This window comes from Salarias fasciatus, chromosome 6, assembly GCF_902148845.1.
Source record: "Salarias fasciatus chromosome 6, fSalaFa1.1, whole genome shotgun sequence".
In the NCBI taxonomy this organism is placed as follows: domain Eukaryota; kingdom Metazoa; phylum Chordata; class Actinopteri; order Blenniiformes; family Blenniidae; genus Salarias; species Salarias fasciatus.
The window spans coordinates 18490442-18558551 of record NC_043750.1 but is presented as its reverse complement, the minus strand read 5'-3'; the positions used below and the strand labels follow the sequence as shown (position 1 = coordinate 18558551).

Genomic DNA, 68110 nt, shown 5'->3' with positions numbered 1-68110 from the left:
AACGTCAAGTCAATCCGGGTGTGATGTGATGAGTCTGGTAAACAATGCGAGCCCTTCGACCTGCAGATTCACACCTAAAGCCTCGTCTTCATGTCAGCGGCCACATGTGTTTGTGCGCCAGCCTCGCCGCTGACACCACGGCGCGGTGCCCTTATAGGCCTATACGGTCTGACACAGCGCCAGTCACTGCGGTCGGGTTCATGAGGAGGGCACGCATGATGCATCCCGCATTGACGAGCGCATCTTTTTTTATTTTTATGCCTTTTAAACACCCGCAAAATAAAGCCTCGACAGGCGCGCTGGCAGCGTGTGAGAGCCGCTCCGCCGGCCCCGCGGCGCTGCTGCGTGCGGGGACAGTCCGCTCCAGAGCCACAGATATGCCGCAACTTGCAATTCATGTGTGCTAAGGGGAGGGAAAAAAAAAAAAAAAACAACAAAAAAACAAGTGCGCCTCGCACTCACCTTAAAGGGAAGCGCCGAGCGGTCCGGGCTCCGCTGGAGGCGCGCGGCGGTCCAGCTGTCAGCGCGCAAATCCCACCGCTTCCCGGAGAGAGCCGCGAGTCGCACCGGGCGGGAATGACCGCAGATATGTCCAGCCGCATGTAGCGCGCTGCCCGTGCAGCAGTGCCAGCCCTCTTCTCCGACACACGCACGCACACACAGGCTGCAGCTCGAGCCTCTGCTGGAGAGCGCACGCACGCACGCACGCACGCACGCGCTCACGCTCCGGGCAGGACGGCGCTTCACTGGGAGAATCCTCTCTATATATTTTTTTTCTTTTTGTTTTCTGTTTTTGCAACGAACGCGGCCGTTGATGGCCTGCACCAGAATGTCCGACGCGGATTAGTGATGTGTTGATACTTGAGAGGTCAAACTCCGCCCCTAGTGTAGCCCCGAGTGCACTGCTACTGCTGCTGTATCGCAATCCTCCATCCCTGCATGGCAAACTGTGTGTGTGTGTGTGTGTGTGTGTGTGTGTGTGTGTGTGTGTGTGTGTGTGTGTGTGTGTGTGTGTGTGTGTGTGTGGCTGGCGGAAGGTCAGACTTCCAACTTGTCATGATGATGATGAGAGAAGACATCACATGACTGCACAGGTTTCATAATCATGCAGCGCAGTGGGGACTAACCCCTGCCTGCTTTTCGTAAAAGCACTCACTTAAATGTCAAATACCGCAAAGGAATAATATTTTATGCTCAAGCCGAGAGGGCCAAGTGAAACGTCAAATATCCCCAATACATCTATAAATCACACTAAAGCAAAGGGATAATGTATTTTTAACCTTCTTTCTTATTATTTGTTCCTCTAATGCTTGGTGCACTTCATATAAAGAAATTTTTTCTGCCACCCAACACTTAAAAATACTGTACATGTATGTCATGCTGTGTGTGGCTCTCATGCTGCAGTAAACAGGACACTGAGTTGCAGGGATCGGGGCAGATGGAGGGCCTGGCAGGGGAAAGCCCGCAGAGCCGAGCAGGTTCTAAGTGTAGACAGGAAGACTAAAAGAGGCTGATGGTGCATCCAAGCCGGAGTCAGCAAAAGTGACACTTAAGTAATTGGCGCGTCTCCCCTACAGAGCTTTTAGTGGGTCTGTCCAAATCCAGACGCAGTTTAATGCAACGATAGCTCCGCTGATATTCCAGGGAGTTTAGAAATGAAGCAGCAAGACAAGAAAAGCTGAGACACCCATGCCAAGTGCTCAGCAGCTGCTGTTGTTCTCACTGTCTTTGAAGACAGTGTGACAGAGAATCGTGTGTGTGTGTGTGTGTGTGTGTGTGTGTGTGTGTGTGTGTGTGTGTGTGTGTGTGTGTGTGTGTGTGTGTGTGTGTGTGTGTGCCTCCATAGCCACAGCATGTGGGCCAGCATGTGACGAGCTTGACTAAAAACACTGTTTGTGAGTTGTTACACTGAGAAGTCCTCTCTGAGTTTGAGTCCAAGAATAAAATCTGTTCGGGAATATTAAGCAGGCACTTTGTACTGTCAATCACACACACACACACACACACACACACACACACACACACACACACACACACACACACACACACACACACACACACACACACACACACACACACACACACACACACACACACACACACACACTCGTCACTGCTCCAGAAACACACTGCGACTCCATGTTGTACGAACCGTTGCCTTTTAGGAGTAATATTTTAACCAGGATAATGAGATTTTTTTTTTAAATCTGGCCATGGTGTCATTTATATCTTCATTTGTAGAGAGACGATGTGTTTTCAACATGAATATTTCATGCAGTTAAATGGAACCCAGGCCTGTACAAGTGAATGTGAGTGTGTGATTGTCTGTTTCCTCTGCTCTGAAATGTGCAGAGTGTGATCCTCCTCCAGCCCCATGCGGTCGGCTTCATCAGCTGTGAATGCAGGTTGGATTATAGAGTATAATTTACGCTCTGTAATGGTAGCTGTACTTGACCAAAAGTTTTTTTTTACATGTTTTAGCTCTGTTTTAACTTCTATGTACATGACCCACAGTGTCGTTTAAAATACTGCTCTGACCGGACCTTAAGGACACTGCATGCATTTTTTTCTCCAGGGTAATACATTGTGGTGTTGCTCCAGCAATAGCACTGAATCCTCCCCAGGGACACATGAAGGGTTCTTGGAGATTTATTTATTTTTCTAAATCTGAAATAAAAAAAAGAAAAAAGAAAAAGAAGCTTCGTGTTTCTCCTGCTGAATGTGGTGCAGCTGAGTTTTGTTCAGACGAGATGTCGAGCTCGGCTCAAACGTTCTTCAGGTTATTTTTGGAGCTGGATGTATCTGTTTTCTTTCTATTCCAGCTTCCTGCAGCTGTAACTCTCTCTCGCTCTCTTTTTGTCACCGTAATCATCAGTTATAGGTCAGAGTTACTTTCATACAGCCGTTTATTGACTCGGAGTTTGATCACACTTTGTATCCAACATGTAAGATCAGAGTATTTATCTTCACGTGTGACGAGAAGAAAACAAATTCTTCCAAATATAGCTCGTGTTTCCTATTTTGTCTGTAATGAAGCAGTAAAACAAGCCACGTCCTCTGCGGCTCAAGTATCATTCACTGGAGGCCACAGAGAATGAGCGGCATGCACATTCTCTGGAGTGCTGAGGTTTGAGAGAAATGATGGTCTCTGCATTATGTTTCTTCATGAGTTTCCTCCAGCCTCGAACTCGATCCTGTGGGAGTTTTCTCTCCGCTGATTCTCCTTCCCCTTGGTGTTTCATATCTGAAAGGAAAACATCCTTCATACCGTTTCTAACACATGATCACATGTGACATGAAAACACAGTCAATGCCATCCTCTGAAGACGACAAACAACTACAGTGATTTCATATAATTAGCATTTGAATCCACATTTTCGAGAAAAAAAAAATCCGTATACATTAAGAAGCTTTGAATTTACACTTTTTCAGATGTGAAAGCTTCCGCCGCTGTGGTACAGCTGCATGCTGTCAGGAGCAGCAGGTCATCTGAGTTCGGGAGTCTCTCTGTGATTATCCCAAGTGAAATCTGACTCCTCAACACTCGAACTGTGAATTATGTTTTCGAGATGTTTTACTTTGACGCATTGGCAACCTTCTGCTTTCAGGAAGTCTTTAAGGAAAATCAGAAAGAAATAATTTACCTGAATTTATTTAATCTGTTAATCTAGAAATTAAAATTCACATTTTTTTCCATTTTACTGTCCATTTATAACACAGTCTAAATAAAAACAATCTGAGCTTTAGTTATCACAAGATCTGACTATATTTTGGTCCTAATGAACGAAATGGAAATTAGAAACTGCTCAAACCTTCTATCTTCCTGTGTGTTCTGCTTTTATACTACTAATCAAAGATGGAACCCTCAACTTCTGATTTATTTTCTAAGAATCTTGTATGTAGATTTATTGATTCTTACTATTATAACTTCTATTTCTTTATTTTTTTCCCCATTTATTGTTGAAAATATTTTGTGCTTTATTTTTGTGTGAGTCTACCTCTCCAATGTCATCAGAATTAATGAATTTTCTGATATACTTGTATGTCTGTTAGAATATTGTATTTAAACCTGGTCAAACATTTGTTTTTGTTTACACCGTCTCTATAGCAGACTGGGTCTCCTTATAAAACTCTGAAAAACATTTTTTGGGGTAACTCTAATTATTCTCTATACAAATTACACTGCTCATAACACCAATAAATCAAGTTGCACTCTTTATTTACATTACATATTTGTCCATTCCTTTGATAATAACACAACACAAGTATGCAAATCCTTCTAAAATAACGTTCTGGATCACACATTCAATTTGCTATTTACATGATGTTTCTTGTAGTCTTTGCACTTTTCTTTTCCAATGTGTGGCAAAACAAATTAACTCAACACCAAACGTGAAACATTTTATGTCCACTACATTGGAAAATGTTAAGATATTGATGAGATATTGCAACTAAGTTACTAACTGACTGATCTGATGTAATGGAGTCAAAATACAACAATCATCGACGTTAACGTGATCTACAGATCATCAGATTCAGGGATTTTGGTGGGCTCCAGTGTGATGGTGGGGAGAATCAGATGGGTGCCCTCCGATATCCATCCCTGAGCCGTCCTGTTGAAGGTGGGCCGCTTCACCCCCTGCTCCTGGAGTTCGGGGTACCTCGGGGGGTTCAGGTCGATCTCGGGGAGTTTGAATGTAATTCCCCTGGGAGCTTTGTCAAAGCCTCCATAAGGAGTGGCAACCCTGAAATTCAGATCAGCCACTGAAGTTACTCTCTGTCTCTGGTTTGAGCCGGTTCACTGAAATCTGATAGTTTTCTCACCGGTTGAAGCACTTGTACTCAGGGAGATCTGGCCGTGGGTCGAGCTCGGGCATTTTCAGTTTGACAGTCTCAGCCAGTTCAGGGTCATTGAGCATGGCCTCATCCCATGGAGAGTGATAGGATTTGTGCAAAGTTGAGGTCTGCTGCTGATCTGCTGCCGTCTCTGAAAGGGAGCGCACACAACAAAAGTCAGCACGAGCTCTCCGGTGTGAACAATTGTCTGTACACTGCAGCAGGGGTTGCTGTTCAGAGTTTACGGGTTAATGCTGAGCTGTTTTCTTTATCCCTTATACGTCAAAGCGGAGCTGTTTTCTTCTACCTTTTTTCGAAGCTAAAGTCTTAAAGTGGGCAGGATTATGAATAGACACTGTGCTTTGAGAACACTTAACGCAGGCAGACTTAGATGTCCATCATTGCGATCTCAGGCCTTAAAATAGCACATAGTTGGAGTGTGTACTCATCATATAATATATCTACTTGGGACGATTCCCCACCGAGGCATATTAGAGTGATCACAGCTCTGCGTGTCCCTGTTAAAACAACATAATTTACAAAGTTACTAAAACTGTGAAATTGTCCATAGTTACATTCAGTACATAGTTTGACTGAGATCCCAGCTGTCAGTATTATGGCATTGTTACATAACCACCACCTTTTATTTGACTGTGCAGCATTAACAGTTCGATTATCGGACTGAAAGAGAGTAAAATAAACCATAGCTTTTGAAGCAAAATGTACACATATTCGCACTTTTATTTGCTTTTGTATTTATATGTTTCACAGTTTTTGGCATGTGAATGAAACACATGAACTGTATTGTGGATTACATTCATACCTGAAACAACATTTTCTGCGTTGGTGGTCTCTCCGTCCGCTGGCCCCTCCACTTTAATTTCCACAATTTGTGTATTGTCATTTAAAATGTTGTTCTGAAAAAAAAAAAAAAAAAAAGAAAATACAATAAGTATTTTCAAAGTCAAATACTGTAGTTACATCATGTACTTACTCCTGACTCAGAGACACATAAAGACGGGTGACAGTAAAACACTCGTCAACATGCACTGATAAACATGGAAGCAGCTCCTCAACAAAGTGCCTGAGCAGCCTCTCAGAGGATTCAGTGGCAGGAAGTCGGAGCACGAGGCACATGTCTCTGTTATCATCCATGTGCCTCAACACATTTTTTTCAAGATCACAAATTCTTTGTCAGTGATAAATCCAAAGATCTTCAACACAGCTTATTGCTTAAAGTCATTATTGTGGAAGGAAATGATCATGTGGATAACTTTAAATAACAAGTAAGTTGACTTACATTCAGCAGAACGTTTGCTTCATTCTGAATACTTTCAAACGTGTATTTCTCAGATCTCTTCTGTCGCATTTTGAATAGCCGGGAACCTCTGTTGGAAAGCAGCGATAACTCCTCCAGCATGATGTCTTTGGGAGTGCACAGCTTCTTTCCTAGATCCATAACGGCGCCTGTCAGGAAACCAGGATGGCAGAAAAATGTAGACATGAGCAAACAAGTGTAAAAATCTGTTAGATGAAGATGTGTTGTCACATAAATCACTGAAAACACTTTAATCATTAATTTTGTGTTCAGTGTTATTGAAAATTAGTGAGCATGAGTAGAAATCTACTATTTTTATTCTTGCCTAATCCTTTCTCTTGAAGGGTTTATTTAAAAATCTGATGAAGTTTTGGTGCTGCATATCCCTGTAAAATGTGTGTAATCACAAAATAATTTGCATTGTAAATCATGTGATGTAAATCATCATGGAGAGTGATTTGTCATTGTACTTGAGAATCCCGTATGGGCGTGCACAGTATTTCTTCATCCACGTGTGCAGACAGAATGTACACCAGCTGTCACAGACCTTCACCCAAACAGCTACACAGTTGTCCTGACTGACTTTTCCTCCCCTCTCCCACCCACCCAGAAATAGACTTTTGAAAAGGACAACGACAAAGGATTCATCGCCATCGGCACTAAATCATCTGTTTATCTTATTTATGGCAAGTGTCGCAGAGTAGCCCTGATATTTTGAACCCTCGTCGGAATAGAACATCTTTTTTGCAGCGCTGTGTTTGTCCGCCCAGCCCTCAGCTTTAGCATCATACCGCTGGTACCATGGACCTCTCGGCAAATAGCTGCTGCACACTTCTTCCGCTCTCCAGTTGGCATTGTACAGAACTGTGACATTGTGGCTTGGGCGAGGTTGGCAGACCTCAGGAGGACTGGAAACACATACAGGACACAGGATGTAGTCGCACTTGCCAAGTTGTAAAGAAGTAACTTGTGCTCCTCACATCGCCCAACAGTGTTGGTTATATAGTGCCAGTTCATATGGCGCTTGTTGGATTTAAATGTACGGCCATATTTTATGATCTGACGGGAAAAAAAATACGGATTTGTAAATGCACAAAGTCCATCACTAATGGAAAACAAAGACGGGATAGAGATTTATGGTCTCATTCTGGAGTGTTACATAATACACTTGCACATGATACAGTTTTTTAGTCTTAAGTCTGTCTCCGGCTTGGTGTCAGCATAAAATGAAACCACATTTAATGATCTGGATTGAGCCTTATGAAAAATATAAACGAACTGCCAAGTCAGCATTTTTCATTTTATGATAATCTTTGCAGACATCACATTGAGTGATTACAGCACATTGCATAATCCTTAAATCCCTATTGTACTTGCATTGTTACAACACACATACACACAAGTAATTCTTAAATCTCATCCTACGTCACTGCGCTGGTTTTCGAGTCTGTGATCTAATGTTGGTGGCATCCCCCTTCACTGTTGTCACAAATATCGCCCGAGTAAAGGTCAAGGATGAATGCTGCCCTAAGTTTAAATCCTCAGGTGGAGGACAGAACAAATGCTCAGAGGTGCTTCTACAGAGCTCAAGCATACCTTCGAAAATAGCTTTCAGACGGGCGACTGACATTGTGTTTTTGATTTTTATCTATTCATTTTTTTGTGAAATTGAGGAAACAATGTAGGATGACACATCTCTGGATATACTTCTCAAATGCTTGTAAAACCTTAATTTGCCATGCACTGTTAAACTTGGCAGGAGTTGCATTCAGGGTTAAAGTTCAAATAATTAAAATGTATATAGTAAAGAAAAGCAAAGCAATACACTGAAAAAATATACTTCATAAACAGATAAACCAGTAAAACCATTTAAAATGCGCTGTTGTTTCAGGATTTCCCAAATTTAGGATGCAAACCAATTTGTCGCAACTTTATCGAAAGCTCTCTCATCAAATTCAGCATAATTTAAATGTAATTCTACACACAAAACACACATCGCAGTGGTTCCTCCATACCTGGGAAGTCGTCCCTTAGTGTGCAACCTGTATCCTTGACAGCGAGACACAGAGGCTCAGGGGTCAACCTACAGTAGGTAGTTTGATCTTCGCTGATCTTCACACTCCTGGACACTAAAGCCAAACTGTGAGTGTGCCTCTGTGTCTGTTGTGTGAGTGGAATGCAGCTTACATCAATAGGCTAAAATTAACCTGCCAAACACTCAAAACCCCTCTCAAACACCATGGGGCCAGGATAGCTGCCCGGCAGACAGAGGAGAGAGAAAGGGGAGAGGATGGACAGCGCATGCATGCAGACGCCCATTGGTGTTCTTGGTGTGAAGGATTTCCCTCCGGAGAAACGCTCCTTCCACTTGTTTCTGAATCCTGAAAGTCAACATGTCCGTGAGGGCTGACATGACCTCTGAGGGGCTGCGCCTTCCTGCAGGAGAGGTCACTGATACAGGACGCAGCTGCTGCACCGTGACTTTTTTTTGCTAACCGAGTCAAGCCTCTGTTATCGCGTACAATTACTGACTTGGGATAATGATCGACAGTGAAGTGAGGAGGGTTTTAAAAGGGGATGGTGTTTCCCCGAGAAGATTTACTGTGGCAGCATTGAGGATTTTCTTCTGTTAGTTTACGAGCTGAGACGCCTCAAACATACGACACAGTTTCAACATAGAAACAAATAACAAGCTGACCCATAATTATATGCATTTGTTTTTTTTCATCCATTCATCTTCAGTGATACTTTATCTTAATATAAGTTAAGGGTTGTGAAGTGCTGCAGCTGATCTCAGCTAAAAATGGGTGAAGGTCGGGTTCATCCCGGACATTTCAGCAGTTCATCACAGGGTAAACAGAGAGACGGACAGACAAACACACACACAATCAGTCCCACAGCAAACTCACTCACACAAATTAACTTCAAGTGTGTGTTTTTGTATTGTGGAGAAAGGCCCTCAATCTTTGACTCAAACCACGATGTTCACGGTCAAAAGAATAAAATGTATTACTGAAGGATATGACTACACTTTCAAAGGATTTGAATTCTGTAAAAGCTAAAGATATCACAATACATCCCTGACTATTTCACTGTGATAAGTAATATAATATAATATAATATAATATAATATAATATAATATAATATAATATAAAACAAGACAACAAATTGTTTGTGAAATTCTGACTCCTTGCATTGAGAAAATAACACATATCTTTTTAAATATATATTTTAATGTTTGTGTTTAAAAAGTGAAGAAAAAAATCTACAGCACGATCTCAAGAAAAACCACAGTATGGATTGGTTACATGCGAACAACACACAGTGTCACCAAAGTGCCATTATCAAAAGGTTAAATGTCTTTACACATGGAACAGTCAAACATCCTAAAGCAAAAATATGTTTATGACAATGCCACAACACCTTTAATGATTTCAGACTTCCACATGCTGCTCTTCACTTCGAATAACAACTTCACGGTTGAAATGTGTGCCAGTGATATTATAATACAACATCAGTCATGGAATATGCTGTATGTGTCACTGCTGCTGCAAAAATAGGTGAAGAAAAATTAAATTCATGACATGATAAGTGAAATCTGTACAGCTGAGCTGATTGTTTAAATGTGAAAGAAATCACCGAATGATCATTCAGCAACCAGGATCGTTCTCTGTCCCATAATGATTTGTTCATCATAATATAAAACTAATTAACTTTTCTTCAGTTAAAAAAAAACACTTCTCCATTTACTTGACATTTCCTTCTCTTGTAACACTTCCACGTGCGCTCACATAACACATGTTAATGCAGTTTATCCTCAATGTCTCTCACATCACTGTGACGCCTCCCATTGAAACTGTGTCACAACCACAGCTACACTGTGCTGGTATTCCTCAGATCAAATCACCATTCAAACTTCAAAATAATCTAAAATGTGCCAAAAAAAACTACAAATAAAATATTTGTACAGTGAGCCAGGTACTTATTGAATCAATTCTATGACGCAGATCAACCACAACAAACCTCATTTTCCATTTGCACAGAGTGACTCTTTTCTGTTATTCTGTTTATTTTCCACTAATACTACATACACCCATTAAATAAATATGGCTGTGGATAACCCTTAGTGTGATGGCTATATATACATATCTGAGTGGTTTTTAACTTTACTGGACTGCACTGTACAGAGAATACTTTGCTGGACTGAGGCCTTGTGCCATGTAGCCGGCGCCGGCCCTGCTGCCCAGCCTGAGAGGCTGGGCGGGTTTGAAGGGAGGCCCATAGAAGGCTGGTTTCTCAGGTGAAAATGTCCTGCTTATGGACAAAGCCTGAAAAGCTGGTGCTGCACGGGGATGATGACCCCTGCCGACAGCTGCAGGATCAAGAGACACCCGGCGCTTCCATTCATCTGGAGGCTCAGGCAGAGACCTGCGGTGCCCTGCAGCTTTGACACCCGAGGCAACAGATGACGTGAGGCCCCGAACCAAAAAGGCCTCGTCCACTGAGCCAATGGGGCTCCGGGACGCCGCCTCCCATGGCGTCGGTGGCTTGAAGGCCGTTTCTTGAAAGGATGCTTGCCTCTGCAGAGGTGTGCTTCCGGGAGCAGGACGTCCAGGCGGATGCAGTGAGTTCAGACGTCTGGGCAGACTCAGAGAGCGGCTTCGACCGAATGCCTGGAAGAAAAGCAGCTCTGTTGATGGAACAGCAGTATTATAGGCTTTGCTGCCACCCTCTGGCTTCATCACAGCATACATAACTCACAATTGTTGCCAAATCACAGGTGATGAATGTGAAAGCTAGCATCCTTTTTTTCTTTTTTAGAGAAGACTGCCCTCAAGATAATTCGCTATTGGTGTCAACTAGTTTACATTGGTTCTGGTTCTAATAGAATGTTTGAAATAAATACGACATACAGTGAAAGTCTAATGTGTGAAAGTCTAAATAGGCATCTCTTACCATTGAAAAAAAAATTTAAACAATTTCTCAACTTACCTGATTTTGGTGCAGCTTACAATAGTTACAGTGGAGCATCACGGCAAATGACTAACACAATTTAACATTTTAATTAAAATCTCAAAAAAATGGGAATATACCCATTCCACACTGAGGGACGTTGTGAGGCTGATGCCAAATTACTGTAACATCAATCAAACACAGTCACTAGATGATGGCTCAGCTGTGATGAGGCCCTCGAGAGATGCAGTAATTAATGATTGTGATGTTTGATGACTATTTTTAAATGTTCAGTATGATGAATAATGAAATCCATCTAGTGTTATCAAACCATTGTCTGAAGTCATACAGAATTTGACTTTAAAAGCAAATGCAGGGTTTTGTGTAGGTTTTGATACTATTCATATAAATCATTCACCCATCAAAGCAATAAAATGCAAATACCTACTACTTCTGGGTGAATTTCATTTTCATATAAAATATTTTTAAGAGAGAGCTTATTGTTCCAAACTTGCCACATTCAGAGCTGAAGAGGATCTGCGTGAAAGTGTGAGGCAGAGAGAAAATATAGAGATGAAACCAAAGAAGAGACAGTTCCTCAGAAAAGACTTGGTGAGTTCACAACACTCATAAAACACACACGGGAGGAGGAAAGAGAAATTTAATAGCCTGGTTGTGCTGAGTACAAGTAGTGCAAACAGTGATATGACAGAAAGACAGGGTGTGAAGTAAAACAAGACAGGTATTCACGTTTCCATTTTCAGCTGCTGCTAATGATGCAAGCAAGAAGGAGAACATTAAAATCACAAAGAAATGTTGCTCATATCATCAAGGCTGACACATGAAATCAGATGACTTCGGCTGAGTGACTGGCCATAAATGGTGATTGCAGACATTTTAAAGTCATCTGGATAAATAATCACAACCAACATGAATGCTTTGAGCTGTTGTGATACCATTAAAGTCTGGAATGAGACTGAAGGAATTGAAAATTCTGTTCACCCAAATGAAGTGCAAAGGGTTTTTTTTTTTTTTGCCCCCTCCCCCCAAACACATTAAATCATTACAGGTATTTAGTAATATGATAGTACACATGAGTCACTGTAATCCCAGATGCCAGAATCAATACAAATGTGTTTGATTTATTTGTAATCAAGGAATATACTTGTTTTTGCATTGTTTTGGTTTCCAGTGGTTTTTCTGCAACATACACATTTCTTACAAAAGAGTACAACACTAAAAACTACAGGACTTAATTGTTTCAGGCTTTTTGCTCATAGTATTGCACATTCTGTAGCACTTCCTGAGAATATTTCAACATTACATTGTCTCACTTTTCCTTGATTTTTTTCTTTTTTTAAATCTTCCAAGTAAGTACTTGAAGTAAATACTGTGTGCTATTATTAATATTATTATTGGTTGTTGTTTTTCTACAATTGATTTTCTTTACATTCAGCTTTATTATTCACATCAATGTGTTTCTGTAGCACCATCCTTCAAATCATTTTGGATGAGGCCAATGTTTAGTGCAAAGGACTTTTCTTTCTGTCTGTTCAATATAAGACATAGAATGTGCTACCAGGTTACAGATGTGATCATCTGCTGCAGCTGCACCAGACTGTCACCACTAACGCAGCACAGCAACAGACTTCCTCTGTTTACTTGTCATCACTGGCTTCTTAGCGGAGAACTTTGGCCGAGGAGCCATTTGACGTACGCCCCGAGCAATGAGAGACGCCGGAGAGAAAGCTAAAGCTATGCTGTCAGCGGCAGAGGAGGACTGCGAGGTGGTGCTTGCCGGACGGGAGCCTGGCGCCTGCTTGTTGCTTAGGTGATGAGCTGCAAGTGTTTCAGCAAGCTTTTCATCCAAGTGTTTGTCAGCCACAGGAGGCTCAGCTGATCTTGTGCTCTGGCCAGAAAAACTTGGGGGACTTACCGATCCAGCAGACTTAGCATGGGCATCTGCGGCACTCTGAACTGAAGGCCCAGAGGCTTTATAAGGAGAATAAGAGGGGGAAGATTTTTGTTTGAGGTTTTTGATAACTTCAAACTTAGACACTTGGGTGGGTTTAGGGCTGGGACTTTTGGCATCTGGGATTGCACCGTACTTGAAGAGTGCCGAGTCCAACTGATAAGGCTGATGTTTCATAATATCTAAGGTGTTGAGATGCTTGGGGACAGATCTAGACTTCTCTTTGGTCTTGGGCTTGATTTTGGGGCTTGTGGAGGTGTGCTGCTTGGCTGCCGAGGGAGGGTAGAAAGGAGCAAGAATGGGATTGTATGATAATGGAGGTGGAGCACGGATATTGGATGAATATCTCCATGAGTTGGGGAGAGAAGAGGTTGGAGAAGGGGACCTGGGTTTGCTAACTTGTACTGAGTCTGAATCAACAACAAACTTCTCCATACGGGACTGTCTTTTGGCAAACAGTGCAGCACCTTTCCCCGCCAAAGTTGAACCATCACTACTCCGATTAATTCCTCTGTTTGCCACCGGAGACACCGGCAATGCTTTTGATGAACTGGCGTATGACTTCCCTGCTTGTGGTGGGAAAGAGGCAATGGAGTTCGGAGTGCTGTCAAACTTATTTCTTGAGGGCGACGGAGGGTAATATGGGCTCTGAGTTGGACTGCAGGCCTGCATACTCACTGGGGATCGCGGTTGCTGTTGACTCCAGCTATTTGTGGAAGGCTGAAGATGAAGCTGAGAGGCGGTGTTGACTGGAGCCCAGGTATTGGCAGGTGTTTGAAGTGCTGCCGGAGTTTGATCTGGTGCCCAACGACCGGCCATCTGTTGAGGCTGGGCCCAGTCATCCTGCTGTAAGTAATGTGAACTATTGGGCCCCACTGGACTCTGGGCAGGTAGTGAAATCGGACTTCTTGGAGGAATGTAGGGTTCACAAGAAGGACTTCTCCTTATCCAGGGTGGGCATAATGGGTTGATAACAGGTTTCGGAGCAACTGGAGGGGGATTCTTCAGTTTGATTGTTCTGGGTTGCATAAAATTACAAGCTTCAGCACCTAGACTAAAACAGTCCTCCTCAGACTCAATAAAAGATTTCCTTTCCCCTCTGTTTTGAAGATGAAGCTGTGATTCTTTCGCCAGCATTGATGCCTGCTTGTTTGAGTGTTTCCGTTTTGGCTCTGGCAGGATGCCGGTCTTGATGGCTGGCACCGATATCCGCTCATCTCTGGAGGCAATGATGTCGCCAGTCGGAGACCAAACCTGAGGGTTAGTGGTGATAGGTACCGGCACTTTAAATCTGGCATCGTACTTCCTTGTTGCTGGAACGTCATTGGCGGCCATAACTGGAGCAGTTGAGCGCTTCTGAAATCCTAAGAAGGGCTTTGCAGTTCTGTTCGGCACCAAGGGCTTCTGGACATTGGACAGGTGATTCAGCTGTTGAATTTCTTCTTGGTAGTCCAAATGCTGCTTGAGATTTACATCCATGTAGTTAGCCTGACCACCTTGTGCGTACATTTCCTTACTGTCATAAATATTAGGCACTTCTGCACATTCAGGACCCACGAACACCTGCGCAGGCAATCCTTTACTTCTCATTTCTTCGTGTTCTGACACAATTTCGTCGATCCGTTTGCGCCGTTGTGCAAACATCAACACGCCCTTGCCCTTTGTGTCTGGCAGTGCTTCCATTTCTCGAACACTTCTCCAATTCAGACTCAAGTTTTGCTGCTGGTGATAAAGGGAATACTGCTCCTCGAGCTCAGAATCACTTGTAGCCACGAAGTTGTACCCAGCAGATTGAACTTCTTCAGTTTCTTCTTCGATTTGGTCTTCACTGTCAAGCTTGTTGTCACCAGTTCCGTAACTCACAAGCGTGTACTTCTTCACCCTCTGGCGCCGTTTTTTGAATAGCAGGGCTCCCTTATTTTGAGGATTGGGCGCGTCAGTCAGAAGTCGAGCAATTCGCTTACATTTAGACTTTGTTTCCTTGACATGCCTTTCTGATTGGCTCTCGTTGTGAGTGAGCCCTGGGACAAACGAGAAGGCAGAGAGGGAGGGAGAGGGGAGAGAGGGATGGAGTGAGCCACATGGAAACATAAATCACAATTCAAACCCAAATAAACCTTTTTTTTTTTCTTTTTTGTTAAGAGTGAATGTGAAAGAATTTACTACAAAGTATAATGCTGTATTTTCAGATCTCATCAGAATCAACATTTATTTCTTCAAGCAAGTTTGACAAGTAAGAAATTTTTAAAGCCAGTTCTGCTGAAGCAAGCATACTAATAAAAGCATCCTATTTACTTACAGCTAACCTGGGGAGGGGGGTCCATGAGGCAAGGAAAGTGAGGAGCTCACTTTTCCATTGCAGTCTTACGATTGGAAAAGAGATCGGGTGACAGGCCAGGGTGACATATGCTGGTGTCTGTCAAATTTGTTTCTGCCACCCTCATCATATGGTCATATTTTATTCTTATCCTGGTCTGACTATTAAAGCCAAGGGAATTCTCCCTGTAAGTCCACCTCAAATAGACTACATGTTACAACATGGAAATAGCAGTACTCATAATGCCTTATACAAACTTTATATTTGTTGAAATAGATGTTTTACTTCAGTTAACTAGTACACGTGCAAAGCTTAAAAATAACCCGCATTCATTTCAACAGTGAATTCAATCTTATCCACACATTTAAATAGATCAACTCAATAAAATCAGAAGAAAATAAACAGCATCGTTGAGATGTGCAGTTTGCATGACTAGCTTGGGTAAATTCTAATGAAGGTAGAAGATAGATACTTACGTGTGTACCTTACCCCGTGGCGGTCCGGTCTGCACAGATCTGTGTCAGACTCTGAGTTCCACTTGTCTGCCTGCTCAGCACCCTCATCTGAAATTCCAAAGAAGACAGAAACAGGAGGTGCTTCACTGCTCCCTCCTTCCTCTGAAGATTCAACCCTCCTGTTTTCAGTCGCTGGGTCCTGCCTATTACTGGCTCCCTGCGGTTCTTCAGCGGTCAGGGTCAAGGCCAGGGTCATACCAGTGGTGGAACCAAGAGCGGAGGAGGAGGAGTGGGAATGCGGGCTCGATATTTGCCCCGGGCGAGGCTCGGAGTCTGGACACTCTGGTTGCAAGGACAGGGGTGTTTGTGAGGTCTGGATGTCGGGAGATTCTCTGTTTGACTCTCTTGAATCACTTAAGTACATGTCATCCTCTTCTCGATACGAAGCTTCCTCTTCACTTCCACTAAATTCAGGTTGTTCACCATCAGATTGCCACCCATCAGGCTGAAAGCGATCCGGGGAGTCAGGGGTGCGAGCTGTCTGTGGTTCCAGAGGATACTCTGCCTCGCTACCATCCTCTTCATTGTAGGACTCTGCCAAAGATTCGGAGACACCAAGTTCCTGGGAACCCTCTGAACCTGACCAGGGGTCCAAGTTGTCATTCTCCAGGTCTTCACCCTCTGGCTCCATCTTCACCGTTGTTTCACCAAAGATACCTTAAATAATAAAAGGACAAGAAAGTTTAAGGTCAATAAACCTTGAAGGGCATCTTTAAATAATGACGTATTTTATCAAAGTGTCAATATTGTATGTTATCTCCTAAAATATAACGCTCACCTGCAAGTAGTCTCCAAACAAACAGACATGAATACAAACATAATAAAAACACATTTTAAAGTTTCATTGTTAACATTCCTAGACAAACACATTCAAGTTTCGTCCTGTGCAGCTTTCATCTTTGTTTGTTGTTCAAACAAGACATTGCATCGCATTTAGTACCTCTGTGGCATTAGAGGCTACCCTGTAATTCCCCAAATTATTCCTATCCCCAATAGGAAGTGCAGCTTTGCTTTGGCAGATTCATCAGGGCTGCCGCTGCTGTAAATGGAATGGTATGTAATATCATGGGGGGAAACAGCATCCACATCCAAGAGCATGAGCAAAACAATCGGGTGGCTGTTTTCCGAAGTCCTGTTTATAGTGAGGTTTCTCCCCCCAGCCCTGTTCTCATCCGTCACCGCAACAAGTATCTGTGCTGTTTGGGCAGTCAGCCTTTCCATTTAAGAACTAAAGCAGAGACCCTCTTTTTTTTTTTTTTTACATGACAATTCCCCCTCTTCAATATTGGGAAGGCTTACTGTCAATGAGGAAAGCCCTCTTCAAATATTTTCTTCCCAAACTTTGCCCAAAATATAAATATTCTTAAAGACTATGAAACTGAGAAAAATTTACAGAAAAACTATTGAAACCTTCCACTGCCTCCTGAACTAAAAGAAATGAACCTGGTGTATCTCATGAACTGTGAAGACTGAACATTTGGTTTAAGCATTCCAGTGGACTTTTTGAAAAATGAAATTGAAAATGTTTGTGTATGGCTTTGATCTCAGAAAATATGACTGGATATTTTCATTTTAGTTTTTTAAGAAATAAACAAATAAAAAGCATATTTTGGGGTTCACAGTCAATATTTGGATTGTTTTTTGTTTTTGTTTTTTTCAAATCCATGAATGAAAGTTTTTAATGACATGTTTTGTTTATGATTTGTTAATGATTTGTTTATATAATATGTATGTATGTATGTATGTATGTATGTATGTATGTATGTATGTATGTATGTATGGTCCTGTATTTACTTATCTGACATGCTCTAACTTTTTCATTTATCTCATTGACTGTTTTCAGGGTAACAGCTTTGTTGTTTTTCAATTTGATTGTTCTTCATGTGGATATACTAGTATATGGTTTTTTTGTTTTTAATTCTTCTGTCACACATCTACCACGAGATGGTGCCATAGCACTGCAACGCAGAATCCATTTCCTTCATGAGCAGATGAACAGACTCACTGAGGAGATGAACCAGAGAGACAAAGAAGATGACATTACAGTTTGGAATCAAACAGACACAGCTGTTTGTGTCTCTGTCTTTGTGGTCTCTTGTCACAAAGCTCTTGATGTAGCTCTTATTCATCACAGCCAAGTGACTCTGACCAAGTTGTGACTTAATTTATAAAGCGATAATACAGCTTAACTTTTAACAAAACAGTGTGGGACACTTCATCAGAGTCCAGGTGGGGTGGAGGTCCTGACTGCACACAGAATTTAGGACCTGCAAAGTAATAAATACAACAGAAAACAAACTTATGTTTGATGAATCCAACAGACTGATGGCAACCTTTTCCTCCCAGATTCTAAACTCATGCACGCTACAGATCCGTCAAGGACAGTACATTTGTATTTTAATAGATGGATAAGAAATATTCCCTTTGTTTATTTTTTTCCTCCATCATTTGTTTCCATCAACAGCAGAATCATTGAGGCAGCATTTCTTTACACACATCACTTCATGTCTGAGAAACTAAGATATTTCACAGACTGAAAGAAACATGGAGACATAGTTTAATGAACAAAAATACACTTATTTCAGTTTGAATGTCCTTTTGCAATGTTTTTTGAGTTAATTAAATTTGATTTTAAATGTGTAATTTTAATCTTAGCTTCACTTTTGCCTATATTTTACATGAACAAGATTACAATTATGTATTGTGCTTTCATACAGAAAAATTGACTACTTAGTCCATATGCATGACTCTGCATGCAGGCATTAGAAACTACCTGCGGCTTTGATTTCAGCAGGATGCATTGCTGCACACGCAGTACACATTTCTGAATGCAGCTTGTGACAATTTTATAAACCTCTGAGTAGAAATGAAACAGTTTTTAAAGCTTCACGTAATTGTTGAATATGTCTATACAGACACCCTGTGACACTCGCTGCAGCTGCAGGGTTACTTAATGCTGAGGCCAAATCAACACGATCCCAGACCAGGCTTTTCCCTTCACACTTGGTTCCACTTCGTTTTAACCCATAACCTTCTTCAAACCGGACTTCGGTGCTGAAGGAGCTTCTCTCTCCTAGTATGGCAGTAACTTCAGCATGTTGACTCGTTGTCATGGAAACCAGGAGTCAGTCCCCCTGACAGAAGGGCGAACTCTTGGTCCAGTGGGTTGACCTCTCTGTGGACTGAGCTCCAGGGGATTAGATGTTTCCATAATGAGAAACAAGCTGGTTTACCTCATCTGATGAAGTACATGTTTCAGACTCACGCGTGGAGAATTATGCAAAGACAAAAATCAGCCAAGCACACTGCTGTCACATGTAACTCTGAACCCACCTAGTTAAAAAAGATTCATTCATTAATGGAAACCGCTACAGAAGCATCATGGGAAAGCTCTAGAGTTCTTTGTGCATGAAAGACTTAAAAATGAAAAACATGAATGATGACACTAAAGTCGTATCAAAGCCAACTAAGGTTACATTGATACTGATAACACACACAAATCCACGAAAGACAAAGGCTGACAGTAAAGACAGAGGCTATATCCAACAAAGAAATACGGTTTCTTCTGATTGAAATATTACTGTAAGCAGAAATTGACATATACTGAAGGTATTACTTTCCAAATATCCTTGACTTACTTCATTAATCTCCAAAGAAAGTAGAAAATTGGGGGAAAAAAAGTCCTGGAGCAAAGATATCCACCACTGTTGACTTCACATCCTCCACTGTCTGACCATAAAAGCCAGACTGTGAGCCGTCGCTATGAATGGCAGATGGTAATGTTACCTACAAATGACTCATTGTGTATGGTTGGCCATTCATGTGTGCTACAGTATTTAAAGGGAGAGAAGAAGAGGTGTTCCTGTTCAGACACAGCTGACTTGGCATCATGAAGCAGCAGCCACCAGCTGACATGATGAACTTGTCCTTAGAGAGTCGTGCAGATATTTTTAGGTACATCAGTTTTACCTTCAGCTGAGTCAATTTGTCTTTCGGTAAAAATATGAAACAGTGATTTTACAAATAAAAATTATGAAATATCTGAATTTTTGCAAGAACATATATTTTCTATGGTTTTCAACCACTAAATTTGCAAGCCTGGTGTATTATTTCCTAATTGCATTCCAAACAGCCTATAAAAGAGAGTGTGTTAAATTGTGGATACAGAACAGTGAACAGGTGAGGTGACGCCACTGTGCCTTTTGATAAGATGGAACTATATCAGAGTTTGTTGTTGTAATGTATGAAGGTTTGACAAAGTAGAAACACAAATCTCCTGAACCTTAAATCACTTCAGCTTTAGTTAGTGCCATGCTGGGTGTACAACCTGTAGCGGAGCCAGAGTGGGGGCAAGGGGGCGGTCGCCCCAGGGCCCACAAGGTCATAGGGCCCCGTTTCATGTGATGTGTTCATATTTACTCGGAAATAAATTCTTATGTGCAGTGTGCGCGAGAAGGTATACATATGAGTGTGGGCTCCAATTTGCCAATTCTTACATTACGACTGTCCATGAATGCATCAGAGCTGTAAGCCAGCGCTGATTGGCTGTGCGGCATGAACGAGTTTTTTCTTTTGCACTTGATCTGAACTCTTTGGAGGGAAGTTAAACAGTATACTAAACACTATGCTAGCCGCTAGCGGTACTACCCAAAACCTAACATTGGAGCCACTGGTGAGTCAGTGAAACCTTCAAAAATATTATCTTTATCAGAATGCTGTGGTCTTAAACACCTGCCTATTTGAATGTGCCTTGTGTTGTTCTCAACTATAAGAGGCCGCCGAGTCTATTTTTTTTCTAATATACGTGAATTCCAAAAAATAAAGATAGCTGTGTCTATATCTATCTGAATAGATTGTGTAATTTCAGACCAGCTGTGTTCATTTTACATTTAAGCTGTATCAAAGATGGTACAGATTTAGTCCGTGAGTTTTTAATCTCAGTTTTCAGCACCATGGACAGCGGACGCTCGGAGATTGACAGCTGTCAGGCTGCATTTGCATATGTGTATTTGTTCTTCAGAACAAGTTTGTGAACTGTTTTGTGATTTTATTCTGCTTTCTGAGGCATATAGGTTTGCTAGGCTCAATAAAAATGAGCATTATTGTGTTGTTTGATGGTAGGATGAGGCATTGTTTGAATGGTAAAATTACTATCCTAAGGGCCTGTCGAGAATACTCCACCCCCTCTGTACTGAGACCCACGCTCTGCCTCTGCTTACAACATTCGGTTCAAAATTTACCTATGAGGAATTGAGTGTCCTGTTGTTGCATTAAATGTGAACATCACTCCATGTCTTGATGAACGCATGCACAACCTCTGAGGGAGTGTTTTTATAAACATTAGATTAAATATAGAAAAACAGTAAAAAAGGTTTTGTGGTATATGGAAGTTATATAATTATCTTATTTGTCCATCAATCTAGATCAGTGAGAGACAATGAGAGAATTGCCATGCAATGTTTTGGTATTTTCATTTACTAATTAATACCCATTATTGTTCAAATATATTGATTGTTATAAACTGAAAATAATAATAAATCAATAACCAGCAATACATGTTTTTTCATACTTAGAAAAAAAATCTAATTTCATGTTTTTAATACTGCAGTCTTTTTTTTTTTTTTTTTTTTTGACAAGCCAAGCTTTTCATCCTTGTGAAATGTTTTGAGGTTTTGGATTAAGTCTTCACCACTTTGAACGAGGATCTTGAAATCAACATCTAGTTATTGAATTGTTAGGAAACAGAATCAGGAAGATATCTATTGTCAGGTATGTTCAGCAGAAGGGATTTGTTTTGGGTTTTTGAGCAGCATTTAGGAAGGGGTGCACCCTACAGAATCAGAATGTCTTTATTGCCATTGTGTGAAACAACAACATAGAAAGTGCAGTCCCTCAGACTGTTGCTTCAGTCCTTTTTGTCTGTCGATGCTTTCTTATCAGGAAGCTGTTAAAGCATATTGATTAAGGCAGGTACAATAAACTGGGTCGAGCTTGAGCATGTTAAAATATGAAAATGAGATGGCTGCTGGGGTTCTCTGCTCTCTCATTATGGAACAACCGCAATGATTAACACCACCCTGGTAAATGTGTCTTTTTCATTCTGCCATAGTTTTCTGAGTTTCACTCTGATATCATTCGGCATCCGGCTGATCTGGGAATCGCAGCAAAAATGAAATTCGACGGCATACTCACAGAAATTAATGGATTTGGAAAATTCCAAATGAGGCTGGTGTTGATTCAGGTCTTGTCTCGAATGACTCTGCCATGTCACTTTCTGCTGAATAACTTCATGGCGGCCATTCCCAAACACTACTGCGACATCAGTGCGCTGGAAGAATTACACGGCTTTGGGAATTTAACTCTAGATCAGAAACTAGCCGTCAGTCTCCCAGCAGAGCAGGATGGGACTCTCAGCTCCTGCCGGGCATTCTCAAGCCCTCAGTACCAGTATCTGTCAGGCTCGAACGGCAGCGAGGGGACGTCCACCGTTGAGTGTCAGAACGGATGGGTGTTCGACAACAGCACGTTCAAATCTACTTTGGCAACAGAGGTAAGTCACACCAGGCAGATGGTATTCATTTGAGTGAAAGAAGGAATTATATTGATATACAGACATAAAGCTTCAGCTTGGCATAGGAGTAACATTTTCATAAAACTGTCTAAATTTGAACTTTTCATGTCTTTCTGTCTGTGCAGTGGGATCTGGTGTGTAGCAAAAAGGGATTGAACAAGGCCACTGCCACCATTTTCTTTGTTGGTGTAATGTTGGGAGCCCCTCTGTTTGGATTCCTCAGTGACAGGTGAGGCTGTCCGTAATATAATACGTCCACGAGTCCATAAAGGTCCACACGAGTCCACACTGCTCTCCTCGATAATGTTTGCAGAGTCTGTTTATTTAGTGTTTTAATAATTGCACTGAAAATGTTGTCAAAACTTTCACTTGACACATGCAAAAATATAAAATACAAAATATATACACATGTATTCGGAGTATTTAACCTCAAGTCAGAGGCAAAATAATCTCTGACAGCTTGTTCTTTCCATGACCAGGTTTGGGCGACGGCGGATTTTGCTGGTTTCGTATCTGACATCCTTGACGTTTGCGGTGCTGAGCGCGTTCTCCACATCCTATGTGATGTTCTCTGTCATGAGGTTCTTTACGGGGATGGCACTTGCAGGAATCAGCATCATATCGATTGCTTTAAGTAAGAACCAGTCGATTTGCTCACTTTTACTACTATATACATACAAAACTGTGTGTAAAGTTTCAAATGTCCTGTCATGTCTGCAGATGTTGAGTGGTGTGGGATTCAAAACAGGACATTTTCTGGGGTGATCATCAGTCTGGACTGGACTCTTGGGAGCTTGTTCCTTGTTGGAATTGCATACTGCGTGAACGAGTGGAGGATGCTCATTTTGGCAGTAACTTCACCCTTGCTTCTGTCTGTCGCCACTTGGAGGTATCAGCATTAATTACCAGAGTTTTTACAACTTTAAGGTGAATCAAACTCATCTTAATCTGTTTTTTTTTTTTTTTTTTCACTTTAGGTGGCTTCCAGAGTCGGCCCGGTGGCTCATGGCAAAAGGGAGGGCAGACGAGGCTCATTATTACTTAATCAAATGTGCCGAGGTCAACAACAGGACTAAGAGTATGGCCTCCATCACACCAAGGGTAAGTCTCAACACTGGAGTTGGGTTCACACACAATCCTGCAGTTTTACGGATAGTTTGACTGATCCTGTGCTGCTTTCTCTCAGACACTGCTGGAATCTGCTGAGACTGAAACTACAGAGAAGAAGTACACTTTTGTAGATCTGTTCAAAACACCAAATATGAGAAAACTGGCAATATACTCAGGAATAGTGTGGTAAGTATCTCGATCAGTGTTTCCAGGGATAACAAGCCAGTTATCCCTGTGGTAACTTTTCTGACACCTCCTGCTTAAAACCCAAAAAGTTGGGATTGTGAGGCCCAGCTTCCACGGTCTGTATTCATACTGAAAATCAAGATCAAGCCAGCTTTGACCCTTATACCGGAGGTTTCTATCTTTGCCTTACATTACCGTTTCACAGCTTACAGTGACTTGAAAAGACAAGACTGAACCGGTTATTGCTGCCTTTTTCACAATTTAAGACAAGCTAAGCTAATGATCAGCTAACTCCAGCACTACGGTCGATTCATAGTGATGCGGAGGAGTGCACAATGTCTCAGAACATAAATTCTTGGAAGTGAGTACAACAAACAGTCAGTGCCTTTCAGTATGTGGTATGAACAATGAAAGTAGCTGAGTTCAATACATTAAGAAACATGGTTTGAACAACCAAACGTTAAATTGAAATTATTACATTTTATTGGCAACTTAAAGGAATACGCCGAAGATTTTGGACCCACGCTCTATCTCTATCATTAACAAAGTTAGACAAGCTCATCAATACCTTTTTTGTGCCTGTGCGTCCAGTGGCTGGATCCCAGCTGTTAGCATCGTAGTTAGCTTAGCTCAATTGCTGGAGGAGAACAGGAGACTGAGCCAGACTGACGAAAGTGGACAAAATACTACTTCCAGTGGTCCAGATGGCGTGTTAGCATGTGAAGTAAATCCGAATGGTTATAAAACATTTAAAAGACGTGTTTTCTTTTCAATCCATTAAAATAACGTTTTGATACACACAGATCTGCACAAGCATAGTGCTCCATGGAAGGATATACTGGCGCACAGCAGCCGAGTCTATGCTTCTACTGCTGTGCTCCAGTATATCCTCCCGTGGAGCACTGCGCATGCGCAGGTCTGTGTGTATCAAAACGTTATTTTAACGGATTGAAAAGAAAACACGTCTTTTAAAATGTTTTATAACCATTACTTCATGTGCTAATACGCCATCCCCTGGAGCACTGTAAGGAGTATTTTGTCCACTTTCGTCAGTCCGGCTCTGTCTCCTGTTCTCCTCCAGCAATTGAGCTAAGCTAACTACGATGCTAACAGCTGGGATCCAGCCACTGGACGCACAGACACAAAAAAGGTATTTATGAGCTTGTCTCACTTTGTCAATGATAGGGAAAGGGCTTGGGGCCAAAATCTTCAGAGTATTCCTTTAATGCCTTAATGAGTATTTTGTTTGAACTGGTACATCAAGATTGAGGATTCTCGTGTTTGTTTGTTTTTTCCCCCTGTTTTCCAGGTATGGTGTTGCATTCACATATTATGGGATAACCCTGAATATCAGTGACTTAGGGGTGAACCCATACCTGACACAATTTATATTCGCCTCCACTGAAATACCAATGAAGACTGGTGTGTATTTCTTCCTGGAGAAAATTGGGAGAAGGATTGGTGAAATGGGATCATTGCTGTCGACTGGTGTTTGTCTCTTTATCAACATTTTTCTCTCAAAAGGTTTTTATTTATTTCTGTTGCACCAAACCTTGCCATTTTAAAATGATGTTCAGAGGTTTGACTTAACTTTCCCTCAGACAGGTGGGTCATCCGGACTGTTGTGGCCGTTGTTGGAAAATCCATGTCTGAAGCCTCATTCACAATCATCTTCCTCTACACCACTGAATTCTACCCTACAGTCGTACGGTTAGTCAGTAACGGACTGGCCTGTCTGACTCCGGATACTCTTTATGTCTTCTTATCAGCATATTAACCAAGGTGCTTGGACTTCTCAGGCAGAATGGTTTGGGCTACACGTCATTCATAGCGCGGCTGGGCGTCTCCATCTCCCCTCTCATCATGCTGCTGGAGGACGTGTGGCATCTCCTGCCACCCATCACTTATTGCGCGGTGGCTATTGTGGCCGGTTCGGTGGCATCACTCCTGCCTGAAACACTAAACACCAGACTGCCAGAGTTCATCGAGGATATTGAGAATCCAAGGTAGCGCCATGCGATTTCACTCAGTTGCAACCAAGGATTAGCCATTCACAGAACACAGCAGTTCAAGAGTTACTGAGTCATGTCTGGAAGTTTCATGCTCATGCTCCCTTTAATTTGTTTTGGCCGCTCATAAGTCCTAGATAAACATTGTTCTTTTATGTTGTTTCTTGACTAACTAAGTGTTCTTTTTATTACAGGAAACAACTTGCAACAAGGAGAAACAACATTTGATTAAAAAAAAAAAAAGAAATCAAATTGAAAAAAAAAAAAGAAATCAAATTGAATTTGAAATCTGTCCAAAGAACTGATGAAAAATCTAAATAAACAGCTGAAGATAAATTGTGGTTTTCTTCACTTTTACCACTGTTTCCAAACTTGAAAATCATAAAAATATTGTTGTAAGAATAGGTAAAAGCATTAACCATGTACAGACTATGATTCAAAATCTTCTGTTGGTGTGTATCATTGGTGTATCCTTTCTGACTTGCAGTCAAGGTGGAAACATCTTTTGTTATGAATTGTTGGTAATTCAGTACTGAGCCTAAGCTTTTAGCATAATAAAAGACGTGTGGCATCGGCGCATGAGCTCAGAGTGACCTGGCTGACCGTCACCGTTCAGACATTAAAGTTTGCGGGCCTGGATTCAAGTGGTTTTGGGAGGTGTGACATTTTCTTGTTTACTTTGTTACTCGAGACGACAGGACTCAACACACATTTCACGGGTATTTTCAGACATGGTCTTCCTCGACCAGTAATTGACAGGCATGATGATTTTCACCTTGCTTTTCCAGCAAGTTTACAGCATAATTACAATTCAACCAAGTTCACTGATTGACTGTGTCAACAGAAATGTTGCTGAAACTGCTGTGGAGTTTTCTGGTTAAGCTGTCTACTGGATGATAATCAGTGATAGAAGGATGAGACTTTAATGCACCTTTGCCCTTATGATTTTTTAACTATCTGCATTAGATATACAAAAATAAACTCATGACATAGGCATTTTTTGTGTTTAACATACAATCACATTTCAGTTTGGAAACTATGAAAACGACTTACAAATTTCTGGAAGTTACTTTAGAAATAAACATAGCTGACAAAAGAGGTCATACAAGCAAGGTCAACAAAAATGGCACTGAATGAACTACCATGCAGAAACACAGCCACATAGAGACACATAAAGACAGAACAACAACCCGAACAGACAAGACAAGCCCTTTACATAGCCGAGGCACCAGGTGACAATAATCACACACTCAGGCACAGGTGAAAGGCATCATGGAGGGGAACAGCAATGAAATATAAGAAGAGAAAGACAGGGAACCTGAAACCAAGAGAACTTGACCATTTCTGCATGAGTTCATTGACTAATGCCAAATCTATAAACGGCACCGAAACGAGAAAGATAAAGCCATGCTAGCCAATCAGAATCATGGACAAAACACTACAAAAACAATGAATGGCATGAATTATTTCCTGTTCCTTAAGCGATAATGGTGTGACGGTCATTTGTCAAATGATGGAGAAGTGGAGCTCCTCCTAAATGTGGTGTTACAGTAGATAATAGAGCATTTGTGCTGGAAAATGCAAACAAGCCAAAAGCATTTGCACAAACGTAAAAATAAGCACTGCTTTAAATGTGTCCATTGTCATCTCAGTAGACCAGGGGTGTCCAAAGTCGGTCCTGGAGGGCCGCAGCAGTTTGTTCACGTGTTACTAGAATCTGCTGTGTTGCTGAGATTCACCTGAATCTCAAGTTAGCTTGGTTACATGAGGACACATACATTCCTGAAATTAAATATGTGATCCATTACAAAGGAAAAAAAAGGCATGTTACTTATAAGGCTACATTTGTATTGTGTCAGCACTGTTGCCAATATCCTTCATATTCATACTTTACACAAGCTCAATGTTAGCCAACAGCATAGAAAGAAAAAGGTATGCAGCTCACCTTCACAAATACATTTATATTTTTTTGTTTTCAAGATCGCTGGACAGTGTTCTAGTTAGCATTTCCTTGAATAACCTCAAAGTTCACTTCCTGCAGCTGTCGATCCCTCTCACCACAGTAACACAAGTTTGTTATTTCAGATTGCTTCTTTTTTCAAACCATGTTTTCTTAACCACTGAGAAGCAGCATCATCCTTTAATGAGTGAATGAGACGCACCCTGTCTTCATGTGGAGCTCGACCTGTGTTGTTCAAGTCTGGGAAAACACTGATATCAATTTAATTATTTTGCAGACAAAAAAATGAGACTGTGTGATTGTTTTGTTCTACTGTTTCTTGAAATATCCTCACAACATAGCTACTGCCTAAGAAGCTGGACCGCAGGCGTAATCAGTGAAATCACACCTGCGTCCTGTCAGCTAGTGAAATGCTCACCTTGTAAAGGTACAGCAGCAGTAACTGCCAACAAGGTGGTTTTATGGGTAAAGCAGGGGATGTCCATCATGATACTGTGGCTCACTGACACACCAGGAGTGCTGCCACCATGTAACAGACAATACCTCTCGGGAATTTCCAGCCTACCACTGGCAAATGCAGTGACGATGTAAAGAATGTCAAGACTGCTCAAGAGGCAGACATAAGGAAGAATCCATTTACCATTCGCCATGATCAGAGGTATCTCTTTCCTCTAGTCTAGTCTGTTAAATATGCTTCCTATAGCAGCTGATCAGCTTTCTGCATGTCTCCTCTGGTATTTTTGACCATTCATGTTCAGCAGTGTCTTTCAAGTCTTTCAGGACACAAATCATTGTGGCCAAACAATTCCGTTTTTGTTTCATCTGACCATAAAGCAGAAGACCTTTTAACAGGAACAAGCCGTTGCAGAACCAGGCTCAGAGGTGGCGGCTTTCTGCTATTCCGGTTGGGGTGAGGGACAGAAAGAGAAAGATAGGTACAGTACATTTCTTGTATCTACATACATTTCATGTATAAACAGAGAGTACATAGGCTACAAGAGAAACAATCATCAATGACCCTTAGCCATGAAACATTACATAGAAATGAGAGAAGTGAAGCAGAACTGGGAGCCACATGGTAGGAGTCCTGGGCTAAGTAAACCGCTTACACCCACTGGGTCTGGGTTACCTCAATCAATCAATGGATCAGCTGTTTTGATTGATGCCCAGTTAGAAACTGGTTGCACCTGTTCAGTCCAGGTTGTCTCATTAGATCAATGGATCAGCCGGGATTGATGTTCTGTATGCAATCCCTCAATCACAGCTCTAGAGAGAGAGAGAGAGAGAGAGCAAGAGAGAGATCAAGCTAGCAAGCTCTCGGCCTACAGCAACAAGAAAAAAGAAAAAAAAAAGTCCAGTAAAGCCTGAACCAGCCCTAACTGTAAACTTTATTAAAAAGAAAGGTCTCACGCCTAGTCTTAAAAGCAGAGACTGTGTCAACCTCCCTACTTTTATGTTGTCAAGAAGTTCAATCAAAACACAGCTGATGTCTTGGTCAATTTTTTTCTTTGAGACATAGGGGCCAGAACAACTTTGGTGGGCGGGACTAACCCATCTCTACTTCCTACCAACATTTATCTTAGCTGGATGGCCAAACTGTCAGATAAATTTCCAATATAAAGTTATTATTGTTCATCATAGAATAACATAACATCTTAGAATGTCATTATTAGTGTTTTGCTCTGCTGAGGAATCAGACAGTAACTGATTTGCATAACAACAGCTGGGGGGCGGTATCATTTCTGCTGAGTGCCAGTGAGCCTGTAAGGAAAGATAAAAAGTGAATTCTCATTTCTGCTTTTCCGCTGGATTTTTCAGCTACTATAGTAGATCTTGTCTATATCCAGTTTGTGGGTAATCTATTGTTGTTTTCAAAACTTCTAAAAGTTTGATTAAAGGGGACAGGACAATTGTTCAAGGAGGCACTGCCCCCTCTTGCCTCAGCGTAGAGCCGCCCCGAATTGAGGCCACCTATAACTCTAGTTAAACATTTGAGCGAGTGTCATCAGGCTTACCTTATAACTCATTCACACACTCTATACTTTAGCTAACCGTCAACCAACAACATTCAACAGAAGGGAAAAGAATTTGGTTCAGTTTCGGACGCACGTTTGGAACATTCTCCTGTATTTTTTGCTGATTTTTTTTTTTTTTTACAAGATGAAATTTGACAATGTGTTGTCAGAGATCAACGGCTTTGGGACTTTTCAGTTTAGAATAATGCTTCTGTTGATATTTGGTCGGATGTGCTTGCCGTTTAACTTCCTCCTGAATAATTTCATCGCTGTCGTTCCCTCTCACCACTGCAACATCGACTCTTTGGATGATGGAAGTGTTTTTAGGAATTTGTCTGTGGCTGACAGGCTGATCGTCAGCATCCCTCTCGAACAAGATGGAAGTCCAAACCCCTGCGAAATGTTTGCAGAGCCCCAGTATCACCTGTTGCTGAACTTCAGTTCGACTAATGCTTTACCCACAGTGTCGTGCAAAAATGGATGGATATTTGACAACAGCACCTTTAAGTCCACTATAGCCTCGGAGGTGAGTGTCATCACTCTAAATCGCTGATTTCTTTCTTCACTCACTTGTTTTGCCTGTATTTCCGTTATAGTGGGACCTGGTTTGTGACAAGAAGAAAATTAACAGAGCCATAGCCACTGTCTTCTTCATTGGTGTCATGATTGGAGCAGTCATCTCTGGTTATCTTAGTGACAGGTATTCATGTCTTCACTTCATACACCATTTGTCATTTTACAAGCCTGTTTGTCAGTGTTTTATTATATTAACAACTCACAGACACTTAAAAGTGGAAAATGCCACCATGCAAGACGACCGAGTTTGACGGTGAATCTCACAAAAAATTACTCTGCGGGGAAGCTTTTCAGTGAATGTCTAATTCCAAGTGACCAATTCAGGAAACAATTTCCATGATTCTTGTTTGATTCATTGATTCATTCATTCATTCATCCATTCGCTCTTCACCATATCCATGCACAAACATCTTACTGACAAACAGAAAGTCATTCACTTCAACAAAAAGAAAAAGACACACAGTTTGATGAATGAAAGAATGAATCCCTCCAGAGTATACTACCCACTGACTACACAACAACAACAACAAAGAGCAAAGTGTTAACATAGATGAAGTGACGTACTGCTGACACACTCTGACTGTGCTTGTCTTATGTCTCATCTTTTTCCTGGTCACTAATCAAAAGTAACACACTTTGTAAACAACGTTATTTACTTTATATGACTTTTGTTCATGTTTTTGCCTATCTCCCGAGAAGAGTTTTCTCGTCTTTTTGTGAAATGTAATGTAAATGCATTCTCTTGCAGGTTTGGCAGGAAAAGAGCAATTCTGCTGTGCTACATCACCACCACCATTTTTGGATTTGCAAGTGCTTTCTCCTATAACTTCATGCTGTTTGCTGCCATGAGGTTTTTCACTGGAGTTGGACTTTCTGGAATAAGCATAATCTCCTATGTCATTTGTGAGTTGTCTCCTGTGGTTCGACATTAATTGTTGCTGTATTTTTTTTTTTTTTTTTAATTCAAAAACATGGCTAATGGTGAATGGACATGGCCTGCAGGTTGGATGTTATGATTCATATCTTTATTTTTTTTTTTTAGACGTATCTGTACCCTTTAAACAGTGTGGAACAATAAAGCGGAGTGCAAAGCTGAGGGTTGGGAGTTACGTCCCTGTCCTCGCTGGACACTTTCATCTCTCAGCTTGCGTAATTCGGAAACTGACAAGCTCACTCAGGCAAAACAACAGCAGTCTGTTCCCAACTTGGCTGACCTCTTGTCCCTGCATGGGGCCAGTCTGGATTGAAAAACACTTCTCAAAGAAACAATAATGGGCCAAAGTCAAGGAGCTGTTTGCTTCAAGAAGCTGCCTCTCAGAGCAATATCAAAAGTTTTCTAACTCTAATCATTGTTTTGTTTTATTCTGTGTAGTCAAAAAGAATTTGACTTTTACAATTCATTGACAATAGACTGGAAAATATAAACATTCATTTATTAGTAAAGTTTTTGTTATCAGTTTTGTCATTTACTTTCAGCAATTTCAACATGAAGTGAGATAATTCTCTTCAACACACTAATAAAATGCAATTCCTCATCACAGGTCTTGAGTGGGTTGACATCAAGCATCGCACTGCAGCTGGTATTTTAATGAGCCTGGACTGGAGTATTTTCACAGCTGTGATACCTCTTTTAGCCTATTTTTTGACTGACTGGAGACATCTGACTGCGGCTGTAACCGCCCCGCAGCTCGTCGCTTTAATCTGTTGGCGGTGAGGAGAAAATAAAAAAGAATGTACTTTTAAATTCTGTATAGATTTCTTCCAATCAGTTTATTTGTGTCTGCAAAAATATTTATTTCCAGCGATCACTTCACAGGTTTCTGCCTGAGTCTGCCAGATGGCTGATAAGTAATGGCAACTGTAATTTGGCTCATTCTTACCTGAGAAAGTGTGCACAAGTCAACAAAAGGCAAGAGTTCATGGCTGAAATCAGTCCTCAGGTACAATGTTTTACTTTATCCAGTAGTTTTCTTGGTTGAGCTTCGTTAAATGTACACATCATGTGTCTGTTTTTACATTTCCTGCAGGTCCTGTCCAAAGTAATACTTGTTGAAGATGAAAGCAAAAAGTATTCCTATGCTGACCTACTGCGGACCCCCAATATGAGAAAACTGGCTGTACTTACAGGCATTGTCTGGTAAATGCATTGATTTTTTTTTTCCTTTTAACTGCATCATCCATTTTCAACCTGACAACAGCAGCCTTTACAACCACAGACCAGTGTCTGTCAATGAGTAGTGACTGCAGTTTTCATTTAGGTAAGACTTTGAAACATAAGAAACACACACACTCTCATGCAAAATTACAGGGACGTGTCACGAACATGTGAACATTGGACTAAACTGTCAACCATCTCCACAAGCCGGTATCATTGAATATGTTCCAGCATTGAATTTATAACCACAGAAGTAACTCGAAGCTCAAGGGAGAGCATGGGTGAGCTTAGAAGAGTCTTTGCAGCTATTGATAAGAAAATAATGTGCATTCTAGATGCATTAATCCAGTCTGCCGTGATTTTGCGAGTTAAAGGAAATTTATACGTTGAGGATGCTGCATTCACTGTCACCTCAATGGCAGATGCTGCCCATAGCAAAACACTCTCCTCTTGGTTTTAGGTTTGCAGTGGCCTCTACGTATTACGGAATCAGCTTGAATGTCTCTGGATTTGGTGTGAACATTTATCTCACACAGTTCATCTTCGGCATTATAGAAATTCCAGCAAAAGCAATAGTTTATTTCTCAGTGGACAAAATTGGCCGAAGGCTGGTTCAGGCTGGGATGGTCTTGCTGACTGGACTGTGTCTTTGCTGCTCCATGTTCATCCCCAGAGGTGAGCCATTACTGTGGGTCTCATCGAAATATCATATATGAAACTAACACCAATTCAAGTACCCTTTAAAACGTTCTCTCTTTTTCTTTGAAGATAACGGGAGCTTTCAGACGGCTGTGGGAGCGTTGGGGAAGATGTTCTCTGAGGCAGCCTTCACGACGCTATATCTGTACTCCACAGAGCTGTACCCCACAGTACTCAGGTCAGATAAAAGAAATGATTATTTTTTCACACATTTTAACCAAGGAGACACTGGGATGGATATTTGATGTGTGTATGAACAGAGGCAGGTTAATTGGTGAGTATGGTTGTCTGTCTCTCCCTGTGTTGGCCCTGTGATGGACTATATGACTTTTCACCCATAGTGAGCCTGGACTGGCTTTAGCGCCCCGCAACCCACAGCAAGATAAAGATATGGATGAACACAGACGCCACAGACACTGTGATAATGTCTTTTTATTACAGGCAAAATGGACTGGGTTACTGCTCCTTCTTGGGCCGTCTCGGCGTGTCCATATGCCCTCTGATCCTGCTTCTCGAAGACTCCTGGGCCCATCTACCAAATATGGTTTTCTTCCTAGTTGCCCTCGCTGGGGGAGTATCGGCCTCTTTTCTTCGTGAGACGAAAAACACACGACTTCCAGAGACTATTGATGACGTGGAGCAAACAAGGTGCCTTAATCTGAACTGCAATGAAACATGCAAACTGAAAGTTAAATTACAGAATAATGAAATTATGACGCGTCTTGTGTTTCAGTGGCCGATCAATCAACACGCCTGACGAACAACCTCCTCCACTGTGAAGGTTTTTAGTCGGTGTGTGCTTCAGTGAAGACAAGAGACCTTTGGAGTTGGAATAAACATTCAGATTCTTTACCTCAGAAGAATTACTACTGATCTATAATAAAAATAAAAATGAAAAATAATAACTTTGGCAAAAGTAAAGACTTAAATGCTTTACTTCAGTAAAAAAAAAAAAAAAAAAAAACTAGATTTTTTTTTGTCTTCCTCTCTTGTTTAAATAAACTGGTCACGGTGGAATTTCTACAAGGCTTTTGTTCTGGAAAGGCTTTTGTTTTTGAAACAGCAACAGGAAGTGTTGGTGTTCAATTATGATTGTTGTGACTTGATCACCAGTCCTGAGCTCGTGCACCTTCAGGATGGAGAGCTGTGAGCCTCAGCTGCTTTGACCCTTTTCTCTGTAAGTCTGAATCCTCCTCATGTAGTCTGCAGAATGTAAGGAGTATAAACTTAATTTTGTCTCTTTAAATGAAGTGAATAAATACTTTTGTGCAGATTGCTTGAAAATATTTTTTACAATAATTAAGTACAAATACTTTGTGACATATGTGAGCTTGTAATAGATATGATTTTTCACATTCAGTGGAAGCAGATGCAGACATTTTGGTGAACATGAGTAATTTTGCTTACTTACATTTATCACATTATGCAAATAACTGAGATGGAAGCACACAAGAAATCATTTTTATATCTTGTCAGTGCATTATTCAGTTATATACATAAGGTCTGACATTGCTTGTGTGTTTCTTCGTGTTTCGAAGTGTGTAGACGGTCATTGAAATGCTCCTCAGTGACTCCAACAATGACTTAAGATTTATGTGCTTTTCAGTGCAGCACTTAAAAGTAGAATGTAGCCTTTCTCTCAATAAGCATCTTTTTTTTACATTGTGATCTATAATGTAGTACTTTCGTGACCATTATGAAATCACAACATCATGGAGTTGAAAAGCTTGCAGTACTTGGCTGATTATTGATTTGTATTTTCCTCTAAATGCTATTGTTGTGGATCCCTTGTTAATGTTTTCATGATAATGATGTGGAATAAAAAAAAAAATCTTGCCGAGTTTGTTGCTGTTAAATGTATGTTTAATTGGTTAAAGTCCTTGAAAGGTACCCTCTCATTTCCAAGGGAGTCCTCGTATTATATAATCATAGAAGTGATAAAGGTTACATTGACGGTTATCACTCTAACACCTGTTAAATCCAGTATTCAGAAAGTAATGTTTTGCTTGCAAAGGCCAGTGCTATGTAAGTAATGTATTACTTGCAAGTAATACATTGCAGTCAATGGTTGCATAACACTGGCCAGTGCAAGTAATATATTACTTCCCCTACAGTGGTTAACGACCCGCACACTATTTGGTGAAGAAAACCAAGAAAACTTTGAAAACTTTGATGAAGAAAACCAGGAGATTATCAGCCTCCACTCTGACTTTATGTCAGATGGGAGCAGGGGTGTTTGATGTGTGTGTGTGTGTGTGTGTGTGTGTGTGTGTGTGTGTGTGTGTGTGTGTGTGTGTATGTGTGTGTGTGTGTGTGTTCTTGTATTTCTATCCTTGTCGGGGCCAAATGTCCCCACAAGGATAGCAAAACGTGGAACGACGTGCCTTGTGGGGACCTTTTTCCGGTCCTAAGTAGGAGAAACAGTGTTTTCTTGACCATGTTGTTGTTACTGAAAAAAGTAAAAGTGCAAAAACATTTCTTTAGGGTTAGGCTTTGTTGTGGTGTGGGTTAGGGTTAGGGTAAGGGTCAGGGTTAGGGGCTAGACATGAATGGGAGTCAATGGACGGTCCCCACAAGGATAGAAATACAAGACTGTGTGTGTGTGTGTGTGTGTGTGTGTGTGTGTGTAAGCACTGTTGGGTGATGAGCGCTATCTACCGGTTGGGTTGTGCAAATAAAGGATCCAACTACCACTTCTCTCAGTATGGCCTTATTATACCTATATGCATGTACACACACAGATAAATGGACTTAATAATAGCTATTTCCAAAACAGAAATTGTAATTTTATTTTATGTAACCTCCAATCAGTTTTTATTAGCTTTAAACTAAAAACAAAAAAAAAAAAAAGTCATTTCCACAGAAACAACAGTCAGCAAGAGTAATGTAAAGAATGTAAAGTTGATATTACTGTAGATTGGGAAGCTTTTCACTGTACATGTATGTAATTCACTCACTATGTCATTTAGTTTGGCGGAGGCACAGTCAAGAAAAATGTCAACTGGAATAAACTAGAAAGAATAAACAATGTGACCCTTTCCCTCACTTTCTACTTTTTTGTTTTGCTTTGTATTTGCTTTTTTGTGTGCTCTGATGGAAAGACATGCTTCCTTTGAGCAATCAGCAGTGTGGAGCTGGCAGGGATCTTTTGCGGACACTCCACTGTAGTCTCACGGACGTTGCAGTGTCTGTCATTAATGACTTAATGAATATTGACAATATGGACCAAATGTTCGATTCTCTTGAATCACTACACATTGTCCCATCCAGCTACCTATCTTATTATTTTTGTTGTCGAAAGTATGAAAGAAAAGGAGTTTCACAATGAGATCTGTCCTCTCTGGAACCCCTTCCAGCTCAAGAGTTTTTTGAATTCCAATTGTTCAGTTCCAGACAAAGGAGATAGTGCCATGAAAAAGTGGTTAATCTGGTTCAAAATACAAATTTTGCAAGGTACTTGGACAACACAGGCTACAGAATCCCCCGTCAGCTGAGGAGCAGCTCGAGTCCCTTACAAACAGAACTGGACCCATTTTTCAAAAGTTGCTAAGCGAAGCTAAAAATTTTACATTTCTTGGATTGCTATGGAGGGATTTATGAGCAAAGAGCTGACCTACTGCTTATAAAGTATATAAAAGCCTGAAACCAGGGGCAAGTGGAAGCTGTCAGGTAAGGGAAACCTGATTCAGAGTATAGCTGGGTCACGGCCAAACTTGTCAAGATCAAGATTTCGCCAATTTGAAACTTGGGAGGAATTTTCACTTGTGTCATTATTTGATCTCTTCATAATTCAAATAAATGGTGCGGATTTAATGCAATTTATACTTTTTTTACATCAGTAAAATGATGAAAAGTAATAAAACTAGTCATATGGAAAGGTAAAACTACTATATGATGAATTTGTTTGTATTTGCAGTCAAATTACGGCAAGAAACCACATTTGGTGGCCATTTTGGACATCAACTTGAATTTAATTACAGTTATACTGAGATTATGAAGTAGAATTATGAAACATCTGATCACTGACTTCTTTCTTCAGCAATAAAACTGGCGCTTCATCAGACTGAAGTTGCATCTTGTTCAGGAGCAACTTGGCTGTCAAGATTACACAAGACGTAGTATTACATGACAAGTTGCAGAAAAAAATACGGGAAGTGTTCCAGGGAACGGCATCTTAATTTTGAACGTTGAGGAGTCATATTGCAACGGCACTTTGTAAAATCTTCACCCTCGGTGCTGCGCAGTGAGAACATGAGGGTCACATAATTCAGTTCAACATGTAATCCAATGGAAAGTATTTTTCAGCTGATTCATAGGCTTTATTTTGAAAGAGCCATCTACCCCCTAAAATAAATTTTTGACTAAACAGGCTATTTCTTCAGTCCATTTAAGAAGTCATTAAACCCAACGTCATTAAAATCTAAGACGGGCCATGTTCCGCCCCCTGCCTGATTTTCTCAGAGACAGATGGATACAGACACTTATGACTTTTAATGAGGTTTTCAAGCAACAGATGTTTCCTGTTTTGTTTTGTTTTTTTCTTTCTCTTGATTTCTAACAATGTTTGTTTTTCCAAAGTCCCTGTCAGTATTTTATCAGTCTGTAACAGGTCCAACGTCTGCGTCAAACGTTACTGCAGCAGTTAACCGAAGAGTAAAATATTCACTCCTTTTAACCGTTAAATTTTCCAGAAGTTGTGCTTTCTGCCCATTGAGCCCAGTCTCGGGTCTACCTCGTAGTATACAGACGCCGTTGAGGAGATTTCACTTTGTTTTTTTCTTTATTCTCAGGCGAAGATCAAATACTCGCAACGGGAGGCAACAATGAAGTTTGAGAACGTTCTCGCTGATATTGATGGATGTGGAAGGTTTCAGATAATGATCATTGTGCTCAGCTTTCTCGGCCGCTTCACACTGCCCTGCCACTTCATGCTAAGCAATTTTGTGTCAGCTGTGCCCTCACACCACTGTGATACCAGCTCTCTGGATGATGGAGGTATGTTTATGAATTTATCCCAGGCAGAGAGGCTTATTGTTAGCGTTCCACTCGAGCAGGACGGGACTCCAAGCTCCTGCCGGATGTTTCCAGAGCCTCAGTATCATCTGCTGCTTAACAGCTCCAACGTCACTGACGTGGCGACAGTGCCGTGCCAAAACGGATGGGTGTATGACAATTCCACCTTCAAATCTACCATCACGTCACAAGTAATCCTGTTTTACACTTCTGAAAAATACCCCAATGAGCGATCTTTGGGAATGATCTTAACTAATTGTTTGTGTCTTTATACCAGTGGGACCTGGTGTGTGATAGAAGAAGTAAAAACAAAGCAACTGCGACCATCTTCTTCATCGGAGTTATGTTTGGAGCCATGACCTTTGGAAGTCTCAGTGACAGGTATGACAGTTCAGATGTTAATCGATGGAAGGTCCAGTGAGCGTGTGAAGGATTCATATCAGGAGTGTTACAAACATTTTCACTTAGGAGCCACGAAAAACCAATGTGGACAAATGAAGTTTCAATATAATAAATACCGAGATTTCAAATTTTCCTTTCAGCACTTTCTGAAAATGTTCATATTTTTGGCATTTTTGACAAAACTTATCCAATAATCTGAAATCATCTTTGCTGCAAAGATTCCTTTCAGACAAAACGTCTGCTGCTCTTCAGACTGTAAGATTACAGTAGATTTTTCATGTCTTTGTTCGCTTTGAGTGAGTCCTTCATGTTGACTCTTCCACTGAACCCGCCATGTTTCTTCCACGGTAAACAACAAACAAACCAAACATTAGCCTCAGGAAGTCGCCCGGCATGTTTCTGTCACAACGTTCGTTGCCATGGCAGACTTACTCAAGAGGAGTAGGCTACACAGACACACACTCAGCTTCAGAAACCTCCATCCTGAATGCTAATGACGCCTACTCACTGCTCCCTTAACTTAAAGTGAACGACTGGCGCTGCCTCCACCCAATAAAAACCATCTGAAGACCGTCTGTCTTCCTGCAGGTACGGCCGAAGGAACCTGCTGCTGGTGTCCTACGTGTCCGCCATGCTGTTTGCCGTCGCCAGTGCTTTCTCCACGTCCTACGTCATGTTCACAGTGCTGAGGTTCTTCACGGGATTTTGCATCACGGGAATCGTCATTATCTCAACCGTCCTCAGTTAATCCCTGCTTTGTTTTGCTTTTTTTTTTCTTCTTCTATTTTAACATTTCATAATGTGTGCTAACATACATTTTTTTTGGTATTTTGATCCTGCTCGAGTGATGAGGTATTTGTTCCCTGCAGGTGTGGAGTGGGTGGACATTGAGCACAGGAAACTGGTGGGAGTGATTGACAGCCTGTCCTGGACCACTGGGAACATACTGCTGACAGGTTTTGCCTACTTGGTGAACGAGTGGCGGCTGCTGATGGTTTGTGTTACGTCACCTTTGATCATGGCCATTATCACTTGGAGGTAGGACTCAAAAGCCAAGATGTGGCCACGTTCAGATCAAAAACAGTGATTTACCAGAGCTGCAGTTCTAATTTTTGTGTGTCTTTAAATATTCAGTGCTTCAGTTGTAGACTTTGCTTGCAGTATTTTTAGTGCTTCAACCTCTTTTCTGTCCTGCTGCCTTGTCACACCTGTAGCTAATGTTGAATTTATCCCACTGTTCATCCTATTTCTTTGCAATTTAACCCAGTGTGTCGTGTTCAATCTCAGATGGGTTCCAGAATCGGCGAGGTGGCTCATCGCCAATGGAAAGCTGGAGCAGGCGCAGATGTACCTGAAGAAATGTGCAAAGATGAACCGAAGAGATCAGTCAATCCATTTGCTTGAAACAGAGGTAAGTTCACTCCACAGGAGCGTCACAGCATTCTGTTTGATTCAGTTCATGTAGTTTTTAATATGATGGATGATTTATTTCTTCTAGAAACTTTCGACTATTGTCATGACTGAGAAACAAGACCGCGCCTATTCTTACTTGGACTTGATACGAACACCTAAAATGAGGAAACTTGCCCTGCGTACTGGCATATTATGGTCTGTGAGCTCTATAACAAAGATCCCATGTTTTTACCTGTTTTGTATTCAAAGTTATTGAACGTTAACTGTTGTCCCTTGTCTGTTTTTCTAGGTTTTGCATAGCAACTACATATTACGGCATCAGCTTTAACATCGCTGGCTTCGGGCTCAATCTGTATCTCACACAGTTAGTCTACGCTTTAATTGAGCTCCCTGCCAAAATATCAATTTACTACTTTCTGGATAAGTTCGGCAGGCGGAGCACTGAGACTGGAGCGCTCGTGTTTGCTGGAACGTGTCTCGGAATCAACATTGTACTGAAAGGTACACAGGCATAAATCTCACCAGATTTACATCCAGGTTTGGATGTCAATTAATCCAATCAGTTCAATTTAGCTTTATTTATATAGTGCCACGTACAACACAGTCGTTTCAGGTTTAAAATGAGATGAGAACTGTTGCACACTAACGGGCCAAAACACTCGGTCCATCAGCAGACATTGATCACATCTCTTCCCATCATGGTTTAGAAACCAATTTAAATGAACAGATTTGCATATAAAATAAGCTTGACCCCCCCCCCCCCAAAAAAAAAAATTGAATTACACGTTTGTCACTTCACTTGGGTTTATTCCCTTGTGAATAGCTGGTATTTGCACATATACAGTATCAACTGTTCTGTTGAATTTATATCATTTTAAAACTCTGCTGTATAAAAACCACATTCGTTGTCCTTCTCAGGTAAGTCTGTTGCCAGAACAGTGGTCGCCATCATTGGAAAGGGCTTTTCTGCAGCCTCCTTTTCAACGGTTGTGCTGTACAGTTCTGAGTTGTATCCCACTGTTGTAAGGTAACAACGCACGCCTGCTCCTATTATTCGCAACTGACAACAAACCTGCAGAGGTAAATTGTCTTCTGATTTATACTGAAATGTCTTTTAGGCAAAACGGAATGGGCTACAACTCCTTCATGGCTCGGTTTGGCGTCGCTGTGGCTCCACTGATCCTCTTGCTGGATGACGTCTGGAAGGAGCTCCCGCAGGTCGTCTTGTGCTCTTCGGCGGTGATCGGGGCAATAGTGGCAAGGACGCTGCCAGAAACACGCGACCGGAGCCTCCCAGAGACCATAGAAGATATCGAACAGTCGCATCATTGAATATGACCACCAGCATGGACATACTCTTGCTTGGAGTATGCCTCCGACTTCATGTGTCTGTGCATTTTGTAGAAAATTTTTACAACAGAAAATGATCAAACACAATTTACTGATAAACCCTGACATACACACTTAAAAGCGATATGGAGAAGACACTTAACGCTTAACAGTGTGTGAGCACCTTGCATGAAGACGGTCTCCACTGGTGTGTAGACATGACTTAGTGTAAAGCAGTGGGAGCCTCATTTACCGTCGCTATGCTTACATATACATGAACAGGAGCAAACTGCACACACTAAGGCTCATAGCTGCTTATAGTTCACCAAGCTTCACATATTTCTTTCCCATGCTAATGATTTCATTGCCTCAATCATGTAAATCACCAAGCGAGCAGCTATTTCCATTTAAAATAATATTCTGTATAGTTGTAGTGTTGTCTGAATAAAGTGCATTTGAATGACTGATTCAAACAAAGCCCAAGTTTCTTTGTGGAAGAACTGCACACAAATAATGTCACTGCTCTGCAGGAACAGCGGATGTCACAAGAGGAACATCGTGTTGTTTAATACAAGAAAGGCAAGTTGAACTGTTACAAACTGCTAGGAACTTGGAAGAAAACACACTGAATAACCGATGTTATGCATTAACATGATGGGAGGTGTCGACTCTTCGCCTATGTACATACTTTCGCAGAGGGGAAAAAAAGAAAAAAAAAACTACACTACATTTGCAATGACTGTCTTTACCAATTCATTTATAGACAGAAATTAACTCAAAGCTCCTTTATTAAAGAAACAAAGCAAGCACAGATCTTTGCTATGACTCAGTAGTCTCCCTAAAAGGATTTAGCCACATTGAAAAGACATGCTTGTGATATTTCTTTTGGGAATTATTCTCACCAGGTCTCAGTGACTGGTCTTCATTTTCTGCTGGCCTTACAGTTAGTTACAGAAATAAAGTTGATGGGGAATAAAAAGAAAAAAAAAAGCAAAATGAGCAAAACATTAAGATACAACGGTACAGAAAGATCTAAAACTAAAGTATGCGACTGATTTCCAGGACACTTGTTGGCTTTTGTTCAGTACTGGGAATACTCTTTGCTTTCTAGTTTGGCAATAATTCGCTCCAGTTGTCTTTTCGCTTCACATTGTGGGAAGTTGCTCATTTCGTAGTACTGCGGCGCGATCTTCACCAGCCTGAAAACACAAGAGAACATGAGTCATCCCGCACGACAGCCTCGACTGATCGGGGCACGTTTCACTGATCCGAGTTCCGTACCACTCTGGCTTGATGTCTGTGCAAGTGCGGATGTAGTTCTTGGTGGTGAGGACAAACTCGTTGTAGAGCACCCACTCGGGCTTATGGTCGAGGACTGTGGAGGGGTGAAGTTGGACCACTTGGTTGTCTTTGACTGTGAGGTAATGGCCTGTGCGCTCCAAGTGCGCCACCTGCAGGAAGAACCAGTAAAGAGGGTGGAGCCATGTTAGCAGAGGAGCATATCCGGTTTTGGTTAACATTCAAGGAAAGAGAGGACAGAAAAGTGTGCTCGCCTGCATGAAGAACCCGGTGCAGAGCGCCCGTCGGATGTTGATGTAGTAATCTCTGCTGGTGAACTCTGTGCTGCGGCGAGGCAGGTTGAAGCGGTCCATGATCCTGGACAGCTGCTGCCGCACGTTGTCGGCAGACATCAGCGAACGGTAGTTGACAAAGTTGTCGTAGCACCACTGGTTAGACTCATGGTCTGGAAGGGAAAACGACATTCGAAGCATTAGAAGGATTTGTCCAAAGCAATTAGCGTGAAAGCCGCGGCTTGTGGAGACGCTCACTTTGTTTGAAGGCGTGGTAGACGTTGAGCAGCGTCAAGTGGTCTCCGTCAATGTGAGCAAACCTCATCTTGGACTCGTCGGCCGCCTTCTTAGCCTCCGTTGGACGGACAAAGCACTGTGGGACTAAACAAGGTTGGTATGGGCCCCAACAAAGCCGCCCATACAGATGAGTCAAACATTCACAGAAAGGTGGAGCAAAGCCTAAGATGCTAGGAGACTCGACACTGCGCTGGGACAGGGCAGGACCACCAGCTCTATCAAAACGAGGGGGGAGGGGGGCGGCAGTCTTTTCTCATGGCCATTCCCAACTGGAATGGCTATTAGCTCGAAGAGAGGAAGTCATTTAACCACATCTGTAAAACAAGAGTTTTCACACAACTACAGAACGTTAGGGACACCAACAGCGCCGTGACATCTCCAGGTTAGAAATCCTACGGTTTATCGTTGTGATAATAGTGAGCAGGCCTCCAAACAAACACGAATGAAGCGCTTCAAGACTACAACATAACAGAATCAAAACAAGAATACGTGGTGCCTGCCCCATCCACATCACTCACAGCTGAGAGATTTAGTTATTTGCAAATTGATCTCTCAAAAATATAAAATCGAATCCAACCACTGTAAAGTGATTTCGTCTGAGTCGAAGGCTTTACCGACAAGAATTCACAAAGATTTAAAAAAAAATCTACAATCACTACATACATTTTATCCCATAGCTTTGTGATGATTTGTGTAAAAAAAAAAAAAAAAAAAAAAAAAAAAGACTTCAGTAAAGACAAATCCTCCTCTCAAAACTTATGAACGAATAAAGGTAAAACAAAACCGATGGCCATGACCCATCTGCTCTGCATCAAAATACTGCCATCTTTTCTCTGCCTGGGATTTATACGCATAACCTTGTGTTGTGTAGTGAGCATCATTCATTTTATGACTTATGTTTTCTCTCCTATCTCTTGTCGTTTTTGTAAAAGCTTACATACAACTGAGAAGAGGTGCAATTGTGTTGTAATGTTGAAATGCATATGCCGTATTGTTCTGATTAAAATATCAATTAAAGTTAAGCTTAAAAAACTGATCTCCATTTTGCTATAAGCATGACAAATTTCTTTTTTTTCCCCCCATTTGATTAAAGCTTGAAGTACTTTTTTTTCTAGTCTTTGAGCATAATTTGAATTCAAAACAAACTGAATTTGTCCACCGTCAATACTAGCAGGGGCGTAAACATGTTTTTCATGTCCCACCGTACTAATTTTAGCTTCCTAAATGAACTCGGGATCACATCAAGCAAACCAAATGTTAGACTATTCAAGTACTGAGAGATTAGGATTTGTGCACAAACTAGACGTCAGTTGGGGAAACTGACACCGCTAAGCCAAAGTGTTTTTCCAGCTGTCCGCCCAGTCCTGGGCATTACCTGACAACATGGCAGTAATGGAAAGGATCTCGTTGGAGCAGTTAAACTCGCAGCTCGCAATGACCATCTTGGCCAGCTGGGGGTCCAAAGGAAACTCCGCCATCATGGAGCCCAGCTCCGTCAGGTCACCGTCGTCGTTGAGGGCAGCGAGGTAATTGAGCAGCTCCAGGGCCCTCATCAGCGTCTCAGGAGCTGCATTCAAGGAAATGAACCACAAGTTATTTTTAATTCTGTGTCCAGAATAAGTCACGCTTCACAATAAAACTAACCGTCTTACCAGGTGGGTCCATGAAGTCAAAGTGCACAAGATCATCGATACCCAGCTTCTTCAACTGCAGGACTACAGACCCCAAGTTTGACCGGAGAATCTCAGGGTATGTGTTATCCTGGACAGGGACCAGAATAAGAAATTCATCACTTAATAAAACTACAGGAAACCAAATATGAGAACTCAAAAGTCTATGTGAGAGATTCAAGTAATGATGCATCACATTTAAGAATAAGTTACCAATTCTAAATGATGAAATAAATTTTTTTGCAATTTCAGAAAGATTTGCAAAAGTAGTGTTAACTGTAAAGACTTGCCTGCATCTCTGTTTTGTAGGCCTTCTCTGTGTAGAGGCGGAAACATTTCCCTGGCCGTGTTCTGCCGGCTCGTCCTGCCCTCTGCTGGGCAGAAGCTTTACTGATGGCTGTGACCAGCAGAGACTCCACTCTGATGCGAGGATTGTACACCTGAAAGGGTGCATTCGTTAAACAGGTGTCATTACTTTCACACTGAACTGAAATAAAGAAATCACTAACATACAAAAGATAGAGAATGAAACTGAAAAGCGGGATTTTTCCAATTTTTGGGATCAAGAATTAAATATCCAGCTTCGGGAGTTATACTGAGTTCTACATAACACAAATGAGCCTCTTCAGAAAAAAGGGAGGGCATCAAATTACGTATCAATACGATATATAATTTTACTATTGCCATTTACAGCTAGATTTAACTGACAATATGAAAACCAGATAATAAAAAAATCTATTTTACATTCAAACCAGCAAATTGCAAATAAAGAAGCAAGAATTAAACCATTCATTTAACTGAGTCACATTTCACCCACCTTTTGTTTGGCAAATCCAGGATCAATCACAAACACAACGCCATCGATTGTTAGAGAAGTCTCAGCAATGTTTGTCGATACCACAACCTGAAGGATATGCGACAGACTGTCAATATCCATCCATTATTTGAAAGTGATAAAAACACCTTTCTGGTTTTTAGACCTGAAAATGTACCTTTCTTCCGATTGCGCCGTTGGGCTTCCTTGGAGGAGGCGGTTCAAAGATCCTCTGTTGCTGCTGAGGGGGCAACGTGGAATAGAGGGGAATGATTTTTATGTCTCCGACTTCAGGCCCGAGGTCGTCCACCTCGCGTTTTATCCGTTTGCAGGCTTCATCGATTTCCTGACAGACAGATCAGGTTCAACTTCAGCTTTTTAAAGACATGAAACAGTGACGTAACGGAGAGAAACGCGCAGTGTGGGAGTTACCTCTTGACCAGTGAGGAAAAGAAGGCAGTCACCCTCGTCTTCCTCACACATGTGAATCTGGATGACGGTGCGGATCGCTGCCTCCAGGTAGTCGCGCTCCGGCTCGGGAGTGTAGAAGATCTCCACAGGATGCGTTCGTCCAGGGATAGTCAGCAGAGGGCAGTTGTCAAAGTACACTTGAAACTTCCCGGCGTCAAGCGTGGCACTCATGACAATCACCTGAGGGCAAAGAAATAATCATTTAAATCCTTTTCTATGAAAAGATTTTCCTTCAATTAATATTAAAATTGGCAGAGAGTGAATATAGCTCATTCATCTCGCAAGTAAATCAAAAAGATTTGACATGTATATTGGAATAAAGTTCATTTTGTGAAATGAGGAAAACAAAATACAACTTTTCTCACTTCCTTCATTGTGTTTTATTGTATTCATTTAAAGTCTGACTTTTGATTGGCCTCATAATGTCTTTACATAAACCAATCAATAACCGTACAGCACGATGTGTCCTGCAACAGTTTGAGAGGGTGGGAGTGTAACCAGGGCGTTTTTGTCTATAACCACATATGACAGCAAATCACAAATCTCACTGACAGCTGAATTACATAAGTACCACACATATGGCCATAAACTGAAATTTCAAAACACCCAAAGATATCCTGATCCCACTCTATGCAGTTAGAATTTGTACAGCAAGTAAATGCAATATAAAAGAATCCAATGCATGATTTTAATACAGGCACAATGTACATCTCATTTGTGACTGTTATTAGGTGCCACTGTACCAATAACATGTCTGAAAACAATTTTGCATTCCTTCTTTTTTTCCACCTGTGAAGTAAAACTAAAATTAAAACAAGAGACCTCAACCCTTCTTTTATCTTTCTGTCATTTAAAGATCTGGTGATGAAGACATTTATAGAAACAATGCCTCCAGTAATGCACTTGAAAGGAGAGGATTGACAGCTGGAACTGAAAATAGTGACAAAAAATAAATAAAAAAAGTAAACCCTTGTCCACTTTTTTGACAACATAAATAGATTTCTAGTGTGGAAAAACTCTACAATGCTGCTTTCTCCATGTCTGAAATGTATTTCAGAGTCAAATAATTCCAGGTCTTAACCATCAACGACCACCTTACACCCCAGCAATACATATAAAGAAAAACAAATGTGCTGTCAATATAGCAACACATGATGGGTCAAATGTATCTAAATGTCCTTGAGTCCACAGGCAGACAGCACAATATAAAAAGAAATCAGAAACCATTTTGGACTCAGATGCAATTGACACAAGCTCCTAAGTTTTTTCTTTATGTGATTGACTGTATCAAATGATGAAAACACCGATTCATCACTGATGTTTGGCGAAAGGAGACATACCTTCAGATCTGATCTTTGACGAACCACCTCCTTCAGCACGCCCATCAGGATATCTGTGGCCAGAGTTCGCTCGTGGGCCTCGTCCAGAATGATGACACCGTATCGCTCCAGTAGCGGGTCATTCATGGCCTCTCTTAGTAACATACCGTCTGTCATGTACCTGAAGAGATACACATGTGTCAGAATGAGAGCGACTGGATCAAAAACACCAGGGACAAACCAATCAGTCTTTCTTACTTTAGTATTGTCTTTGCAGAACTGCAGTCCTCAAATCGGATGGAGTAGCCAACCTCCTGTCCAAGCATGACGTCCATTTCATCTGCCACCCTCTGAGCGACACTCATAGCTGCCACTCTCCTTGGCTGAGTGCAGGCTACGGCCCGCTTCGGACCAGGCAAGCCTCTCACCATGTCCACACACCACTGTGGGATCTTGAAGCAGAGAAAAAAAATTTAATATGAATGTTACAGTATTAGGGCATTAAATCACTCTACATTATTTTTAACAGGTCTCTGCTGTCTCACAAAGTCTCAAACCTCTAAAGATGCATTCAATCAACATTACACAGGCAGCCAGTGAGCTGCAGAGAAGCGATGCTGTTACCTGCGTTGTCTTCCCAGAGCCAGTCTCTCCCACCAGGACAAAGCTCTGCTGGCGTGTGATGATATCATTGAAGCTTTCTTTGTATTCCCACACTGGAAGCTGTAACCTCTTCTTCAGGATCTCATAGTATCGTGGTGTGTGTGGCAGATTAGTGAATGGATTAATCTGCTGCTGCACAGCCATCTGCTTGAGAGGTGGTAAGCCTATACCCACAGCATTGCTGTTAGAAGGGATGCTGGATGGCTTTGAGTCTCTGTCACGATCTCTGTCTCTGTCGCGGTCTCTGTCTCGGTCCCTGTCCCTGGAGCGGTCCTCACGGTCTCTGTCACGGTCCCTGTCTCTCCTGTTGGCGTGAGAAGAGCACAGCAATATGAACACTTTCAGAATCAATGAAGATCTAATATGCCTTATTAGCCTCTACCATTAGCACTGTCAAAATTAAAATATTAGACGCTTTAGAATTCAAAAACTCGCACTCACAAAAATGTGTATTTTTAATGTAGACATGTAAAGGACTAAACAAGGTACTAACACTGCTGTCATAAATCATGTTAAACTCAACATTTGAGAACAAATGTATTATTTAAAGCTGGATCTACGAATCAATGGTGATGTGGTGCAAAAAAGATTACTGTGGAAGACCAGAAGCCCTCTCAATCCTAGCATTAAATGCCTTGTTACAGACGCTACTCCAGGCTTTATGTGTTGATGCTGTGGTTAGCCCGCTAAGGCAACAGAGGCTAGCTCAAAAACGTTGTTAGCAATATGCTAACAGATTGCTAGCAACACACGTGCCTCAACGCTGAGGATTCGTACATTAGCACCTAAATAAAATTACCAATTCTCTGTAGTCATTATTTTCAACCGCATGTTACTGGTGGATTCATATATGGATTAAAAGTAAAGGAAATTAAAGCAACGGCATTGCCAGCTGAGGATAAATGGTCTTGTATTAAACATGTCTGGTGGAAGCTAGCCAACTTAACGAACAGAGGCTAGCTGTTAGCTCGTCACTGTCGGGTTGAATCGGAAACAGCGAGGAGTCACTCACCCGTCAGACCGCTTTTTACTGGAGGAGTAGTCATCGCCCAGGTCCAGACGATGTCTTTTCGACATCTTTAAATAGAGAAAGTAGCTTATCCTTCAGTTAATTGACGCGGACACAGTGCACGGCACGGGCCGGCTAATCGTCAACTACAACAAGCTTCCTGATTCCAGAGCTAACGTGTGTTCTTCTCTACACGTTGTGTTTGCTGAGTTTACCAGCGCCGCCTGCTGGTCGGGAGGGTGAGCCGACGTTTTTAGCTATCTGTAGGCTGTGGAAAATGACTGAAGCTGTTAGAATTTTTTCTTTTTTTTTTTTTTTTTTGGGGGGGGGGGGGTTGTTTACTGTGAAACAACCAATGAGTTAATTGTGCATATTAGTTAATTATAAATTCCACTGTGGCTGGTTTAAAAACAGACATTTTCAGTCATTACAACAACAAAATACTGACAAAACAGCACGGCCTGCACAAATAGGTAGAACATTTCAGAACAATGCAGTTAAATTGTTAGGAAATATATAACATTTGAATTTAGACAGGTCATATTCTATCACAGATGGCTTAAATTGTGTTTCCGGCAAAGTCATTGAAAGTGAGCATGTAAAATATCCACCTTCAGAGTTTTCCGACTGTTGGTTTAGTCAAGAGTGAATATTTTAATTCCACAATTGAATCTACATAGATGGAAACCTGCCACTTAAATTACTTTGTAAAGTCACTTAAAAGAAATATATTTTATATATATATATTTATGTATATATATATATATATATATATATATGTGTGTGTGTGTGTGTGTGTGTGTGTGTGTGTGTATATATATATATATATATATATATATATATATATGTATATATCTATATCTATCTATCTATCTATCTATCTATCTATATATATATATATATATATATATATATATATATATATATATATATATATATATATATATACATATACCTGACAGTATTTTGGGCAGGAAGTTGAAATCCGCAATCCAAAATTAAATAAAATGATATGGATGGGTTTTTTGGTGTCATTAAATGTCAGCAGTTTTAAATTGTGGTTCTTTGAATTCATAAATGCAACACACTCCAGTTCTGGTATACTGTATATTGCCATGGATGAATGGATGGGAGTATAGAACTTCTATAGAAGTTCTTACTTTCACTTTGGGGATGTTTTATTACTATATTTGATAGAAATGTTTCACTATGTGATAACTGAAAATGCTGTCACGTATTTCTTTCTTTCTTTCAGTTGCTTTTGTTTGCGACATTAACATTAGGTGTAACATTGCCTCTTTGTTTATATTGCTCTCTTCATCATTTGGTTCTTTACTTCTTTATTGCAGTTATTGAGAGCTTCAACATATAACAGAATCCAAATTCTATCCGTCTGAGATGCCCGCCTCAGTTTAACCCTCTTGTGCCCATCACCTTAAATCTCTCTGCCTCTGGTTGAGACCATCCCACCCAGATGTTTTTCTCTTGGAACAAAGAATGAAGAACTATATAACTATATAATTTAAGGATTATTCCTACACAAAACCGTGGTGCACTGCAGGTGTAATTAAATGAAAGAAAGACAGATCCTGAGTTTGAAACTATGAAGGGGGGAGAAACCCCTGCCCTGTAAAGACTCCACCCTCAGCAGGAGACGCCTCTTTTCATGCTTATACAAGCCTGTTAGAAAACATCCAGACTCATCAGAAGAGCTTTTACCAGCTGCGAAAACTACACTGTTATTTTCTTATAGCTCTTTCTTTTGTGTATGTTTGTATGATTGAACTTGAACTCTGGTAAGTGACCTTTGGATTGCAGTGTCATGTGGAAATGCAATGTTGTTGTGTACAATTGAAAGATTCTGGAGCTGCAATGCTACGACTCACAGTGTGTTCACTTCTTTTCCTCATCTAAATACATTGTGGCTTTGAGTAGTTTGCATTTGTTTGGGGGCTTTAGGGGCTCCATTTGCAATGAGGAATCTCTGTTCTGTCTCTTTTTGTTACTAATTTACATTAAAATGTACTTTTCTTGGGAAAGATGAGACGAAACCACCTAACTTGTTAAACCTCACATCTATTATTTTTATGTATCTCCCAGGTTGCTGAGAATGTTGGGACTTGCTGTCTTGGTTCTGCTGGCTGGCTATCAACAATGCGTTTCAGCCACCACTGGCTCTTTGGCTCCACCGGAGTTCCTGCAGCACAATGGCTCTCTGTATGCAGTCTGCAAAATGAGACCCAGCACCTTCCTGCCTGATGGCCTCCCCAAAGTCTACGGTCACGCTCTTTTCAAGCAGGACCATCCTCAGGGAAAACTCAAAATGCTGATCCGGTTCAGTGGCTTCCCCACAGAAAGCGACCCGGTGCCCAGAGCGCTGCACATCCATCAGTACGGAGACCTGAGCCGGGGGTGCGACTCCACCGGGGGCCACTACAACCCTCACGACGTGCATCACCCCAACCACCCCGGAGACTTTGGCAACTTTATACCCGAACAGGGGAAAATCAGCACCATGATAGAATCAGACGCAACACTGTTTGGACCCCTGTCCGTGTTCGGAAGAGCAGTGGTGATTCACGAGCAGGTGGATGACTTGGGGCGCGGCGGAGATGCTGGAAGTCTCCTGCACGGAAACGCAGGCCGGAGGCTCGGCTGCTGCATCATTGGAACTTCCTCACCAAATCTCTGGAATACGCAGCAGAAGCAGTTGGCAAGACGCCTGAGGTCGAAATAGTCCTACAGTGAGAGCATGAAACATGTCTTGTGTTATTTTTACATTTCAAAACAAAGTCATTGTTTTGTTTAGTCGAAGCCTCGTCACCAAAAACATTCACAGCAGCTTATCAAAAGTTGGGATTTGAAAGTTTTCCCACAACTGTTTTAGCAGCATCATTGGTTTTTATGTCCACAAAACTGAAATGTTTCAACAAATTTCAGGCAGATTTCTATTAAATGCTGTTTGTCCAAAATTGGTTTTTGTGATCATTCATTTTTTATTCTAGCATCATCAGGCTGATATGTGTTCTTAATAACAGGAGTTCCTTTTTTGTAGTCCATCATCAGATCTGTATTTCAGTCACTTTTATCCTAATTAGTCAGCCCTGTAAATATGCTTACCCTGTCTAGGCTTGAAAACTTCGTGCATGTGAGCATTTTCTTGAAAATTACAGGAAACATGCATTAAACTAAACTACCTTGAGAGCTTGTCACAACATTAAGCAGTCGTATGGATCTGTAAATATGCATAGAATTGAAAAAGAAATCCCAAAAGAAAATACAACTGTGTGTAATCACTATTTTTCATGCATCAGTACCAAATACTGGTAACTTCAATGATGTCAATAAAATGATTTGTATGGTTAAGTTCAAACAAAATGACAAAATGTTTTGTAGAACAAGTCAAAAGGACAGGAGATAATAAGCCTCATATACATGTACCTCCAAGAACCGTCACTATTTGGAACATGTCTGTATCACATTTAAATGAACCACAATAAACCTCTTCTGAGCTGAAACACAGGTGACTGTAGTCCTGTATTTGTTTTGTTTTTTTGACACAGATGAACATTTCTGATAATGTTGGTGTTCATATCATTCAGAAATTGTCTCCAGTTTAAGTTTACAGCAGCAAAAATGTATTATTATCAGCAGCAGCCTCACCAGAGTCATATTGGGCACAGTCCATGTTTGCTGGGTGGAAGTGGTTAAAGCCCTGGAATGAGATGTTGAGCAATACACCACACATGGGAATATTGTCTGAGATCCAAGAACCGCAGAGCAGAACTGTTTTTGAGGTCCTGAAACCAGACTTTGCCCTGTTAATAAAAACGCTGAAGAACTTTAAGCCACAAACTGCATTTCAGGTTCCATTCCAACCCTGGGAGGAGGAACTGAATGTTTCTATATTGCCTTTTAGCTTCATATGGGGCTGACTCCAGTTTGCTTCTCCAGAGGGAAAAACTTCATTGAACATAATCTTTTGGAACTCTTTTTACTTTTACTGTGTTTTAACATGTGCTGTATGAAAAGTGCTTGATAAATAAAATGTGATTTCATCCAAATATCACTGGATCCAGGATGTTCGGTGCTAACATGTCCCAGGATAAGTCGCTGAGATGATAGACATAATGACAGGCACCAAGGACAAACACAGCAAACAGGGAAACCATGGAACAACAGCTACTATCAGAATTATGCAGATGACACAGTTCTTTATATCTGTCAGTGAATGACTACTGCTTCCTATACTTGCTGAGTACAATTCATAAATAAAACTGAGTGGGTGTGTCAGAACTTTCTACAACTTTAACCCAGAAAAACCGGAGGCAACTGATTTTGGCTTCAAAGAAGAAAGGTTAAAAATCAGAGCTCATCATAACCCCATGGCACATCCATAGCAAAATCAGCACACAACCATCAGAAGAATGTTGCAAGAATTAAAGGATTGCTGGCCAGACAACATTCAGAGAAACTTGTTCATGCATTTATTTTGAGTAGGCTGGATTATTTAGGATTGTTTACAGGTCTCAGTAAAAAATCTGCAGCTCATCCAGAGTTCTCACCAACACAGAGAGGGTGGAGCAAATCACAACTGAGCTTAAATCTCTGCACCGTCTGTGTGTCAAAGAATTCGCTTGAAAATCCTACTTCTCGCTTATAAAGCTTTTAATAGTCTTGGGCCTAAACACTTTTCAGATTTACTTTAAATCTCCTCAGCTGAGGAACAAATGTCCTGAACACTTCATAAACAGATTTGATTTCATTTATTTCTGGTAATATATAAATAAGCTTCCATTATCTTACTTTTATGGTGAAGATGGGAAAACACAGGACACCACAGAGAGATATTAAAACACAAATACTTGAATAATTTGCTTTAAATTTTTCCATCCTTTAGAATGAGTCATCATTTTCTTCCTGTGCTGGACACACATTTTTAGATTAATCCTGAATATTATAATATTTCTAAAAAATAAATATGACTAGATCATATATCCATTTTTACATTCAATTTCCTGAAAATGGAGTCTTCATGTCTCCGGATGGTTAACATTTTCCTGCTGGTTTGACTGGAGGAACTCCTGCTGCTCTTCAGAATCACCAGGCGATACAGTCGGGGTTAGAACAACTCCCTCCGTTAAAACACCCTCTGTTTCCTCAGCTTCCTCCTCTTCAGCGCATCCATCTGACTCCTCCTCGTCTGCTGCTGTGAGGTCTGAGTTCTCTGAGGGTCTCTGGGAGCGGCAGCAGTCTGATGGGTGGGTTTTTTCCAGAGGCGTCACTGCGGGAGGTGAGTCACTCAGACACTCGTCTACTTTTGTGAAAGTACTACAATCTGTGGCGTCCTGCGAATGGCCGTCGTCTTGACATTTGTCCCTGTCAGGCTCTTCTGTGTGGGAGCTGGCCGGCTCGTCCTCAGTCCACTGCTGGGAGAAGCTCTGGTCACACAGTTCCTGAAAATCTGACACAGCTGGCGTTTCACTGTCTTTGTCCACTTCTGAGGAGCTCCGCAGCTCGGTTTGCACATTTCCACTTTCCGTAACACCTGCAAGAACAGAAGAGAGGAATAAAAAGTTCAGGAAATATAGTGTCAATGCAGTGTGTTACAAATATTTCCACTGAAGACTCACACTCTTGTCCAGCACCATCTGAGGATTCAACCTGCTGAGTGTTCAAGATGATGGCATCTTTTCCTCCTGTTGAGCACAAAGCAACCAAAGTGAGAACAAACCGGAGGATACTTGGAAGTGTCAACAGTTTAAGACTTAAGACCATCGAACTGGGCAGCGCTGGGATCATTTAAAGTGGGATGACATGAGAATTAAAATGGAGGATTGAGTTCGGAAATGTTATTGGAGAAACATACTTCCATATGTTCCCAGAGACACATTATAAGTCAGCCCTTCAGGCAGCAAGAAGAAAAAAAGGGCAGAAGAAGAAAAGTCATTACTGCAGACAGTAGAAGGAGAACAGATTTAAATAAACCACAGTTTAGTATGACAAAACACTTGTATCCACCTGGAAGGCTCCATAGTCCAGACAACTCAAGGGTTTTGATTTTCTTCTCCAGCTCTGCCACTCGACTCCCGAGAATCCTAATAACAAACAAACACAATAAGATAGAAAGTTGATTTTATTCCAGGTTTGACTCCTTTTTCTAAGAAACCCCAGCCCCTCCCAAAGATTTCTCCTCGCATTTGACGAGACATTGTAGTGAAGCCAAAGACATGGAGAGGGAAATTCTTCCCGTAATGAGTGTAAAGTATGCAGTTCAGTACTTGTTGATTTGACGCTGGTGCTGAATCACCATGTTCTTCTCATGGATGGTCTCCAGCAGGGCCGTGGCTAAAGACTTGAGGTCGGAGATGGACTGAGGGGTCACCGGCAAACTGCAGCCGTTCTCCTCAGACAGTAACAGCTCCTTCACTGCAACGACGTCAATTACACTTTAGATAAACAGCAGAGGCCACTCACCCACATCACTTCATCATCTGCAAGAAAGTTGTGCAACACTGGAATGTGATGGTTTGCAAAAGAACATGTTTAAGACAGTGAGGAGATTTCTTTGGAAGGAATGACCTCTGACCTTGTTTTGCAGAGAGAACTCCAGTCAAAGCACTGCTGTTGGGTTTCCCACCAATTTTAGAGTTCTTCCTACATTCAAGAGCATTCTGAAAGCATTTGAGCAAAAATGTCAGATCTTTCTGAATGAACACCAAACTTAAAATGAATTTTCCAACAGAGGAAAACCAGAGCTACCTTGTATTTCAACAGATTTGTTTTGAGTAAGTTCACTTCTTCTTGGAGCTGGCCCAGACGCTCGTGCAAGTACCTGCAAGAGAGTTCATACTCTAATCCAAAGCATGTAAACCTGATCTTTTAAAATGTCTGCAGATCAGTAAACTTCGAAGTTTCTTTGAAAAGTGACAAACCTGTTCTCCATACACAGTGCATCAATGTCTAAAATCCGGATCTCGTCATTCCCGACGATGTGGTTCATTTCCAGGTTGAGACGGTAAGCCTTCTGTTGAAAGACGTCCCGCTCAGCTCGGACGTCCTGAAGCTCATCTGTGAGCGACTTGACGGTGTGCTCCAGCACTTCGTTCTGCAGCAACACACACACACACACACACACACACACACACACACACACACACAACATGTCAGCGCCCGAATAAAAAATATGAAGCCAAAACTGTCCTGTTGCAATTTCTCTTTCTCATCAGAAGTGGTTGTTTCACACTGTACATACGGGAAGTTGTGGTTTTGAGCTTTATAAACAGCTCAATAAATACACAGTGACTCTTTGAGAGCATCAAGAAAAAAAATAGTCTTTCAGATCTTTAACATTATTTCTTCCATGAAAATTACAGGAAGTAATTATTCTGGAAAAATGCTGCTGAACTGGACATTAATCCTCCAGACGCCCCTCTGAGGTACCACACTTGGAAAACCACTGACTGGAATTAAAGTTTATATATTTACAGTGTGATATCCCAGTTTTAATTATTACCACAAAGCGATGATTGACAAAGCAACGCTGCATGTTTTTACCAGAGCAACGTGAATAAAGTCGTCTCTCCTCACCTGCTCCCTCGATCTTTCCAGCTGTCTCACCAGATCTTCTCTCTCGTGTGCAGGAAAGTGTCGCGCTCCGACCTCCTCGTCTCCCAGCCTCTGCTTGGTGATGGTCATTCGAAGGAGCTACAGCACAATTGAAATAAGAAACCTCAGTCTTCAGTCTTCTGCATTCATTTTTGTTTAACAGTATGTTATGCCTTTAAATTACCATCACTCACTTAAAATACACAAAATCTCTTTGATGTTTATATACTGAAAATATGTGTTTAAGTTGTGTTCATGAGTAAAGACACTAAAAAATAAATGGATAGCAGCTTTAAGAATGCTTGATATCACACCTTGTTGTCGCCCTGAGCCTCTAAGAGGCGCTGCTTCAGCTCCTTCACCTCTTCGGAAAGGTGACTGTTTTTTTCTCTGGAGTCCCTGAGAAGTTGAGCCAAACTCACCTGAAAAACAAGTGACGGCAGGTCAAACGTTAAAGCAACACGTACAAATCAGATGACTTAATGACGCTCCAGATGTTTCCTTTTTGTAAAGAATTTCGAGCACATTATGAAGTCTACATTCAATTAACTACATTGAATACCTTAAAGGTGCTGTAGGCAGGATTCCGCATCTCCGCCATCTTGCTATTGCGATTTGACCCATCTAAGATGGCGATTTGAAACCCAGCACAGCCAATCCTGTCCCGTTTTCTCTGACATCATGCCCTTATGCAAGTTAAGCCCCTCCCACAAGAACGTGTGACGAACGCCCCTCGCCCAATCACAGTTAGAGCCTCATGGCCTCTTCTGATTGGTCAAAGATACCTGGAGCTGTCGATATTCCTTTTCAACTCAGAACAGAGACAGATGGAAATGCTGCGTCCTCGCGGTAGTGCAATTATGCTACACTCCTGAAGGATTATCAATGGATACTCTAACATTTAATCCAAATAAAACACAGAAAAATTAGGGTTGACTAGCAAAATCCTGCCTACAGCACCTTTAAATGAGTTGATTTTTCAATTAAAAAAAACAAATGAAATTTCAGCATGCAGCCACTTTAAAAAGTTCAGCAAGACATCAAAAAAACATGGGGTGGACTTCAACGCTCACTTTAATCATCTGTGTTGTGTACTTGTGTTTTATCTATTACTCATACAAACAATACAAAGTTGATGTTTTATTTATCATTTCTGCATTTTGCTAAACTCATCTCCAGGTCAAAGTGGACCTCCTGGACGGCCAGATCTGGCTGCAGGTCTTACATCAGGTGCCATCTGCTTGATAAAGTCCACACAAAAGGCAGATAAATGAATATACTGAAATAAAAGCATGATAAGTTTTTTATTGCGTAGCAGTGGGGGAGCTTTCATTAAAGAACATGTGAAAAGTGATAAGATACTGTGTCTGGGAACACTCTCGTATTGGTGCTTCAGGAACAGGCTGTGATTTGTACAACTAATCAGAAGACCGGTCACTAGCACAAAAAACAAACAGTCAGAGATAGCCTAGTTTAACTTAATCTCTTTGACATATTTTTAGAATAAAGCCAATCTGGACAGCCACTCATCACAAGACGTCGCTGTTCATCAGAATTAAAGAAGACATATTATTATTATTATTATTATTATTATTATTATCATTATTATTATTATTATTATTATTTTTGGACTTTTAACAGCTTCATATGGCCATATACAGTCTTTTCTTTGGTCAGGGCGATCGATTTAGCTTTCAAGAGACAAAGTAGTGTTTCAGGTGTACACAGAACACAGCCACTGCCTTTTTCACACCATTCCATTAGTTGTACGTATTTGTGCTTTTGATCTTTCGTTGGCCTTCTGAAATAAATGAAAACAGAATCCCATGACCAATATCATATTAAGCCAAAAAAGAGAATTTCATAGTTTGGTATCGCTCAAACTACTCTGTATACTTAAAGAACCGCAATAATACTTAATCAGCATCATATGGACTCTCTAGTGTACACACTTTTCTTAAGAAGCACCAAGACACTAGTTAAAGGACATTTGATTCTTTACTTACTTGATTCCTTTTCTCAGGAGGCAGGGAAGGATCTCCATCCTGTCAGATATGAAAACAAAACAAATGGTCATTGTCTCATACTATTCTGCATTGTCCTGATTTTTATATTATTCTTCATATAACACATGCGTCGCTGTATTACTTACAATGAGTTCTCTGTACTTCTTCTTGAGTCCTTGGTGTCGTTCACGGAGCTGGTTGGCCATCAGCTTGAACTGATCGCGCTCCTGTTGGCAGGTGTCCAGCTCTTTAGACAGAATCAGAAGGGCTTCTTTCTTGCTCTCCAACTTCCTCTTACAAACCAGGAACTGCAAGGATCAAGAAAATACAGCATGCTTCAATGTAACACATGATTCTGTAGTTAAATAGTGCTCAGTGAAAATAAGATCAATTTCTACCAGAGTGGATGATTAAAAAATAAATAAAAAATAAATAAATAATCATTGTGAGAAAATTCTTACATAAATAAATTACATAAAAAAATATTGTTATAATTAAAAACAATACAATACAGCAGTATTTTAGTATATATAATACAATTAACAACAACACGTTCCCTCATGTTGCAGTTATTATATCTTAGATGACTATCTACATGATCAAAGGAATAAGATGAATTTTCTAATGACTGCTGCAGGAAGCAATAGTAAGAAAAGCTTGTTTATACTCATTTTAAATCTATATAAAGTGGCATTATATTAGGATTTTCATTAAATATATACAAGAATAAAATAATTTATTGATTTCACAAGGTTGAAATGTATTTTGACATTAAACCAACTTGAACCTGCAAACCTCTGAATACAAGGTGTGCTCAGAAGTTAAAAAAAAGTTAAAGACTTTCACAAGAAAAGAAACCGGGTAGTTCTGATTTAATCTACAATGAGATCTTTATTTTTGATGTCATTTACTGGATTGTGTGTACAAACTATGCTGACAGGCCACCAGTCCATGACTGGACAAACATGAAACAGGCAAACACACACAGTGTCATAGCAAGAGTCTCTGGTTGCAATGTGTAATACATATCTGTAACTTAATGACTCTACGAGCTCTAGCAAGAATATGTTTAAAAATAATGAAAAATACAAATTAAATGCACTTTCTTATTCTACAGGGAAACAAACCCCGCAGTTAATTTATTCCCGCAGATTCAGTTTAATTAGGATGTATCTCATCTGTCTGCTTGTCATAGCAAGAAGCGTCATGTTGCATTTCAAGAAAAGGCACTAGTACAGTATCTGTGATGATACTGAGGCGGACGGTGCTCGTGCACAGTGACAGTGGGGTTCCCACGTTCTGCGTCACTGCAGCGGCTCACCTCGCTCACTAACCCCTGCCAGTCACTCTCGCTCCTCCGGGACGCCTCCATCTCTCCTCTTGGCAACACAATTAATGTTCACGACGAGAAAAAGCTTAGTTTCACGTCCACGTATGTGCTCAGATTATACCGCATTCACAGACATTTTGCATCTACAAAGCAGATTAGACGAACCAGGAATAATAACTGCATCACTTCCGTCTTTGTTTACGTCGGACAAACGTCACGGTGCGTTTGGGTGCCCTCGTAAACCAAAGCGACCTGAAAAAAAAAAACCAAACTGATTTACAGTAAAAAAAAAAAAAAAAACGAATTACAATTATAAATTCTTTCCCGTCAGTAAATTGTGGGACTTCAGATACAACTGATGAAATCCAAAACAAATAAAAAATAAAATCCTGTAGTGAAGCAAGACTACGCAGAGACTACGCGCGATTCAGACACGAGGCATTGAAATATAACAAAGAAAATGATTTAAAAAAAAACGGAATAGCCTACATTGAGTCTAAAGCTATATTAAGGTAAAGGTTAAACAAAAATCAATCCCTCCACAACTGCTACTTAGATATAACAACATGATAAAATGCTTCCTTTGGGGTGGAAAGAAACCCAGAATTTGTTTAGATAAACTCTATCAACCAAAGAAATATGGGGGGTTGTCTTTGCCAAACATCTCTTATTATAGTAATTCTTTTGAAATGGCAAAACTCATGAAACACTGGAGTGGAACGAACACGGATTTGGACAAGATTCTGATTGAACAGGAGCTCACATTCCCTTTCAAACCCACAGAGACTCTCTCACAAATGATTAAACAAAAGGACAACAATATGATGAACCCAATTTTAACCACAACATTTATTTGAGGGGGCCAGGCCCCCTCTTGCCCTGCGTAGACTCGACCCTGGGTCATTGTATCATTAAAAATCGAAGGCACTGTCCATGCTGTTGAAATGGCTAATCCACCGTTGTGGTGGAGAATATCAGTAGTGCACACTTTCAAAATGTTTTCAAGGCACTGTCCATGGTGCTGAAATAGCCAAACCATGGATTTGGTAAAGATTAATTGTCAGTCTCGATTCACTGATGAATTCCAATTGCTGTCCATGCTGCTGATATAGCCGATTGACTGTTGTGATGAAGTTTAATAGTGGGTCGTTGTTTACCAATAAAAATAAGGTGCTGTCCATGGTGCTGAAATAGCCAATCCACCACTGACGTGCAGAGTAGCGGTTGGTCACTCACTGGCAGCTGTAAGAGAATATCAGGTGATTTGCTCCACCCTCTTTGTGTGAGGAGTCTGGCTGCACCAGCCAGACAGAATTTTTTGCAGAGATCTGTAAACACACTGTCAAAATAACCCAGCTTGATGAAAATAAAAGAATGGACAAGTTTCTCTGAATCTTATTTGCTCAGAAATTCTTTTTTTTTTTCAGATGTAACAAGATGATTGTGGTAGATAAATTTCAGGTCTGAGCCCATAATTACACCCAAATTTCTGGCTGCTAGACCACTTCAAGGCCTATTAATTTTCCATGGATCTCAATGCACATTGAGTATAAATTATCATGTGAAAAGAATGGAAGCCTTCACATTTAACAAAAAAAATCATTTAACATGAGGCAAGCTCTTTCAGTTTCATGTTTGAAGCACTTTCTCCTTGGTTTATGGCCACAGCTCACGTATCTGCCAATAACGATGTTGGAGGAGGAAAAAAAAAGTCTTGATTACCATACATGAAGTGAATGTTTTTAATGCATGTCCACAAATTCAACTTTACAATATCATTGTGTAAATGGTGACTTGTTGGTACAGTGGGAAAAAAATAGCATGATCAATAACAGTATACATCATCAAGAAGTACATCAGGATAGACAGAAGCTCAGTCAGGTGTTTTGTTACAGGTCATCTGACAAATAACAAAATGTACTGATTATACATGGTGGCACATTTTTAACTTTCAACATAAGTATATGGCTTATTTGCATATTCCCTGTGGGAAAAAAATCTGTACAATAGCTGAAAAATATAAAAATATCAGTAAACAAAAGTGCACACGTCGCACGGCCTAATGAAAATGTCTCAAGCATTTTAGGTTTCATTGCAGCACGTGGTTTACCTTGTGATTGCTTTTCAGTCCCAACACATATTATTACACATTTTGCATAGGAATTAAGAGTAAATGATACAATACATTACATTGCTATAAACGAGGCACTCAGTAGCATAGTCATACACTGGTTTGTTAGAAATGTTGTGCAGCTAGGCTCAAGCTCATATTATTCTTCAAAGACATTCAGCTGCATTTTTGGTGAAGAAGGAAATCTCAGCGAAGCACTTTTAGATCATCAGTCGCAGAAGATGGATGATTTCCACATATCTTCTGGTTTTATCAAACACATCGTCAGCATTTCTGTTTAATTAAGTGGATGTCAGAACCTGGCTGAGCAGGTTCAAGCATCAACTTCAGCTACTTGCTTCATGTCTTTTCTGATTTACAACTTATTTCAGCACAATGTCCTCCTTGCAAGCCACCTGGTTAAATGAAATAAGATGTTTCAATTATGATTTACATTTTTCAGAAAAGCGACTTCCGCTGTTTTTTTTTCAATTCAGTGCAAATAATTGACTACTTTCAAGTAAACAGTCATGGTAAAACATCATTCCCAAATTTAAAGAATCAAACTCTTGCTCTGTGACAGCAGGTTATGCACCCTGTCTTCGGTTTATGTTTTTTTTCACGCTCAATAAAACCATTCCTGAAACCTTTAAGGTTCACACTCAGGTGATCTTTCACTTTTTTCGCCATAAAAGTCAAAGCAAATCATATACATCAAAGCCTGCATGTAAGTTCGATGAGGAAGATCTTTCGTGCACATTCTCACTGCACAGTCTTTAAGAGAGTCAGAAAGAGTTCTGAGTTTTCATATTTTTCATACTCTGTCGTCGATTTTCCTGCTTGTGTATTCTTGACAATAATCCTGCTTCCCTCAGCACCAGATGTTGATCAAACTCAAAATTCAAAGAAAAGGTATTTATTTATTTATTGACTTGATCTCTCCTTCTTTAATCAATTTAAGACCTTAAACAGTATAACCCTTAATAGATGTGTGAGGTGTCCATGTTATAGAAGGCCATTGCCAGAAGAGATATTTCTTGTTTGAGGTTGAGCATCATCATTTTGAAGAAAACATCAGGTGTGCCTTTGAAATTAACTTCATGCAATTGCTTTTGTTTTGTTATCCATCAGTTTCTAGCTATCTACTTGTAATCTAACATTAGTCATAGGCTAGTAATGCATATGATTTTCAGAGTTTGCCTGGAATAAGGATTATAGACATATCTAGTTGCATAAGGAAGAACTTCAGTGAGTACTTGTAGCATCATTTTGATTAGTTTTATAAGCTTAAATCTACAAATATATGCTCAAAAACCATAGATTTGCCCTTAAAACTGGGAGAGAAGATGAAATTCCTTCTGTCGTTGGTGAGCACAGTAAATGATCGCGGTGACTGAACATAAATGTCCTTGAACTTGTGAAACGTTTTCGTTTCAACATCCCAGAGGTAGATCTGTGTGAAGGAGTAATCACTACCAAGAGCGAGATAGTGTCTGTCAGAGAAGGTGAACGGCTGCAGGATCATGGCTCCCCGAGAAGGGAGAGCTTGAATCTCAGTGAACTGCTTATTGGCCCATTTGAGGACCTTGGAGTCGCCGATGTAGCACGTCATGGCCAGATACAGGTCGCCCTCCACCCGGAAAGCTTTGACGGCCACCACGTCGTCCACATTTGGGATCTCGCTGTGAAGAACGAACTTCAGGGTGCTCTTGTTCCACAGGTAAATCACAGGCGGCTGAGAGCGGCTTATCAAGATGAGGTAGGACTTCCCGTCCACCTCGACAAACTCAGCATCTGTATCCCGGAACCACTCGTGGAGGAATTGGTAGGAGTAGAAACCCGTTTCATTGCGTTCCGGTTGGTCCATCCACTTGTAGAGAGTGGATATCCCTGCCTTGGAGCTGTCCACAATCACAAAATACCAGTCGTTTTCGATCTGAAAGACCTCTATGTCGTTTGGTTTTGAGATGTTGAAGACCTCAACGGTTTGAAACTTGGTAAACTTGTTTTGTTGGTCGTCAAACTTGTATATATGGGAGCCACCAAAGAGCTGGGTGACTAGTATCAGGACGTGGTTCTCAATCAGCACTGACTTGCATCCAACAACAGATTTCCCTGTGAACAAAAGGTAATTGATTATATAGCAACATGTATTTTACAATCAGTTAAAAAACAGTAACCAGAAAACCAGCTTATAGAACAGTGCCAAATAATCTGCAGATCACCACTTCTTAGTCTCAAATGTTTGTTTTTAAGGAAAATCTGGCAGAGCCCATGGAACAGGTGCTTTGTGTTCAGATGAACAAGAGTCTCCTTTCATTGTTTGAATAATTTGATTATCTTCGACTTTTAACTCTTTTTGTTTGTAATCGTTTTTGAAAAGAAAATTGTTCTATAAATTACTATTATATTGGGAGTCTTTCCATGAAATTGAATGACTGTGTGAAACAATCAATCTTAGAGATCAATAGAATGACTAAAGGTGGGAGTGGTCAAACCTGTGATGTTGTCAAACTTCCTGAAGTTCATTTCGATGTGGTCCCACTCCATGATGACGCAGCTGTTGGTGTTCGGGGCGGCCAGAGCGATGTAGATATCCTCTTTGAAAGAGAAGATGTCCGCCGACATGGCCTGAACGGGAATGGACTGATGACGCACAAAGTCTGTGAGAAGAAATCACAGGGAACAGCTGAGGCGTTGATCAAATTCAAACATCATCCCTGAATTTGTAAAATAGTAAAAAGATTCAACGCTGTGATTTTTTTGTGTAGGTATGTAAAACTATCATGGTGAAGATTTAACATGAAAAAAAAAACAGTTCAAACTAAAAAGGATGGCAAAAATAGACTCGTTTTTCCACCTCTTCCATAGCTTCTTGTGCTGTTTGATCGTCACGCAATGTGACCTTGCTGCTCAGTACAGTCTGGACCCGCAGTTTTCCCACAGAGACGGCTCCAACGTGCCAAGGTTACTCATGACTCATGACTCATAACATGTGTTTCAGATGTCCTTGGTAATGAATCCTAACAACCCAATGCCACCTGAGAGTTTGACAGAAATGTACTCACAACTTGTGCTTGGACTCTCACTAAATTTGAGACCATAATAAGCGGTATGACCCATAATCAGTGGCTAGTGAATCATAATCAGTTTATTGATGCCACTGCAATCGATCCAGTCCTAAATCCAGATTATAGTCTCATTTTATTTAATTCTCTATTTACAGAAATGTACTCAGACCAAGTACCTGCAAATTGTGTCTGCTGCATCTCCACAGTGAACTCACAGACACTGAACTAAGACCCTTGAAATAAACACTGTCAGAGTAGACTTTAAGAAGCTCTATCTTTAAATGATTATACCGGTAACTACATGCAGACATGCATGTGGACATTTTCAAAGGCAAACATGTTAGCAGACCTTGGCTCTGCTTATTGAATGCACCCCGGTACACCGTAGTATCTTTTTCAATTATTCAACAGCTTTATTGATCTCCTTTCTCCACTTTCCATTGATTTCTTTTAAAAAACTTAACATAATTTGAGCTGTTACTTCTTACTATTCAGAAACTGAGCTACAGTCCTTTTTACCTGTGGAAATGCATTCCCCGGGAGGAATGGGAAGGTCGTTGAGTCGCTTGCCCTTCATATCATTAGGGCCTGCACAGAAGACATCTGATACAGTGGCGTTTGTGTTTTTCAGCCACGTCATCAGCCACTTGTTCTCGCAGATGCACTGGAAAGAGTTGCCCCGCAGATCTCTGGTGCAACACAGAGCAAATCACCAGCGACGACAAATAAGATGCAGAACAACAAGAAGATAGATAGATAGATAGATAGATAGATAGATAGATAGATAGATACATAGATAGATAGATAGATAGACTCTTTTTTGTCTCTAAAAGGAGAAAAAAACTGTCTTTAATGTCATTATATAGAAAAATAGAAAACAGCTTTAGGTCAATACAAGTGTAAAATGCTCTCTCTCTCTCTCTCTCTCTCTCTCTCTCTCTCTCTCTCACACACACACACACACACACACACACACACACACACTGCTGACACTGTAAGTGCTTACTCACAGTTCCAGCAAGGAGTCCAAGTCAAAAAAGAGATCCCTTGGCAGAAACCTCATCTTGTTATTTGCGAGGGAGCTAACAGCCACACACACACACACACACACACACACACAGAAGAAAACACAAATGTTTGCAGATTCAGTTTTTACTCCATCTCGCAGCGTCTGTGTTTTGCTGCAGGTATATCAATGCTGAAAAAAACTGCGTAAAAACTGCTGTGAAGCTGCTTTCTGATTGGTTAAGAGGACGGCAGACTTACAGATGTGTCAGACCTCTCAGTCCACGCAAGGCATTCTTTGTGATTGTTTCGATCTTGTTCCCTTCAATAAACCTGTTAGAAAACAGTTGTTTACCATTGTGGAAAAGCAGCTACTGTCAGAGAAACGTATGTGTGACCATTAAATTAAATAGTTTTGATGGAACTGAGTAGAATAATGGTGATCATTCACATACACAACTTCAAAAACTGTCATAAATAAAGTCAGAGATATCCTCGGTCTTGAAGGAACATAGAGTTTTAAAGATGTTTCATCTTTCATCTGAAAAGTTTCATCAGTTCTGGGAGTCCAGCATCTGTACAACACCGCTATTGTTATAATATAACATTGAACTAGTGCCGAAAGCGACAAATGATTTCATCAAGTATCTTAAACAGATCACGTACAGTTTTCCAGCTCCGAGGTAGCTGGACAGCTTCTTCATCCTTTTCATGCTCTGTGATGTTTGTGTTGTGAACTCCCAGACGAGTCAGTATGAGGTGATGAATTCTTTTAGATGAGACAGGAAACATCTTTAAAACGTTGAAAACTTGGATATTTTATCTCACATAATAATATCGAACTGATTTTGGTGTCTTTTTGTGGTTTTGTTGTTGTTTTTTAATCGGTGACTGATACTCACAGATACTCCAGATGAGGCAGACCAGAGAAAGCATCATCTTTAATTGTGGTCAAAGAATTTGCATTTAAAAGCCTGTGAAAGAAGCACACATCTCAATAATGTAATAAACGGAAAATCAAGACTCTATTTGTTTTTCTCTCTTCTTTTGATAACTGGGGTAGAAAGGTTGTCATCCCTGAATTGAAATAATCTTTGTGCGTGTTGCACCGAAAAATCCCTTAGAAGCAAATAATCAATAAACTGGTACTCACAGAAGCTGAAGCGAAGGCATGAGAGAAAACATCCCCTCTGTGATTTCTGCAATGGACCCATTGACCATGCTCCTGTCGGGACAGACACATGAAGGACATGTCAGCAGAGTGAGACAGCGCTGTGGCATAAAGCTCAGAGTCACAGCAGTTACTTACAGAGAGTTGATCTCGTTGGGGATCGTCCGGGGGATCTGAGCGGTGCCGACGCAGATGATGGTCTCCTTGGTGCAAGTGCATCCTGAAGGACATTTGAAATTCCTTTTACATTCAGCTCCTGCATAAAAACACAGGAGAGCAACACTGAGCGCGAGCCACTGCTCGGAAGACGTCATGTCGCCCTCGGACGTGGGCAGTAATGGTAGATGAGAGCGAGATGAGAGCTGGCAGAGGCGGGGTGAAAATGCAGCAGCAGCAGCAGCAGGGGAGAGAAAAACCCTGACACAGGCTGATACGGCTGCAGCTGCATCCCGGAAGGATGCATCGGATCAGTAGGAGGAAAGAAAAAAAAGAAGAAATGAAGAAAACCCTCCTCTCGTCAGTACAATGGTGATCTGTCGTGGAGAAACACTCCAATTCACATCATGAATTTAGTAATCATTTGTGTTGCTTTGTCATGTAAATAATGTCAACTTCACACAAAACTCATTGAAACTACAAAACACA

At 40.9% G+C, this 68110-nt stretch overlaps 9 protein-coding genes across 13 annotated transcripts; 4 read left to right on the top strand and 5 right to left on the bottom strand.

The window, feature by feature from the left end:
• Positions 1 to 4202: 4202 nt before the first annotated feature.
• Positions 4203 to 8337, bottom strand: LOC115390068 (myozenin-2-like). 2 transcript variants are annotated; one of them, XM_030093730.1, is made up of 6 exons: positions 8170 to 8337; positions 6946 to 7062; positions 6137 to 6303; positions 5660 to 5753; positions 4825 to 4987; positions 4203 to 4745 (listed from the first exon to the last, which is right to left on the bottom strand). In XM_030093730.1, the coding sequence occupies exons 2-6, from the start codon at positions 7025 to 7027 to the stop codon at positions 4520 to 4522; spliced, it is 732 nt and encodes a 243-aa protein (XP_029949590.1). In that variant the 5' UTR covers positions 7028 to 7062; positions 8170 to 8337; the 3' UTR covers positions 4203 to 4519. The 2 variants fall into 2 exon arrangements, with proteins under 2 accessions (XP_029949590.1, XP_029949592.1); XM_030093732.1 differs by lacking the exon at positions 6946 to 7062 and having other exon boundaries at positions 8170 to 8313.
• Positions 8338 to 11760: 3423 nt separating this feature from the next.
• LOC115390008 (synaptopodin-2-like) lies at positions 11761 to 16554 on the bottom strand. Its single transcript, XM_030093657.1, has 2 exons — positions 15874 to 16554; positions 11761 to 15101 (listed from the first exon to the last, which is right to left on the bottom strand). The coding sequence occupies exons 1-2, from the start codon at positions 16541 to 16543 to the stop codon at positions 12736 to 12738; spliced, it is 3036 nt and encodes a 1011-aa protein (XP_029949517.1). The 5' UTR covers positions 16544 to 16554; the 3' UTR covers positions 11761 to 12735.
• Positions 16555 to 22081: 5527 nt separating this feature from the next.
• On the top strand, positions 22082 to 25789 carry LOC115390039 (solute carrier family 22 member 7-like). Its single transcript, XM_030093698.1, has 9 exons — positions 22082 to 22462; positions 22609 to 22712; positions 22963 to 23117; positions 23204 to 23372; positions 23461 to 23584; positions 23670 to 23779; positions 25089 to 25303; positions 25381 to 25489; positions 25579 to 25789. The coding sequence occupies exons 1-9, from the start codon at positions 22082 to 22084 to the stop codon at positions 25787 to 25789; spliced, it is 1578 nt and encodes a 525-aa protein (XP_029949558.1).
• Positions 25790 to 29908: 4119 nt separating this feature from the next.
• Positions 29909 to 33972, top strand: LOC115389764 (solute carrier family 22 member 7-like). Its single transcript, XM_030093343.1, has 10 exons — positions 29909 to 30289; positions 30360 to 30463; positions 31088 to 31242; positions 31881 to 32049; positions 32156 to 32279; positions 32367 to 32476; positions 32955 to 33169; positions 33263 to 33371; positions 33635 to 33841; positions 33927 to 33972. The coding sequence occupies exons 1-10, from the start codon at positions 29909 to 29911 to the stop codon at positions 33970 to 33972; spliced, it is 1620 nt and encodes a 539-aa protein (XP_029949203.1).
• A 1376-nt stretch (positions 33973 to 35348) lies between these two features.
• Positions 35349 to 49321, bottom strand: LOC115390015 (pre-mRNA-splicing factor ATP-dependent RNA helicase DHX15). Of its 2 annotated transcripts, XR_003931636.1 has the most exons (15): positions 49168 to 49232; positions 48117 to 48459; positions 47751 to 47944; positions 47514 to 47673; positions 46135 to 46353; positions 45881 to 46048; positions 45706 to 45792; positions 45179 to 45328; positions 44871 to 44979; positions 44594 to 44785; positions 43180 to 43302; positions 42904 to 43094; positions 42632 to 42801; positions 42357 to 42549; positions 35349 to 35360 (listed from the first exon to the last, which is right to left on the bottom strand). XR_003931636.1 is itself a non-coding variant. In XM_030093667.1 (14 exons), the coding sequence occupies exons 1-14, from the start codon at positions 49230 to 49232 to the stop codon at positions 42432 to 42434; spliced, it is 2289 nt and encodes a 762-aa protein (XP_029949527.1). In that variant the 5' UTR covers positions 49233 to 49321; the 3' UTR covers positions 41874 to 42431. The 2 variants fall into 2 exon arrangements, 1 of the variants encoding a protein (XP_029949527.1); XM_030093667.1 differs by lacking the exon at positions 35349 to 35360 and having other exon boundaries at positions 41874 to 42549; positions 49168 to 49321.
• Positions 37992 to 41353, top strand: LOC115389763 (solute carrier family 22 member 7-like). The gene is made up of 9 exons (XM_030093342.1): positions 37992 to 38397; positions 38484 to 38587; positions 39197 to 39351; positions 39478 to 39646; positions 39896 to 40019; positions 40107 to 40216; positions 40311 to 40522; positions 40940 to 41048; positions 41140 to 41353. Exons 1-9 carry the CDS (start codon positions 38017 to 38019, stop codon positions 41351 to 41353), a joined length of 1578 nt encoding a protein of 525 aa, XP_029949202.1. The 5' UTR covers positions 37992 to 38016.
• A 1516-nt stretch (positions 49322 to 50837) lies between the features above and the next one.
• Positions 50838 to 52686, top strand: LOC115390070 (extracellular superoxide dismutase [Cu-Zn]-like). The gene is made up of 2 exons (XM_030093735.1): positions 50838 to 50960; positions 51265 to 52686. Exons 1-2 carry the CDS (start codon positions 50941 to 50943, stop codon positions 51899 to 51901), a joined length of 657 nt encoding a protein of 218 aa, XP_029949595.1. The 5' UTR covers positions 50838 to 50940; the 3' UTR covers positions 51902 to 52686.
• Positions 52687 to 53643: 957 nt separating this feature from the next.
• LOC115390030 (coiled-coil domain-containing protein 149-like) lies at positions 53644 to 60271 on the bottom strand. 3 transcript variants are annotated; one of them, XM_030093684.1, is made up of 13 exons: positions 60100 to 60271; positions 58925 to 59086; positions 58779 to 58817; positions 57087 to 57194; positions 56755 to 56871; positions 56100 to 56272; positions 55927 to 55999; positions 55754 to 55838; positions 55446 to 55593; positions 55186 to 55262; positions 55034 to 55069; positions 54798 to 54863; positions 53644 to 54712 (listed from the first exon to the last, which is right to left on the bottom strand). In XM_030093684.1, the coding sequence occupies exons 1-13, from the start codon at positions 60148 to 60150 to the stop codon at positions 54198 to 54200; spliced, it is 1650 nt and encodes a 549-aa protein (XP_029949544.1). In that variant the 5' UTR covers positions 60151 to 60271; the 3' UTR covers positions 53644 to 54197. The 3 variants fall into 3 exon arrangements, with proteins under 3 accessions (XP_029949544.1, XP_029949546.1, XP_029949545.1); XM_030093686.1 differs by having other exon boundaries at positions 60113 to 60188; XM_030093685.1 differs by lacking the exon at positions 55034 to 55069.
• Positions 60272 to 63485: 3214 nt separating this feature from the next.
• On the bottom strand, positions 63486 to 67779 carry LOC115390031 (leucine-rich repeat LGI family member 2-like). The gene is made up of 8 exons (XM_030093687.1): positions 67604 to 67779; positions 67448 to 67519; positions 67197 to 67268; positions 66556 to 66627; positions 66300 to 66371; positions 65809 to 65978; positions 64717 to 64881; positions 63486 to 64333 (listed from the first exon to the last, which is right to left on the bottom strand). The coding sequence occupies exons 1-8, from the start codon at positions 67777 to 67779 to the stop codon at positions 63498 to 63500; spliced, it is 1635 nt and encodes a 544-aa protein (XP_029949547.1). The 3' UTR covers positions 63486 to 63497.
• Between the last annotated feature and the right edge of the window lie 331 nt (positions 67780 to 68110).

Coding starts and splice junctions, on each gene's coding strand:
- LOC115390008 (XM_030093657.1), bottom strand. CDS start 16,543: ATGGAGCCAGAGGGTGAAGACCTGGAGAATGACAACTTGGACCCCTGG. Junction 15,102..15,873: donor CCACGGGGTAAGGTACACAC/GTAAGTATCTAT, acceptor CGTTTGTCCCAG/GGCTCACTCACAACGAGAGC.
- LOC115389763 (XM_030093342.1), top strand. CDS start 38,017: ATGAAGTTTGAGAACGTTCTCGCTGATATTGATGGATGTGGAAGGTTT. Junction 38,398..38,483: donor AATCTACCATCACGTCACAA/GTAATCCTGTTT, acceptor TCTTTATACCAG/TGGGACCTGGTGTGTGATAG. Junction 38,588..39,196: donor TTTGGAAGTCTCAGTGACAG/GTATGACAGTTC, acceptor GTCTTCCTGCAG/GTACGGCCGAAGGAACCTGC.
- LOC115390030 (XM_030093684.1), bottom strand. CDS start 60,150: ATGGAGGCGTCCCGGAGGAGCGAGAGTGACTGGCAGGGGTTAGTGAGC. Junction 58,818..58,924: donor AGAAGTACAGAGAACTCATT/GTAAGTAATACA, acceptor CATATCTGACAG/GATGGAGATCCTTCCCTGCC. Junction 55,263..55,445: donor CACCAGCGTCAAATCAACAA/GTACTGAACTGC, acceptor GTTTGTTATTAG/GATTCTCGGGAGTCGAGTGG.
- LOC115390070 (XM_030093735.1), top strand. CDS start 50,941: ATGATTGAACTTGAACTCTG. Junction 50,961..51,264: donor ATGATTGAACTTGAACTCTG/GTAAGTGACCTT, acceptor TGTATCTCCCAG/GTTGCTGAGAATGTTGGGAC.
- LOC115390015 (XM_030093667.1), bottom strand. CDS start 49,232: ATGTCGAAAAGACATCGTCTGGACCTGGGCGATGACTACTCCTCCAGT. Junction 44,786..44,870: donor TGACTTCATGGACCCACCTG/GTAAGACGGTTA, acceptor CCTTGAATGCAG/CTCCTGAGACGCTGATGAGG. Junction 43,095..43,179: donor CTACCACGCCTTCAAACAAA/GTGAGCGTCTCC, acceptor TTTCCCTTCCAG/ACCATGAGTCTAACCAGTGG.
- LOC115390031 (XM_030093687.1), bottom strand. CDS start 67,779: ATGACGTCTTCCGAGCAGTGGCTCGCGCTCAGTGTTGCTCTCCTGTGT. Junction 67,269..67,447: donor ATGCCTTCGCTTCAGCTTCT/GTGAGTACCAGT, acceptor CTTCTTTCACAG/GCTTTTAAATGCAAATTCTT. Junction 66,372..66,555: donor CTGAGAGGTCTGACACATCT/GTAAGTCTGCCG, acceptor TGTGGCTGTTAG/CTCCCTCGCAAATAACAAGA.
- LOC115390068 (XM_030093730.1), bottom strand. CDS start 7,027: ATGTCACAGTTCTGTACAATGCCAACTGGAGAGCGGAAGAAGTGTGCA. Junction 6,304..6,945: donor AGAGGTCCATGGTACCAGCG/GTATGATGCTAA, acceptor GTTTCCTGACAG/GCGCCGTTATGGATCTAGGA. Junction 4,988..5,659: donor CGCAGAAAATGTTGTTTCAG/GTATGAATGTAA, acceptor GCTCCCTTTCAG/AGACGGCAGCAGATCAGCAG.
- LOC115390039 (XM_030093698.1), top strand. CDS start 22,082: ATGAAATTCGACGGCATACTCACAGAAATTAATGGATTTGGAAAATTC. Junction 23,118..23,203: donor CATCATATCGATTGCTTTAA/GTAAGAACCAGT, acceptor TCATGTCTGCAG/ATGTTGAGTGGTGTGGGATT. Junction 23,780..25,088: donor ATATACTCAGGAATAGTGTG/GTAAGTATCTCG, acceptor CCTGTTTTCCAG/GTATGGTGTTGCATTCACAT.
- LOC115389764 (XM_030093343.1), top strand. CDS start 29,909: ATGAAATTTGACAATGTGTTGTCAGAGATCAACGGCTTTGGGACTTTT. Junction 31,243..31,880: donor CATAATCTCCTATGTCATTT/GTGAGTTGTCTC, acceptor TCCTCATCACAG/GTCTTGAGTGGGTTGACATC. Junction 32,477..32,954: donor GTACTTACAGGCATTGTCTG/GTAAATGCATTG, acceptor TCTTGGTTTTAG/GTTTGCAGTGGCCTCTACGT.